This window comes from Vigna angularis, chromosome 2 (assembly GCF_016808095.1).
Source record: "Vigna angularis cultivar LongXiaoDou No.4 chromosome 2, ASM1680809v1, whole genome shotgun sequence".
NCBI lineage: Eukaryota > Viridiplantae > Streptophyta > Magnoliopsida > Fabales > Fabaceae > Vigna > Vigna angularis.
Window position 1 is genome coordinate 17,526,764 of NC_068971.1, and position 72,089 is coordinate 17,598,852.

The 72,089-nt window shown below is 35.0% G+C and overlaps 2 protein-coding genes and 1 pseudogene across 2 annotated transcripts; 2 read left to right on the plus strand and 1 right to left on the minus strand.

Annotated features, from left to right (window-relative positions):
* Positions 1-29,050: 29,050 nt before the first annotated feature.
* On the plus strand, positions 29,051-43,233 carry LOC108329655 (sulfoquinovosyl transferase SQD2). The gene is made up of 13 exons (XM_017563975.2): positions 29,051-29,689; positions 30,763-30,829; positions 31,016-31,086; positions 31,743-31,860; positions 31,961-32,034; positions 33,307-33,362; positions 33,445-33,528; positions 33,657-33,744; positions 33,834-33,911; positions 34,076-34,132; positions 34,507-34,997; positions 42,153-42,244; positions 42,330-43,233. Exons 1-11 carry the CDS (start codon positions 29,331-29,333, stop codon positions 34,994-34,996), a joined length of 1,542 nt encoding a protein of 513 aa, XP_017419464.1. The 5' UTR covers positions 29,051-29,330; the 3' UTR covers position 34,997; positions 42,153-42,244; positions 42,330-43,233.
* Positions 42,238-43,233, plus strand: LOC108329656 (UDP-glucuronic acid decarboxylase 2-like; annotated as a pseudogene).
* Positions 43,234-64,599: 21,366 nt separating this feature from the next.
* Positions 64,600-67,185, minus strand: LOC108329798 (transcription factor DIVARICATA). Its single transcript, XM_017564188.2, is given in 4 exon segments — positions 64,600-65,072; positions 65,074-65,481; positions 66,058-66,489; positions 66,579-67,185. Coding segments are annotated over 4 exon segments (1,008 nt in total). The 5' UTR covers positions 66,683-67,185; the 3' UTR covers positions 64,600-65,008.
* Between the last annotated feature and the right edge of the window lie 4,904 nt (positions 67,186-72,089).

Sequence of the window (72,089 nt, forward strand, 5' to 3'; positions counted from 1 at the left end):
AATCTGGTTTTCGTGGACCGTGTCTTATTATTTTATGGTTTTTCCGTAGTTTTCCAGAATAAACTATGGTGGTGACTCCAAATCTCTTTTCCAAACCCGTTTCTTTTTGGATCGTCGTCCCGTCGCGATTCCGGTTGCGACAGATGGCGACTCCACATCTCTTTTCCAAACCCGTTTCTTTTTGGATCGTCGTCCCGTCGCGATTCCGGTTGCGACAGATGGCGACTCCACTGGGGAGTGCTAGAGAGTCGAGCCATTTAATTAGATGCGCGAATTCTATGTGGTTTTGCTTTGTGTTTTTCTTTCCCTTTTCTCTATCTATGCTTGATATTTGGAATAACTGCAATAACTGTTGAATATTGAACCCTAGGGTAGACAATATGTTCATATCTGCCTGGGAATTTTTCTGGTTGTTTTGCAGGTGAGGGTTTGGATGTGCATGTTCTCCCTTCACACACACACTTTCGGCATATCATGAGTGGGGCCCTATACCCGGGTCTGAGCGTAACTTAGAATTAGAGGAGTTGTGTAGCGGTGTCACTCTGGGATGTACTTCCTGTTTGGCTATCGTGAGAACTCCAGCTAGAGTCTGTTCTCTTCATATGTGTTTCCACACCTAGTTGATTACTCGACTGTTGTGGAGATACTATAAAGGGGGCCATAGCTCTAGTGGCCGTTGATCTTTAGGTTCAGGTAACCATCCTTGTGAGATTCCATATACTTAACCTTAGATCTTAAGTGTTCGACCTTCATTAGGGCACAAAGGGAGATGTGTGCAGTCTTATAATCCTCATTTTTGCTTAATAAAATCAATCACCTAATGCATATCTTTATATTTTTTTTATACACCTTTTTCTTTTCTTTCTTTTTCTCATGCATTTTTATGGTCTTGTCACTGGTTCTAGTCAGAAAATTATAAATTTGTGATTAAGCCTTTAAGATAAAATGGAAATTAACATGAGATCTGAAGTCAAGGGGGGTTCAAGTTCAGACATTTTAAAGGAAAGGATAGCCATTGAAGTAAGGGAGGATAATATGGATGGCCTGAGAGAACTGCTGAAGAAAATGGAGACAACCCAAAAGGATGCATTCAGGAAGGAGTATGGGAATTTGTTGAGCCTGTTAGAGGTGGAAGTTCAAACACCGGCCATTACTCTTTTAGCCCAGTCTTATGAACCGCCATTGAGATGTTTCACTTTCTGGGATTTCCAATTGGTGCCTATGGTAGAAGAATTCGAGCAAATCTTAGATATACCTCTTGAAGGAAAAATTCCCTACAACTACCTCGAGCAGTATATCCCTATCTTGCAGTTAACGAGGATCAGGAAAGTACACCCAATGAAGTTGGAAAGCAAGTTCACAATCAAGGGCAAAGTGAGGGGCCTTCCTCAAAGATACTTATGGGAATACCTACATCGTTTGGCTTAAGAGGAAAATTGGGAAATGTTTACGGATGTATTAGCTCTTCTCCTCTATGGTGTCATGCTTTCTCCTAAATGTCAAAAACCTCGTCAATTATGCCGCTACGAATGCATTTGTGGGATATAAAAAACGCTGTGAGAATCCAGTCAGTGCCATCCTGGTTGAAGTTTATGGGACCCTTAATCGTTGTTACGAACTTAAAGGGGGAAAGATGTTATGTTGTCTACTAGTGTTGTATATGTGGTTCATTTCCCGAGACGCCTTAAATTCCCCGTACCCCACGGACGAGCTATTGCAGAGTAAACCGAATGTGAAAGGAGCAAATGAATGGGCGCAACTTTGTGCAAGTTTAAACGAAGAACAAGTTAAATGGTGTGTTCCTTGGCAGCATAGATCGCAGATTATATATCATTGCAGGAGCTAAAAACGAGCTTGGAAGAGTCTCCAACAAATTATAGAGATGAATCAACCACAAGGCACGCAGAAACGCTCGTCACACATGCAGAAACGCTCGGCGCAAGAGTGACGCCAAGTGAACGTTCGTCCAGCTCTCTGAAGACGACGCTCGTCCTGGAGCAGAAGAGGACGCTCGTTTTGAAGACGACGCTCGTCCTGAAGCAGAAGAGGACGCTCGTTTTGAAGACGCTCGTCCAGATGACGTGAGAAGAGGACGTTCGTCCAGGACTCTTAGAATGGACGATCGGTCAGTAGAAGAGGACGATCGTCCAGGCAGAAATGGACGCTCGTCCTGAAGCAGAAGAGGACGCTCGTTTTGAAGATGACGCTCGTCCTGAAGCAGAAGACGACGCTCATTTTGAAGACGCTCGTCCAGATGACGTGAGAAGAGGACGTTCGTCCAGGACTCTTAGAATGGACGATCGGTCAGTAGAAGAGGACGATCGTCCAGGCAGAAATGGACGCTCGTCCTGGAGCAGAAGAGGACGCTCGTTTTGAAGATGACGCTCGTCCTGAAGCAGAAGAGGACGCTCGTTTTGAAGACGCTCGTCCAGATGACGTGAGAAGAGGACGTTCGTCCAGGACTCTTAGAATGGACGATCGGTCAGTAGAAGAGGACGATCGTCCAGGCAGAAATGGACGCTCGTCCTGGAGCAGAAGAGGACGCTCGTTTTGAAGACGACGCTCGTCTTGAAGCAGAAGAGGACGCTCGTTTTGAAGACGCTCGTCCAGATGACGTGAGAAGAGGACGTTCGTCCAGGCAGAAATGGACGCTCGTCCTGGAGCAGAAGAGGACGCTCGTTTTGAAGACGACGCTCGTCCTGGAGCAGAAGAGGACGCTCGTTTTGAAGACGACGCTCGTCCTGAAGCAGAAGAGGACGCTCGTTTTGAAGACGCTCGTCCAGATGACGTGAGAAGAGGACGTTCATCCAGTGGGATAAGAGGGCGCTCGTCCAAGATTTAGGACGTTCGTCCAGGCCAGAGAATAGGACGCTCGTCCAAATTTCAGTGAACGCTCGTCTGTTTTCGATTTTTTCCACGGGCGCAACTTTTGCTGATGTGTCTATTTAATCCAGAAATACGAAGGGCTTACGGTCTTTGGTTCTTTGGAGATGCATCTCACTTAGAGGAGAGCTTGGAAGGCTGCTAGGTCTCGTGGGAACACTCCCTTTTCCCTCTTGGTTTCTTCATCTTCTTTCATGGCCATTTTATGTTGTGAGGAATGAACTTTTGCTAAAATGCTTCATCGAGTTAAGAACGCTTACAAGAATGTTGTTCGTTTCAAGGGAGACCCAAGATAATGGACTTTTAATAAAGATTCTCTTAGCCAATGAATCGCAGAGAAGGTTAGGACAATCAAGTTACCATTCAAGTCAATCCCTGCTTACCGGAAAAAAAAAAAAAAAAAAAAAAAAAAAAAAGAACTTCGTAGTGCTGAGCAGTAGATGAAAACAGCATTTGAGAAACTAGAAAAAAATGTTAGCATCAAGCTAAAAAGGAGACATCCATAAATAATGATTCCGATGAAAGAGTATGTCATTGAACAAGGACAAGTTACAAAGAATTGGAAGTGACGTCTCTCACAGCTAGCTTCCCTTGCCGATGAAGCCATTGAAAACGTCCCTAAGTTCTTAGCTGATGCTGAGTCTGTAATGTCAATCATCAACCCGCTTAAGGGGATTGAAACATTCCTCAATTGCTGCAGGGAACTTATCAGAGAAATGAAGAATGTTATGGCTAAAGCCTGAGATGGTTGACCAATACGTCCTATGTCTCACGTCTTGGGAACTTCTGAATGATGAACCACCTTATTGAATTTGTTTCATGTTAATTTCCAAATTACACCGAGGCAATATTTTCGCAACTTTATAATTTCCGACTGGAGTATTTGAACTACATTGTCTCTTCTTTTTCTTTTCATTTTTATTTTCTTTTTCTTAATTTGTTTCATCTAAAAAAAAACATAAAAAAAAAATACGGCTAAACATCCAAGATACCCTAAAGGAATCGAACCAGTTAACAAATCTTGGAGAACCAAAGAGAAGTTCAAGAAGGGATGAAAGTCGATATCCAACAATTGAAGAGACAAATGAGCCAAATCCTAGAGGTCCTGAATGCCTTACAAAGCCTTGGAGATTCGTGCGTACCACGACTATAATAGAGAGTTCCAGAGGCACAAACTTTCCCTCCTTATGGTCTTCCCCTACATTACACTTCACCATTGGGAGTGGAATTGAGGCATGTTCACACTCAAAAGGCAGAATATAACACAGTTCAAGGAAGAAACAAGCTTAGGGCAACCACTTTCATGGTCCCTGCAAAAATGATTCAGCCCAATGTAGTGAGCAAGACAATGACAAAGCAACCCGAGTTGAAATCTTCTCCTCATGTCGTTACGCCAATGGATGTTGAGGTTGACAAATGTAAATTGGAAATGCTGGAAAAGGGCAAGATTCATAGAAGTTGGAGGAAGCCTTAACTTTGAAAATGTTGCAAGGCTATACTTAATCTCAGAGGTGGTGATACCTCCCAAAGTTTAAATTACCTGGAGGGATCACTTGTCTTCAGAGCCATCCCATGATGTATGAAAAAAATTGTTCACGCATGTGAAGTTGCTAATTCATTTCTTCTAAGGTAGATTGGCTGGCATGACACCAAACTGGGGCACTCACCTTGAACAGTCGTGCATCCGGTCTTGGGAGGATTTGGTGGATGCTTTCTTGAGGCAGTACAAATATATCAAGGATGGGCACTTGATTGATTACAACTGCAGACCTTAATGAAGGAGTCTAAATTGTTCAAAGAATATGCCAAAGGTGGATAGAGACTGTTGCTCAAATGAAGTTTCATCAGAGTGACAAAGAAATGGTTCCCATATTCCTCAATACTCTGTAATCACCCTTCTGTGAGACCATGGTGAGCAGTGTTTCCATAAGCTTTACAAACTTGGTGATAATCAAATAAAGAATTAAAATTTGTGTGAAGACTGAAAAGATCGCACAAGGTTCTACTATGATAACAAATGTGAACAAGTCTGGTCTAAGCCTGGGATAAGGAGAGAAGAAAGAGCTCAATCACATTCCACTGCTCAAATACCGTTGGCCTACCCTTTGAAACTGCTTTGAGACAAAATTGGACTCGACCCAAACTCAACTTTCCACCAAACTGTTAGGTAAACATGTTGATCAAGACAACGGGCTTATGAGTTTCACTCCTAACCTTCTGACTTATGCAACGTTTCTTCCAAGTCTCCTGCATAAAAAGCTTGGTCTTTACTTGTTACATGAAGCCTGTAAAGCCTCATTTCCGCAAGACTCGTGATGCATCATACACAAAAGGTGATTATCATGAATGGGTTATTGGTCATTCCACCAAAAGTGCTGGGGGTTCAAGTGCAAAGGCAAACTTTGATTCATTCAAGATGATTAAAGTATGAAGAAAGTCAACTAGACACTAAGGCAAGGCTTGTGAATGCCTCTACAAATGCCATGAAGAAATGAAGTGGGCTTTAAGACCACATAAGAAAGCATAAGTCATTGTACAAGTAAATTTGATGTTGTGAAGTGTCTTGCTACCAGGGAAGTATGCTCATTGATATCGCACTGTCATCCATGACTTGCAGTGCAAACATTCACTACAGGGTTTCTCCAAGTAGTGCTGGAAATCGAGTCTTGAAAGGGTATTACGAAAAAAAAAAAGGAAAACAAAATTGAAAAAAAAAAACAAAAAAATGAAGGAAATCTTGAGTCACTTGTCTTTCTTGTGAATCGTCAAACTCTTGTTTTTCGAAAAAATAAAAAAAATAAAAAAAAGGAAAAATGATGAATAATCAAAAAGAAAATTGGGATGTCAAGTTTTTCTGAGGTCAAATGTTTAAAAATAACAATTTGATATTTCCTTTCGAGATGTTTGTGCACGTGTTGCTTGAAAGCCTTCACCCTTCACTTTCTCTAAAATAAAGGATTTTCCCCAACAAACACTGTCACTGCCCTCAATAACAAAAACCTTTACACTGGGGCAGATTGGCCTGGCCAAAATTTTCCTCGCTTGCGCTAGTTGGGTGATCCCGGAATCCATTGAGACAAACAGAAGAACTTTCAAAAAGAGAATAAGCCCACTAGATTGAAAACCCGAAAGGGCAGTCTAGAAAGGAAAAGAAAAGAAAAAAAAAAGAATTCATGTTGAGGTCATCTAGTCGTAGAATTAATCTTTTGAAAATAAAGCAATCAGAATTTGAAATGATGTGTGGCCATCTTTTCTTTATCTAAAAAGCAAAAAAAATATATATCCATTGCCACCCTGTTTGAGCCAAAAATAAACTCTTTTTCAAAATTATCCCCAAGCAAGGGTTGTCATCAGGTAGGAGTCAACTCATGATGCAAATGAAGAGCACTCAATGATCAAACGAAGAAATTTCATCAAGAAGAGTGAACAAAGAAAAAACAAAAAAGAACAAAAAATCACAAAGTGATGATGGAAAAAATGAAAAAATGGAGTTCAAAAAAAAAAAAAAAAAAAAAACAAAGTGCTCAAAAGGTCAAATAGTTGATACAATGATAGATGACAACCCTTGTTTCAAAAAATGTATCTGATAAGCATTCATTTGGGCCTTTAACCCTTTCTTTCAATACCTTCTAGCCCTAGCCACATTACAAGCCTAACAAAGTCCACACAGATTAAATAATGTTTGCTCAAATTTTCATAAAGCTTAATTTTGCGATAAGACGAAATGACTTGCAATGTGTCCAAAAAATAAAATAAAACAAAAAGAACAAAAAATTTGAAAATGAATGAAAAAAAAGAGAGAAAAAAGTAATGTCTCAGGAAGAGGGGATCTCTTTGCCAATGAGGCAAAAACATGCAAAAGAAAATCGGACCAATTGGGGTCATCCTTTTAACCGATCCTTTTCATGCCCACTACCTCTTCCAACCCTAGGCAAAAAAAAAAAAAAAAAAAAAAAAAAAAAAAAAAAAACTGGGGCAGCTTTGTAGATCTCATCACGCATCTTCGCCCTGAAATTTATCAACCCATAATTTCAAGACTGGGGCAGCTTTGCGAATCTCACTTGAATTTTTCACCCGAATTTTTCCCAAGCACCAAACTGGGGCAACTTTCGGGATATCCCGTTTCACTTTGACATTCACATATCACATCTTCGGCAAGGAGTGTATGAGGAATGATGTGCCCACGTGGTTGTCCTAGTCTTCTCCAAACCATCCTAAACATCTATCATTTTTCTCACTTGCTAGTGAATTCAAGCATGCGTGCATTGATGTCACGAAAGAAAAGTCAAAATGTAATTATCTCAAACTTTAGACCTCGAGATGTATGACATTCCTCTTTTTCACAAAATATTGAAAATAAGAATAAGTATGATGATTGCAAGAAAGATGACTGACTCAAGCAGAAGAAAAATAAGCGAAACACAAAACAAGGCAATTTTTTTCCATATGTGTGCATTCATCCATAAAAAAAAAAAACCAAAAAAAAAAAACATTTCACAAAATTACAAATTTCAAGAATTTCCAAATCCAAAAGCCCAATTTCCATATTGGCCCCCAAAGCCTAGTTTCACCTGGCTCACAAAGCCTAGTTCCCATACTGGCCCATAAGCCCAGTTTCGCCTGGCACTCTAAACTCAAGTTTTTTCTTTTTGTAACGGCCCTCTGCGTGGCAATGGTCGGTTTTAAATTTCTGTTCTGTGAGTTTGGCCCTCTGCGAGGCAATGGCCAAATCCAGGTTTTAGTTTTCTGTTATCGGCCCTCTACATGGCAATGGTCGGTTTTAAATTTCTGTTCTGTGAGTTTGGCCCTCTGCGAGGCAATGGTCAAATCCAGGTTTTAGTTTTCTGTTATCGACCCTCTACGTGGCAATGGTCGATTTTAAATTTTTGTTCTGTGAGTTTGGCCCTCTGCGAGGCAATGGTCAAATCCAGGTTTTAGTTTTCTGTTATCGGCCCTCTGCATGGCAATGGTCGGTTTTTAAATTTCTGTTCTGTGAGTTTGGCCCTCTGCGAGGCAATGGTCAAATCCAGGTTTTAGTTTTCTGTTATCAGCCCTCTGCGTGGCAATGGTCGATTTTAAATTTTTGTTCTGTGAGTTTGGCCCTCTGCGAGGCAATGGTCAAATCCAGGTTTTAATTTTCTGTTATCGACCCTCTGCATGGCAATGGTCAGATTTAAATTTTTGTTCTGTGAGTTTGGCCCTCTGCGAGGCAATGGTCAAATCCAGGTTTTAATTTTCTGTTATCAACCCTCTGCATGGCAATGGTCGGATTTAAATTTCTGTTCTGTGAGTTTGGCCCTCTGCGAGGCAATGGTCAAATCCAGGTTTTAGTTTTCTGTTATCGACCCTCTGCATGGCAATGGTCGGATTTAAATTTCTGTTCTGTGAGTTTGGCCCTCTGCGAGGCAATGGTCAAATCCAGGTTTTAGTTTTCTGTTATCGGCCCTCTGCATGGCAATGGTCGGATGTAAATTTATGTTCTGTGAGTTTCGCCCTCTGCGAGGCAATGGTCAAATCCAGGTTTTCGTTTCGTGTTGTTGGCCCTTTGCTACGCAATGGTCGATTTCTTTTGTTGCAATCTCATCTTTTTCATGAACTTGGTTATCATATATATTTGAATTAGTTTTTATTTTTCCTCTCTCTTTTGAAATCCAGACGAAATTAGTGTTTCTTTCTTTACTTAGCCTTTACTCAGATAATACGAAAATATCAAATTTTCATATTATCTAGTAAAATCTAAGTAAAGAGGGGCAGCTGTCAACACCCAATTTCGTCCGACTAAATAATATAGGTCTTTCTTTTTTTTATTGCATCTTATTTTATTTTATGTTTTTTATGAATTTTATTATTTTATTTTGTTTTTTTATTTCATTTGATTTTTCATATAAGTATTTTAAAGAGAAAGCAAAAAGAAAAAAAAAAGAAGAGAAAAGGAAAAAACGGTTACTCCCTCACGCACACGGACACATGCACTGCCCTTTTGGCTCTCCACCACCCCTCTGCTCCACACACACACGTAACCACCCCAACAACTTTTCCTTTTTCACTCCCAACTCCATTACCTCGAAGGGGGAGGCCATTCACTCCAGGGAGGGCTCTCCGCATCACACAACACTCAATCCTCCTCCATTCTCTATCAATGATGGCAACTCATATACACCTATTACCATAGCCATAGGGACACCGGGGATCAGAATCTACCATTTTTATCCATTTCCTCTTCATTTTCATCTAAAACACCATCTCCAACATCATCAACACTTCCACGGCCAAACACCCATCCTCCATACTCACGCTCACAGCCCATATCCATCTTCATTTTTCATCACTCACGGCTACAAGAAATTCCTCAACCATGGCCTAATTTCAAATCTCTCTCTACCCTTCTCCATACTCTGTCGACACCGAAAGAACCCCTTATCACCTCCAATCCCATTATCATCATCAATCCTGACTTCTAATACCAAAATCCCCCAAATACCTTTTTCCTGCAAAGAAAAGAGAATCAATCCAAGCATTCAGTCAATACACATAACAAATCCAGCCTCCCCACACTCATATGCGCACACCACGGGCTTACTGTTTCCCAGTAGACAAAATATCAAACGAAAAAAGATGATGAAGAGGGAAAGAGCTCCAGTGACGGCCGGTGATGGTCTTGACGGTGGGCAGCTGGGCTAGTGATGGTCTCGGCGGTGGACGGCTGCGCTCGCAACACCTTGGGCTACAACTTGCAGTGTTTGATTTCAGTGGAAGGGAAGAAGATAATCATCTCCTCGCGCGTAAAGGGGAGAAGCAGGGAGGAAGACCCAATACGGCGGCTAGCAATCCCTCCGGCAGGGAGCATCGGCGCTGGCAGTGGTGGCATCCTAGGTTGTTTGGTGGTGGAGCTGAGGCGGTTGCCGGTGTGGGTCGCGTGCACCGGTAGCGAATCTGGGCCGTGCGAGAATAAGATTGGTGGAAGGTGGTGGCGTGGGGGCCGGTTTGGCGGCACGCAGGGAAGACGCCCCTTCATCGGATTTATGGGCCGGGAGAGGAGTCAAGAGGTGGCGCGGTGGCTGGTTCGGAGAAGCTTGGCGCGACAACCAGTGGGTCTGTGGCGGCGATCAGCGCACAGGTGGCGCCCCGGTTTGCGGCTGGCGACGGCCGGTCTGGTGGAGGCCGCAGTGTGCTTGCGGAGGTGACGCCCGTGAGCCTCTTTGGTCCTATGCGGAAAAGGAAAGCCCTAAGTGTGCAAGGTCTCTGAATGAAAAATGAGATGAAGTTGGGGAACCCCTAATGGGTTTCTGATTGGGGTCAAGAGGCCTTGGGCCTGGTGTGGTTTGCTTCCCTTTTCCTCCTGCCACATGCACAATTCTATTCACACCCCCTTCCATTTGGGCTGAAACCCATTCTGTTTCTGCAAACAAAAATAAAAGAAGAATTGGGCCTGTGCACACTATTTCGGGATGCACCACCATTTTCATCTTTACACCTTGGCAGATTCAAAGTTGGAGAAAAAGAACTTTGACCCAAACCAAAAGAGCCTCAATTTCACTCCACACCTCTGGTTTTTATTTCTGTACCCCTATTCATGTTGGGCTTTTCTCTTGCTTTATTTTTATGCTTTTGTTTTCTTTTTATTAGTTAGTTTTTTATTGCATGTAACCCCTTTATGATAGTCCACGCGCTTTTGTTTTTATTTATATCGGTTAGACTTGTTTGTTTTATTCTCCATAAAAATTACAAAAAATATTTTGAAAAGGTTTAAGCACACGTGCGACCGCTCGCGTAGGCCTTGTGCTGAAAATCTTTTCCCTTTCTTTTACAAAATTTAAAAATCAAATAAAAATATTTTGAAAAGGTTTAAGCACACGTGCGACCGCTCGCGTAGGCCTTGTGCTGAAAATCTTTTCCCTTTCTTTTACAAAAGTTAAAAATCAAATAAAAATATTTTGAAAAGGTTTAAGCACACGTGCGACCGCTCGCGTAGGCCTTGTGCTGAAAATCTTTTCCCTTTCTTTTACAAAAGTTAAAAATCAAATAAAAATATTTTGAAAAGGTTTAAGCACACGTGCGACCGCTCGCGTAGGCCTTGTGCTGAAAATCTTTTCCCTTTCTTTTACAAAAGTTAAAAATCAAATAAAAATATTTTGAAAAGGTTTAAGCACACGTGCGACCGCTCGCGTAGGCCTTGTGCTGAAAATCTTTTCCCTTTCTTTTACAAAAGTTAAAAATCAAATAAAAATATTTTGAAAAGGTTTTAAGCACACGTGCGACCGCTCGCGTAGGCCTTGTGCTAAAAAACCTTTTCCTTTTCTTTTACAAAAGTTAAAAATTAAATAAAAATATTTTGAAAAGGTTTTAAGCACACGTGCGACAGCACGCGTAGGCCTTGTGCTAAAAAACTTTTTCCTTTTCTTTTGCAAAAGTTAAAAACCAAATAAAAATATTTGAAAAGGTTTAAGCACACGTGCGACCGCTCGCGTAGGCCTTGTGCTAGAAAACCTTTTCCTTCTTTATTAAAAATACTAAAATATTCCCAGCTACAAGTAATCTTTCAGAAAGAACTACGTAACCCTGATTTCTCATTTTGAATGAGAATACGTAGGAGCAAGGTCAATCCTTGTCGGGCCCAAAAAACTAAAAAATATATTTTGTTTATTTAGAATTTTATTTTAGGGACTAGTTAAACATTTTGAAAACCACATCATATTCGTGCATTTAGTTAAAGGTACTGCCTTCGGGCAGGCGTTGTAGGGTGCTAATACCTTCCCTACACGTAACCGACTCCCGAACCCAAAATCTGGTTTTCGTGGACCGTGTCTTATTATTTTATGGTTTTTCCGTAGTTTTCCAGAATAAACTATGGTGGTGACTCCAAATCTCTTTTCCAAACCCGTTTCTTTTTGGATCGTCGTCCCGTCGCGATTCCGGTTGCGACAGATGGCGACTCCACATCTCTTTTCCAAACCCGTTTCTTTTTGGATCGTCGTCCCGTCGCGATTCCGGTTGCGACAGATGGCGACTCCACTGGGGAGTGCTAGAGAGTCGAGCCATTTAATTAGATGCGCGAATTCTATGTGGTTTTGCTTTGTGTTTTTCTTTCCCTTTTCTCTATCTATGCTTGATATTTGGAATAACTGCAATAACTGTTGAATATTGAACCCTAGGGTAGACAATATGTTCATATCTGCCTGGGAATTTTTCTAGTTGTTTTGCAGGTGAGGGTTTGGATGTGCATGTTCTCCCTTCACACACACACTTTCGGCATATCATGAGTGGGGCCCTATACCCGGGTCTGAGCGTAACTTAGAATTAGAGGAGTTGTGTAGCGGTGTCACTCTGGGATGTACTTCCTGTTTGGCTATCGTGAGAACTCCAGCTAGAGTCTGTTCTCTTCATATGTGTTTCCACACCTAGTTGATTACTCGACTGTTGTGGAGATACTATAAAGGGGGCCATAGCTCTAGTGGCCGTTGATCTTTAGGTTCAGGTAACCATCCTTGTGAGATTCCATATACTTAACCTTAGATCTTAAGTGTTCGACCTTCATTAGGGCACAAAGGGAGATGTGTGCAGTCTTATAATCCTCATTTTTGCTTAATAAAATCAATCACCTAATGCATATCTTTATATTTTTTTTATACACCTTTTTCTTTTCTTTCTTTTTCTCATGCATTTTTATGGTCTTGTCACTGGTTCTAGTCAGAAAATTATAAATTTGTGATTAAGCCTTTAAGATAAAATGGAAATTAACATGAGATCTGAAGTCAAGGGGGGTTCAAGTTCAGACATTTTAAAGGAAAGGATAGCCATTGAAGTAAGGGAGGATAATATGGATGGCCTGAGAGAACTGCTGAAGAAAATGGAGACAACCCAAAAGGATGCATTCAGGAAGGAGTATGGGAATTTGTTGAGCCTGTTAGAGGTGGAAGTTCAAACACCGGCCATTACTCTTTTAGCCCAGTCTTATGAACCGCCATTGAGATGTTTCACTTTCTGGGATTTCCAATTGGTGCCTATGGTAGAAGAATTCGAGCAAATCTTAGATATACCTCTTGAAGGAAAAATTCCCTACAACTACCTCGAGCAGTATATCCCTATCTTGCAGTTAACGAGGATCAGGAAAGTACACCCAATGAAGTTGGAAAGCAAGTTCACAATCAAGGGCAAAGTGAGGGGCCTTCCTCAAAGATACTTATGGGAATACCTACATCGTTTGGCTTAAGAGGAAAATTGGGAAATGTTTACGGATGTATTAGCTCTTCTCCTCTATGGTGTCATGCTTTCTCCTAAATGTCAAAAACCTCGTCAATTATGCCGCTACGAATGCATTTGTGGGATATAAAAAGCGCTGTGAGAATCCAGTCAGTGCCATCCTGGTTGAAGTTTATGGGACCCTTAATCGTTGTTACGAACTTAAAGGGGGAAAGATGTTATGTTGTCTACTAGTGTTGTATATGTGGTTCATTTCCCGAGACGCCTTAAATTCCCCGTACCCCACGGACGAGCTATTGCAGAGTAAACCGAATGTGAAAGGAGCAAATGAATGGGCGCAACTTTGTGCAAGTTTAAACGAAGAACAAGTTAAATGGTGTGTTCCTTGGCAGCATAGATCGCAGATTATATATCATTGCAGGAGCTAAAAACGAGCTTGGAAGAGTCTCCAACAAATTATAGAGATGAATCAACCACAAGGCACGCAGAAACGCTCGTCACACATGCAGAAACGCTCGGCGCAAGAGTGACGCCAAGTGAACGTTCGTCCAGCTCTCTGAAGACGACGCTCGTCCTGGAGCAGAAGAGGACGCTCGTTTTGAAGACGACGCTCGTCCTGAAGCAGAAGAGGACGCTCGTTTTGAAGACGCTCGTCCAGATGACGTGAGAAGAGGACGTTCGTCCAGGACTCTTAGAATGGACGATCGGTCAGTAGAAGAGGACGATCGTCCAGGCAGAAATGGACGCTCGTCCTGAAGCAGAAGAGGACGCTCGTTTTGAAGATGACGCTCGTCCTGAAGCAGAAGACGACGCTCATTTTGAAGACGCTCGTCCAGATGACGTGAGAAGAGGACGTTCGTCCAGGACTCTTAGAATGGACGATCGGTCAGTAGAAGAGGACGATCGTCCAGGCAGAAATGGACGATCGTCCTGGAGCAGAAGAGGACGCTCGTTTTGAAGATGACGCTCGTCCTGAAGCAGAAGAGGACGCTCGTTTTGAAGACGCTCGTCCAGATGACGTGAGAAGAGGACGTTCGTCCAGGACTCTTAGAATGGACGATCGGTCAGTAGAAGAGGACGATCGTCCAGGCAGAAATGGACGCTCGTCCTGGAGCAGAAGAGGACGCTCGTTTTGAAGACGACGCTCGTCCTGAAGCAGAAGAGGACGCTCGTTTTGAAGACGCTCGTCCAGATGACGTGAGAAGAGGACGTTCGTCCAGGCAGAAATGGACGCTCGTCCTGGAGCAGAAGAGGACGCTCGTTTTGAAGACGACGCTCGTCCTGGAGCAGAAGAGGACGCTCGTTTTGAAGACGACGCTCGTCCTGAAGCAGAAGAGGACGCTCGTTTTGAAGACGCTCGTCCAGATGACGTGAGAAGAGGACGTTCATCCAGTGGGATAAGAGGGCGCTCGTCCAAGATTTAGGACGTTCGTCCAGGCCAGAGAATAGGACGCTCGTCCAAATTTCAGTGAACGCTCGTCTGTTTTCGATTTTTTCCACGGGCGCAACTTTTGCTGATGTGTCTATTTAATCCAGAAATACGAAGGGCTTACGGTCTTTGGTTCTTTGGAGATGCATCTCACTTAGAGGAGAGCTTGGAAGGCTGCTAGGACTCGTGGGAACACTCCCTTTTCCCTCTTGGTTTCTTCATCTTCTTTCATGGCCATTTTATGTTGTGAGGAATGAACTTTTGCTAAAATGCTTCATCGAGTTAAGAACGCTTACAAGAATGTTGTTCGTTTCAAGGGAGACCCAAGATAATGGACTTTTAATAAAGATTCTCTTAGCCAATGAATCGCAGAGAAGGTTAGGACAATCAAGTTACCATTCAAGTCAATCCCTGCTTACCGGAAAAAAAAAAAAAAAAAAAAAAAAAAAAGAACTTCGTAGTGCTGAGCAGTAGATGAAAACAGCATTTGAGAAACTAGAAAAAAATGTTAGCATCAAGCTAAAAAGGAGACATCCATAAATAATGATTCCGATGAAAGAGTATGTCATTGAACAAGGACAAGTTACAAAGAATTGGAAGTGACGTCTCTCACAGCTAGCTTCCCTTGCCGATGAAGCCATTGAAAACGTCCCTAAGTTCTTAGCTGATGCTGAGTCTGTAATGTCAATCATCAACCCGCTTAAGGGGATTGAAACATTCCTCAATTGCTGCAGGGAACTTATCAGAGAAATGAAGAATGTTATGGCTAAAGCCTGAGATGGTTGACCAATACGTCCTATGTCTCACGTCTTGGGAACTTCTGAATGATGAACCACCTTATTGAATTTGTTTCATGTTAATTTCCAAATTACACCGGGGCAATATTTTCGCAACTTTATAATTTCCGACTGGAGTATTTGAACTACATTGTCTCTTCTTTTTCTTTTCATTTTTATTTTCTTTTTCTTAATTTGTTTCATCTAAAAAAAAACATAAAAAAAAAATACGGCTAAACATCCAAGATACCCTAAAGGAATCGAACCAGTTAACAAATCTTGGAGAACCAAAGAGAAGTTCAAGAAGGGATGAAAGTCGATATCCAACAATTGAAGAGACAAATGAGCCAAATCCTAGAGGTCCTGAATGCCTTACAAAGCCTTGGAGATTCGTGCGTACCACGACTATAATAGAGAGTTCCAGAGGCACAAACTTTCCCTCCTTATGGTCTTCCCCTACATTACACTTCACCATTGGGAGTGGAATTGAGGCATGTTCACACTCAAAAGGCAGAATATAACACAGTTCAAGGAAGAAACAAGCTTAGGGCAACCACTTTCATGGTCCCTGCAAAAATGATTCAGCCCAATGTAGTGAGCAAGACAATGACAAAGCAACCCGAGTTGAAATCTTCTCCTCATGTCGTTACGCCAATGGATGTTGAGGTTGACAAATGTAAATTGGAAATGCTGGAAAAGGGCAAGATTCATAGAAGTTGGAGGAAGCCTTAACTTTGAAAATGTTGCAAGGCTATACTTAATCTCAGAGGTGGTGATACCTCCCAAAGTTTAAATTACCTGGAGGGATCACTTGTCTTCAGAGCCATCCCATGATGTATGAAAAAAATTGTTCACGCATGTGAAGTTGCTAATTCATTTCTTCTAAGGTAGATTGGCTGGCATGACACCAAACTGGGGCACTCACCTTGAACAGTCGTGCATCCGGTCTTGGGAGGATTTGGTGGATGCTTTCTTGAGGCAGTACAAATATATCAAGGATGGGCACTTGATTGATTACAACTGCAGACCTTAATGAAGGAGTCTAAATTGTTCAAAGAATATGCCAAAGGTGGATAGAGACTGTTGCTCAAATGAAGTTTCATCAGAGTGACAAAGAAATGGTTCCCATATTCCTCAATACTCTGTAATCACCCTTCTGTGAGACCATGGTGAGCAGTGTTTCCATAAGCTTTACAAACTTGGTGATAATCAAATAAAGAATTAAAATTTGTGTGAAGACTGAAAAGATCGCACAAGGTTCTACTATGATAACAAATGTGAACAAGTCTGGTCTAAGCCTGGGATAAGGAGAGAAGAAAGAGCTCAATCACATTCCACTGCTCAAATACCGTTGGCCTACCCTTTGAAACTGCTTTGAGACAAAATTGGACTCGACCCAAACTCAACTTTCCACCAAACTGTTAGGTAAACATGTTGATCAAGACAACGGGCTTATGAGTTTCACTCCTAACCTTCTGACTTATGCAACGTTTCTTCCAAGTCTCCTGCATAAAAAGCTTGGTCTTTACTTGTTACATGAAGCCTGTAAAGCCTCATTTCCGCAAGACTCGTGATGCATCATACACAAAAGGTGATTATCATGAATGGGTTATTGGTCATTCCACCAAAAGTGCTGGGGGTTCAAGTGCAAAGGCAAACTTTGATTCATTCAAGATGATTAAAGTATGAAGAAAGTCAACTAGACACTAAGGCAAGGCTTGTGAATGCCTCTACAAATGCCATGAAGAAATGAAGTGGGCTTTAAGACCACATAAGAAAGCATAAGTCATTGTACAAGTAAATTTGATGTTGTGAAGTGTCTTGCTACCAGGGAAGTATGCTCATTGATATCGCACTGTCATCCATGACTTGCAGTGCAAACATTCACTACAGGGTTTCTCCAAGTAGTGCTGGAAATCGAGTCTTGAAAGGGTATTACGAAAAAAAAAAAGGAAAACAAAATTGAAAAAAAAAAACAAAAAAATGAAGGAAATCTTGAGTCACTTGTCTTTCTTGTGAATCGTCAAACTCTTGTTTTTCGAAAAAATAAAAAAAATAAAAAAAAGGAAAAATGATGAATAATCAAAAAGAAAATTGGGATGTCAAGTTTTTCTGAGGTCAAATGTTTAAAAATAACAATTTGATATTTCCTTTCGAGATGTTTGTGCACGTGTTGCTTGAAAGCCTTCACCCTTCACTTTCTCTAAAATAAAGGATTTTCCCCAACAAACACTGTCACTGCCCTCAATAACAAAAACCTTTACACTGGGGCAGATTGGCCTGGCCAAAATTTTCCTCGCTTGCGCTAGTTGGGTGATCCCGGAATCCATTGAGACAAACAGAAGAACTTTCAAAAAGAGAATAAGCCCACTAGATTGAAAACCCGAAAGGGCAGTCTAGAAAGGAAAAGAAAAGAAAAAAAAAAGAATTCATGTTGAGGTCATCTAGTCGTAGAATTAATCTTTTGAAAATAAAGCAATCAGAATTTGAAATGATGTGTGGCCATCTTTTCTTTATCTAAAAAGCAAAAAAAATATATATCCATTGCCACCCTGTTTGAGCCAAAAATAAACTCTTTTTCAAAATTATCCCCAAGCAAGGGTTGTCATCAGGTAGGAGTCAACTCATGATGCAAATGAAGAGCACTCAATGATCAAACGAAGAAATTTCATCAAGAAGAGTGAACAAAGAAAAAACAAAAAAGAACAAAAAATCACAAAGTGATGATGGAAAAAATGAAAAAATGGAGTTCAAAAAAAAAAAAAAAAAAAAACAAAGTGCTCAAAAGGTCAAATAGTTGATACAATGATAGATGACAACCCTTGTTTCAAAAAATGTATCTGATAAGCATTCATTTGGGCCTTTAACCCTTTCTTTCAATACCTTCTAGCCCTAGCCACATTACAAGCCTAACAAAGTCCACACAGATTAAATAATGTTTGCTCAAATTTTCATAAAGCTTAATTTTGCGATAAGACGAAATGACTTGCAATGTGTCCAAAAAATAAAATAAAACAAAAAGAACAAAAAATTTGAAAATGAATGAAAAAAAAGAGAGAAAAAAGTAATGTCTCAGGAAGAGGGGATCTCTTTGCCAATGAGGCAAAAACATGCAAAAGAAAATCGGACCAATTGGGGTCATCCTTTTAACCGATCCTTTTCATGCCCACTACCTCTTCCAACCCTAGGCAAAAAAAAAAAAAAAAAAAAAAAAAAAAAAAAAAAAACTGGGGCAGCTTTGTAGATCTCATCACGCATCTTCGCCCTGAAATTTATCAACCCATAATTTCAAGACTGGGGCAGCTTTGCGAATCTCACTTGAATTTTTCACCCGAATTTTTCCCAAGCACCAAACTGGGGCAACTTTCGGGATATCCCGTTTCACTTTGACATTCACATATCACATCTTCGGCAAGGAGTGTATGAGGAATGATGTGCCCACGTGGTTGTCCTAGTCTTCTCCAAACCATCCTAAACATCTATCATTTTTCTCACTTGCTAGTGAATTCAAGCATGCGTGCATTGATGTCACGAAAGAAAAGTCAAAATGTAATTATCTCAAACTTTAGACCTCGAGATGTATGACATTCCTCTTTTTCACAAAATATTGAAAATAAGAATAAGTATGATGATTGCAAGAAAGATGACTGACTCAAGCAGAAGAAAAATAAGCGAAACACAAAACAAGGCAATTTTTTTCCATATGTGTGCATTCATCCATAAAAAAAAAAAACCAAAAAAAAAAAACATTTCACAAAATTACAAATTTCAAGAATTTCCAAATCCAAAAGCCCAATTTCCATATTGGCCCCCAAAGCCTAGTTTCACCTGGCTCACAAAGCCTAGTTCCCATACTGGCCCATAAGCCCAGTTTCGCCTGGCACTCTAAACTCAAGTTTTTTCTTTTTGTAACGGCCCTCTGCGTGGCAATGGTCGGTTTTAAATTTCTGTTCTGTGAGTTTGGCCCTCTGCGAGGCAATGGCCAAATCCAGGTTTTAGTTTTCTGTTATCGGCCCTCTACATGGCAATGGTCGGTTTTAAATTTCTGTTCTGTGAGTTTGGCCCTCTGCGAGGCAATGGTCAAATCCAGGTTTTAGTTTTCTGTTATCGACCCTCTACGTGGCAATGGTCGATTTTAAATTTTTGTTCTGTGAGTTTGGCCCTCTGCGAGGCAATGGTCAAATCCAGGTTTTAGTTTTCTGTTATCGGCCCTCTGCATGGCAATGGTCGGTTTTTAAATTTCTGTTCTGTGAGTTTGGCCCTCTGCGAGGCAATGGTCAAATCCAGGTTTTAGTTTTCTGTTATCAGCCCTCTGCGTGGCAATGGTCGATTTTAAATTTTTGTTCTGTGAGTTTGGCCCTCTGCGAGGCAATGGTCAAATCCAGGTTTTAATTTTCTGTTATCGACCCTCTGCATGGCAATGGTCAGATTTAAATTTTTGTTCTGTGAGTTTGGCCCTCTGCGAGGCAATGGTCAAATCCAGGTTTTAATTTTCTGTTATCAACCCTCTGCATGGCAATGGTCGGATTTAAATTTCTGTTCTGTGAGTTTGGCCCTCTGCGAGGCAATGGTCAAATCCAGGTTTTAGTTTTCTGTTATCGACCCTCTGCATGGCAATGGTCGGATTTAAATTTCTGTTCTGTGAGTTTGGCCCTCTGCGAGGCAATGGTCAAATCCAGGTTTTAGTTTTCTGTTATCGGCCCTCTGCATGGCAATGGTCGGATGTAAATTTATGTTCTGTGAGTTTCGCCCTCTGCGAGGCAATGGTCAAATCCAGGTTTTCGTTTCGTGTTGTTGGCCCTTTGCTACGCAATGGTCGATTTCTTTTGTTGCAATCTCATCTTTTTCATGAACTTGGTTATCATATATATTTGAATTAGTTTTTATTTTTCCTCTCTCTTTTGAAATCCAGACGAAATTAGTGTTTCTTTCTTTACTTAGCCTTTACTCAGATAATACGAAAATATCAAATTTTCATATTATCTAGTAAAATCTAAGTAAAGAGGGGCAGCTGTCAACACCCAATTTCGTCCGACTAAATAATATAGGTCTTTCTTTTTTTTATTGCATCTTATTTTATTTTATGTTTTTTATGAATTTTATTATTTTATTTTGTTTTTTTATTTCATTTGATTTTTCATATAAGTATTTTAAAGAGAAAGCAAAAAGAAAAAAAAAAGAAGAGAAAAGGAAAAAACGGTTACTCCCTCACGCACACGGACACATGCACTGCCCTTTTGGCTCTCCACCACCCCTCTGCTCCACACACACACGTAACCACCCCAACAACTTTTCCTTTTTCACTCCCAACTCCATTACCTCGAAGGGGGAGGCCATTCACTCCAGGGAGGGCTCTCCGCATCACACAACACTCAATCCTCCTCCATTCTCTATCAATGATGGCAACTCATATACACCTATTACCATAGCCATAGGGACACCGGGGATCAGAATCTACCATTTTTATCCATTTCCTCTTCATTTTCATCTAAAACACCATCTCCAACATCATCAACACTTCCACGGCCAAACACCCATCCTCCATACTCACGCTCACAGCCCATATCCATCTTCATTTTTCATCACTCACGGCTACAAGAAATTCCTCAACCATGGCCTAATTTCAAATCTCTCTCTACCCTTCTCCATACTCTGTCGACACCGAAAGAACCCCTTATCACCTCCAATCCCATTATCATCATCAATCCTGACTTCTAATACCAAAATCCCCCAAATACCTTTTTCCTGCAAAGAAAAGAGAATCAATCCAAGCATTCAGTCAATACACATAACAAATCCAGCCTCCCCACACTCATATGCGCACACCACGGGCTTACTGTTTCCCAGTAGACAAAATATCAAACGAAAAAAGATGATGAAGAGGGAAAGAGCTCCAGTGACGGCCGGTGATGGTCTTGACGGTGGGCAGCTGGGCTAGTGATGGTCTCGGCGGTGGACGGCTGCGCTCGCAACACCTTGGGCTACAACTTGCAGTGTTTGATTTCAGTGGAAGGGAAGAAGATAATCATCTCCTCGCGCGTAAAGGGGAGAAGCAGGGAGGAAGACCCAATACGGCGGCTAGCAATCCCTCCGGCAGGGAGCATCGGCGCTGGCAGTGGTGGCATCCTAGGTTGTTTGGTGGTGGAGCTGAGGCGGTTGCCGGTGTGGGTCGCGTGCACCGGTAGCGAATCTGGGCCGTGCGAGAATAAGATTGGTGGAAGGTGGTGGCGTGGGGGCCGGTTTGGCGGCACGCAGGGAAGACGCCCCTTCATCGGATTTCTGGGCCGGGAGAGGAGTCAAGAGGTGGCGCGGTGGCTGGTTCGGAGAAGCTTGGCGCGACAACCAGTGGGTCTGTGGCGGCGATCAGCGCACAGGTGGCGCCCCGGTTTGCGGCTGGCGACGGCCGGTCTGGTGGAGGCCGCAGTGTGCTTGCGGAGGTGACGCCCGTGAGCCTCTTTGGTCCTATGCGGAAGAGGAAAGCCCTAAGTGTGCAAGGTCTCTGAATGAAAAATGAGATGAAGTTGGGGAACCCCTAATGGGTTTCTGATTGGGGTCAAGAGGCCTTGGGCCTGGTGTGGTTTGCTTCCCTTTTCCTCCTGCCACATGCACAATTCTATTCACACCCCCTTCCATTTGGGCTGAAACCCATTCTGTTTCTGCAAACAAAAATAAAAGAAGAATTGGGCCTGTGCACACTATTTCGGGATGCACCACCATTTTCATCTTTACACCTTGGCAGATTCAAAGTTGGAGAAAAAGAACTTTGACCCAAACCAAAAGAGCCTCAATTTCACTCCACACCTCTGGTTTTTATTTCTGTACCCCTATTCATGTTGGGCTTTTCTCTTGCTTTATTTTTATGCTTTTGTTTTCTTTTTATTAGTTAGTTTTTTATTGCATGTAACCCCTTTATGATAGTCCACGCGCTTTTGTTTTTATTTATATCGGTTAGACTTGTTTGTTTTATTCTCCATAAAAATTACAAAAAATATTTTGAAAAGGTTTAAGCACACGTGCGACCGCTCGCGTAGGCCTTGTGCTGAAAATCTTTTCCCTTTCTTTTACAAAAGTTAAAAATCAAATAAAAATATTTTGAAAAGGTTTAAGCACACGTGCGACCGCTCGCGTAGGCCTTGTGCTGAAAATCTTTTCCCTTTCTTTTACAAAAGTTAAAAATCAAATAAAAATATTTTGAAAAAGGTTTAAGCACACGTGCGACCGTTCGCGTAGGCCTTGTGCTGAAAATATTTTCCCTTTCTTTTACAAAAGTTAAAAATCAAATAAAAATATTTTGAAAAGGTTTAAGCACACGTGCGACCGCTCGCGTAGGCCTTGTGCTGAAAATCTTTTCCCTTTCTTTTACAAAAGTTAAAAATCAAATAAAAATATTTTGAAAAGGTTTAAGCACACGTGCGACCGCTCGCGTAGGCCTTGTGCTGAAAATCTTTTCCCTTTCTTTTACAAAAGTTAAAAATCAAATAAAAATATTTTGAAAAGGTTTTAAGCACACGTGCGACCGCTCGCGTAGGCCTTGTGCTAAAAAACCTTTTCCTTTTCTTTTACAAAAGTTAAAAATCAAATAAAAATATTTTGAAAAGGTTTTAAGCACACGTGCGACCGCTCGCGTAGGCCTTGTGCTAAAAAACTTTTTCCTTTTCTTTTACAAAAGTTAAAAACCAAATAAAAATATTTGAAAAGGTTTAAGCACACGTGCGACCGCTCGCGTAGGCCTTGTGCTAGAAAACCTTTTCCTTCTTTATTAAAAATACTAAAATATTCCCAGCTACAAGTAATCTTTCAGAAAGAACTACGTAACCCTGATTTCTCATTTTGAATGAGAATACGTAGGAGCAAGGTCAATCCTTGTCGGGCCCAAAAAACTAAAAAATATATTTTGTTTATTTAGAATTTTATTTTAGGGACTAGTTAAACATTTTGAAAACCACATCATATTCGTGCATTTAGTTAAAGGTACTGCCTTCGGGCAGGCGTTGTAGGGTGCTAATACCTTCCCTACACGTAACCGACTCCCGAACCCAAAATCTGGTTTTCGTGGACCGTGTCTTATTATTTTATGGTTTTTCCGTAGTTTTCCAGAATAAACTATGGTGGCGACTCCAAATCTCTTTTCCAAACCCGTTTCTTTTTGGATCGTCGTCCCGTCGCGATTCCGGTTGCGACAGATGGCGACTCCACATCTCTTTTCCAAACCCGTTTCTTTTTGGATCGTCGTCCCGTCGCGATTCCGGTTGCGACACAAGTCATGATGCATATTGTCTCCTAAGTGAAGAAGGAGAACCTTCAATTTTTCAAGAGGCCGTGACTAGTTTAGATGCTTCTCTGTGGATGGCTGCAATGCAAGAAGAAATTGAAGCTCTTCATAGAAACAAGACATGGAATCTTGTGGAACTTCCAAAAGGTCGAAAAGCCATTGGTTGCAAATGGGTTTATAAGATCAAGAAAGATGGCAATGATCAAGTGGAAAGATATCATGCTAGATTGGTAGTTAAAGGATATGCTCAGAAAGAAGGCATTGATTTTAACGAGATTTTCTCTCCAGTCGTTAGACTAACAACAATCAGAATTGTCCTTGCAATGTGTGCTGCATTTGATTTACATCTAGAGCAATTGGATGTAAAGACTGTTTTTCTTCATGGAGAACTTGAAGAAGAAATATATATGCTCCAACCAGAAGGTTTTGAAGAAAAAGGCAAAGAAAACTTGGTTTGCAGGTTGAACAAATCTCTATACGGTCTAAAGCAGGCGCCAAGGTGTTGGTATAAGAGATTTGATTCCTTCATCATTAGCCTCGGATACAACAGACTAAGTTCAGACCATTGTACTTATTACAATAGGTTTATAGAAAATGATTTTATTATTTTATTGTTGTATGTGGATGACATGTTGGTGGTAGGCCCCAACAAAGCTCTAATCCAAGAACTGAAGGCACAATTGGCTAGGGAGTTTGATATGAAGGACTTGGGACCGGCAAACTAGATTTTAGGGATGCAAATTCACCGAGACAGAAAAGATAGGAAGATTTGGCTTTCACGGAAGAACTATTTATTAAAGATCTTGCGACGCTTCAACATGCAAGATTGCAAGCCAATTTCTACCCTACTTCCTATCAACTGTAAGTTATCCTCAAGTATGATACCTAGCAGTGAAGCAGAGAGGATGGAAATGTCTCGTGTACCGTATGCATCAGCAGTAGGAAGCCTCATGTATGCCATGATTTGTACAAGACCGGACATTGCTCAAGCAGTGGGAGTGGTTAGTAGATTCATGGGAAATTTTGGTGGAGAGCACTGGAATACTGTTAAGAGGATCCTTAGATACATCAAAGGAACATCAAACGTTGCATTATGTTATAAAGGATCAGAATCAATTGTCAGAGGTTATGTTGATTCAGATTTTGCAGGTGATCTAGATAAAAGGAAATCTACTACTGGATATGTGTTTACAATTGCTGGAGGGACTATAAGTTGGTTATCCAAGTTACAAGATGTTGTAGCTCTGTCTACTACAGAAGCTGAATACATGGCAGCCACTCAAGCATGTAAGGAAGCTATTTGGATTAAAAGGATAATGGAGGAACTTGGGCACAAACAACAACAAATTGTTGTGTATTGTGATAGTCAAAGTGCTTTGCACATTGCAAAGAATCCAGCCTTTCATTCTAGGACAAAGCACATAGGAATAAGATATCACTTTGTGAGGGAAGTAGTGGAAGAAGGAAGTGTTGATATGCAAAAGATTCACACAGATGAAAACCTAGCAGATGTCATGACAAAGCCGGTCAATACTAACAAGTTTAGGAAGACTCGATCCTGTTACGATCTATTGGAAACATAAGCAACATGGATGGCAAATGTGGTGTGAAGATTTGATTAGTTTAATCAAAATCTTCAAGTGGGAGATTGTGAAGGAGAGAAGTCCCACATCTAGTAAAACGTTGTAAGGGACTTCCTCCTTTGGTTATAAAAGAGAGGTTAAGGTTCCCCTTTCCTCATCCCATTCTCTTCTCTTCCTTCTTTAGTTCTCTTGCTTTTAAGCAATTGAGGAATTCTTAAGAGTGTTGTAATTTCTCCTCATAGTATAAAATTTCTAGTTATTTGCCTAGTCTAAATTTTCTCATCTTTATTCTTTGTTGTGTGTGCTTGTGTCGTATGACTGATACCTAACAGTGGCATCGTTGGCGGCTAGGCCAACGCCGGATTACACCAGAGAAGTCGTTGCGGGTTGTTTCGTGTGCGGCGCATACCTGACCTAAATAAGTGGCAGAGGAAAATAATAAGTGATAACCGACGATAGCGGTTCTGAAGAAAGATCGACAAAAAAATGTGAAAGGTGTTGAGAAATTTGAATAAGAAGGGTTAGGGATAAGGGAAGCTAAGAAGGAAAGAAAGAAAAATGAAGACTATGCAGGGATACGTAAATACTCGAAGTTGTGAAAAAAAGAAAAGGAAAGCTGCAAAATATTAACACTTACAAGCAGTTTATAAAAAACCGCCGAAAATTAATTTAAAATAAGAAATACAAAAAGCTTAGTTGCGGTTCTGCGTATCAAACCGTCGGAAATTTTATTTTAAAAAAAGAAATTAAAACTTAATTGGGGTTTTTATTAAAACTGCATGAAGTTAATAGAGGTTTTTGAAATCGTCAGGAAAAAAAACTCGTGATATATTATATTATTTTACTAGTGATAGGTCAACCAGACTCGAACCTGTTTAACCATGGGTTAAGTAAACTAGGTTCATTTCAACCCTCTTTAAAAAAACTAAAAATTTTCACCCCAACTTAATTCAAATCTATGGTGAATTAGATTGGTTCACAGGTTAGAATTTATTTTAACATATCTAATTCTCATAAATAGAGTTGAATAAAAAGATAATACTTTTTATTTCGTGATTGTATTCCTTAAGCTCTACTAAAGTGAATAGTTAAGTTGTTATGTATTGAATTTGATTTTGCTTATTTAAGATATTCAACTAATGTTAGTGTGCTAATAAACTCAAGAGTAGGTAGGTACACAAGTTCCATAGGTTAGAAAGCTAATTAATGTACTGAGTTGGTGACCCTTTTGTTCTATTGTTTTAGGATGAAGAAGTTTTTATGACCAATTATTAGTATTTAGATTGTCCTCTCATGATTAATTTGTAGATGACTGACCTTTTACAATTGAGTTATTAATATGTAAACTTTGAACTTGATCACGATCTCATATGTATCCACCATATCCTTAGCCTTTTCTCACATTATCATTTTGAGCAAAGCAAGTCAAAGCTTTAGAATGTGTGAGATTCTAAATCATGTCTGAGATCCAAGTTCACTCTTCAATGGTAATGTGTTGAGAATATTGGCATCTCTTTATCATATTAACAAATTTATGGTAACTTTGCTAGTGTTGAGAGGTGTATATCTCATACCTTCACATATGTTCATGCTTCAAGGGTTGGCTTCAGTCAAATTCCAACGTTATTATTCCTTATTTGCTTAAAAAGTGTGATAATAACTTATTTTAGCATATTAATTAGACCTTTTCATTCTTCTCTATGTCATGAATTTTTTTTTTATTTCATGTCAAATTTATGGTTTAACATTTTTAGAGATAAAAGTTACTATCATTTGTATAATTTTTTGTAGAAAAGTGAAAACTTTGAAGGCAAAGAAAGGAAGTCATTTCAGGATCTCCTCACCCAACAACCAAAACTTTCAACTAATGAGAAGAGCATTATAATTGTTGGACAAAAAATACTTAATGAATAAATGAAGTTAACATTATTTAAAAAATGACCTCTCATCCACTGATAGTTATGATTGTTAAGTGACAAATCACGTTTTAGGAGTTGTTGAAAAGGTAATATTTAACCCAGAGATCTTGAGAAAAGTTGCTATGAGAAAGGAGTTAAAAAATGATTTATCACTTCAACCTTGTCATTCTCTTTACCATTTTTTATATTTCGAAGGTAGAAAAGTAACTAATAGAATTGGATGTAATAAATCTTATATGTAATTTTTTTTTCAATAGAAATGTGTTATGTGACTCTTTATATTTTCTTTTTAGTACTTCATATTGTATCACTAGTGGAAAAAGAGCTTTCCATGATGACTTATTATGATAGGTGAAATCCACCTATCATAATACATTGATCGGTAGAATTTCGTAATAAAACTAAAAGATATTATGACGTACTTTAGGAAATCTGTCATAATAGGTGTAGTGATGACATTTTTGTAATAAAAGTTATATGTATTATGACAAGTAAAAGCCACCTATCATAGTAAATAGGATGCGGTGGCAAAATTAATATTATGATGAAAACATATTATGACAGGTTTTAGAAGACCTATCATAGTAAGACTCTACTATGATTGTTGGTTACTTACATGTCATAATAGTCGTAAATCCCTAATTTCAGTTTCCCTTCATTTCATTCGTAGCTTTCACTTCATTTTCGAACACTCTCTCATCTTTGCATGCACACTCCTACTAGCCAACACCTTAACATCGTCAACGCTCGCCATCGCCTCCATGCCGTTGACACCATCGTCTCCCGACATCCGCAGCACTATTGCGTCTCTAAGGTAAGGTTTACTGAACTCCACGACATTTTCTATTTCTCCCATGGTCTCTGCTGAACTCCACCAACTAATTAAAAATCAACCAAAAATTAGTAAACTAGTCATAATGAACCTGTTAGCTCTCGGTTGGACTAGAAAATTATTTTCCAAAGTAAATTATATCATGTAAGTTTATTTTAAACAATTCACATCTCCAACTTGTTTGGTCAATACAAACATGACGTTGTCATTCTAATTTATCATATGTACTGAATTTCAAATTGAAATTTAAACTTAATAAATTTGTTACCATCACGCTCATAGTTTAACTTCTACTCCTTTCATTTCTATGATTTTATCAAAATTATAAAAATGATGTTGTCATTTTGATTTATCATTTGTCGTGGCTCATAGTTTAACTTCTACTCCTCATCTCTATGATTTTATCAAAATTGGTATTAAGAAACTAAATGCTTTGCAACTATTATGAGTTTATGCTAATGTCTTCTGGAGTTTCTTTTTTTTTTTTAGTTTTGAAATTATTGAAATTATTGTAGACTTTAGTTTTTTTACCAATTTAATAATAATCAGAAGGGAAAAGATATAGCACAACCCTCCAATCAAAAATCAACATCAACATCATCAATTATTTTGTTATTAAAGTGGTAAACAAATGAACGAATAGAGCAAGAACAACAAATTGCGATGTCACGGGTTGTTGTGTGTGATGTGAGAGAGGATGGAGATGAGAGAAAAATAAATTGGATAATGAGGAATCTGAATTAGGGTTAGGTGAGTGTTTCTGATTTTTTCAGTTGAGACTACTTTAGAAATGACAGAGAGAATGTTAGGATAAAGGTTGAGAGATAAGAGATTCAGGTAAGTAAGGGTTTAAGTTTTTTAGTTTTAAAAATAAAAATTATTCAAATATTCTTAACCTTAAAACTTAAAATCTATATAAGAATTTTTGTATAATGTAAGTACGAATTTTGAAAACCCATATATATATATATATATATATGACATTATATCTTATCCTATCCGAATCCAAAATTACAGTGTTAAATGCATCATATCAACTTATTATAACTATCTAAGTTAGTGGATTAAATGGAAGTCAAAACCAATACCCACCACAGTGTAACAAATTGTGATAAAATATCAGTGATCTGCAACATCTCTGCACACAAAATAAGCTCCTTTGTATGCGTCACCACCGTTAGGCGGGAGAAACAGAACCCTGTTCATAACTTTTTCACTGGGCATGAATTGTTTCAGAAGGTGGAGGAAAAAAATTTGTCCTATAGAGAAAAAAGTGAATAATTTGTAATAGCATTATTATACCTTGCATCCGTAGATTCCTTTTCAACTTCGTTGGATTATTCTCTCTCTTCCGACACAATCACTTTAGTAGGATACTATTCTATCCAAATTCAAAAGCTTGTTCCTCGTACATCGTATATAGCAGCTTGACAACCATGAAAGCCATTGCATTCACTACAAGTCCCTTCTTTTCTCCACCCTTTTGTTCATCTACCACTACCTCTTCTTCTTGTTCCTCATCGTCTTCTCCCCATCGTGCTAGATTTCAACGTTTTAAGTCCTCAGGATTAAAACCCTTCACTCTTTCTTGCAGAGAAGCACGGTTGTGCTCTTTGCAGGGGTTGAAAGCTATGAGGGGTGGAAAAAGTTTTGTGCTTGAGGCTGGAAATATCACCACGGCAGAGGTTGATTCTCATGGAGAAGGGGAGAACGAGGGTGCTTTGCTATGCTCCGATAATGAGAACAATTCAAGGCCTCGGAGAATTGCTCTCTTCGTTGAACCTTCTCCCTTTGCGTGAGTCCCCTTTGTTGCTGCTTTTGATTTTCTCTTGGTTGTGCGTAGTGTCCAATGCTTCATTGCATGCGTGGTGTTTGATATACCTCGTTGCCTTTTGCATTGGTTGTTTTTCTTCTTCATTTGTTCTTTTGTTAGTTTGTAGCATACAACGCCATGAAGGCAAATTAAAAAGCGTATTAACAGCGCAAATGTCATGCTGTGCTCAACGAATCAACGTGGTGGTATGGCTTGACTTTGTGGCGTTTGATGAATTGACCAAGTTAGTGTGTAGTTTTATGTCAAGTGACATGGCCATGGTTTTAAGTTGCAGCTTCCAGCTGCAATTTTTACCGTAATGTTGAGGTGTTTTTGAGGTCTCTGCAAATGTATCAGTTGTTGCATTTGTCCACAATTGTTTGCAATATAGTGAATTACAATGTTACTGGGTCTGTATCTCAATTAAAAAACACTAGTCATAGGCTTTGATGATGCCAAAGTTCCATATTTGGTTAATCAGAATTTATGTATAGGGTAATGTGTTGACAACACTATTGAAGATCATATGTCCACTAAAAATAATACTAATTTACAATATATAAGTAGAGGTAATCTCCACTTGAGAATGAGTTAGGTTTAAATTTACTTCTTTATAAATAATACTATAATAGAGAAACAGTTTTTGAGTATTTTTGTCTTTTAACACCGTTGCTACTGTACTCAGTCTTTGTGTTGCATATTCTGTTATGAAGTTGGATTTAAATGGTGGTCCGTTGGAATTAAGATTGTCAAATTGATTAGCATAGTTTAACAATCAGAAACGTTTGATGTTAGCAATTTTATCGTGCTGCATCTTAGATTTCCGAATACTTGGAGTGAAATAGTTTTAGTATATCCAAACATATATGTACCTATACATTAACGGTAGGAAAGTTGATGAACAATTGCTCCACCGAGGTTCTAGCTTCTCTCTTCATTGCACTCCAAATACGTTTGAGCTATACTCTGCATTATTCATTCTTCGGAAGATGTGTGGTATTAGCAGCATATGAATTCAGGAAAAATGTGTTTTCAAAATTATGTCTATTTTGCAGATATGTCTCAGGATACAAAAACCGGTTTCAAAACTTCATCAAATGCCTTCGCGAAATGGGAGATGAGGTAACTTTTTGTACTTATGTTTCTATGTACGCACATATTTATTTCCTTTATATGTACATTATCGAAAAAACTCAATTTAGATTAGATAGCTTCTGCGCATTATAGTCATAGTGTTGAAACATTTGTCCTGTATTTTTTTTTCTTTTACATTACATGCTAACTTTTATGTTTATTTGTCTGTTATAGGTGATGGTTGTGACAACACATGAGGGAGTGCCCCAGGAATTTTATGGAGCCAAATTAATTGGATCTTGGAGGTTGCTAACACTGATCTCTTTAAGTTTCTTGGCTCATTTTTCACTTTCTCAATCCTTTGTTCTACTTGTAATACTCATTTTTGCTTTAAATCACAATTCTTTTATCCTTCTGTCGTGAGGTTAGTTATTGTTTCTTACTTTTATTCGGTGCATAAATTTGTCAACTGTCATTCCCTTGCCTCATATTCTGCTGTTATATATTTGTGCACTCAGTCTTAAATTTCTCTACTATCATCGCTTTAGGATTTTTGATATTTTGATATCCGATTTAGTATGTGGAGACATTTTGACATTTTCTATTATCATCCCTTCCTAGTATTATTGATTCAATTTGAGATGCTCTCTAAGGATATGATTACTATCGTGGATACGTATGAGGAAATATCTGTGCATGAATTACATAGTGGAGACTCTATTATAGAGTTAATGTAATAATCGCAAGAATCATAAATATCCTAATGTAATTACAAGGTTTTCTATGTGAGAAAGAAGAGAAAAACAAGCATATGAAATTTGTGTTTATAACCATTGTAATTTCTAAGATTGCAAGATTTTATTTGCTTTTTACACAATCAACACTTTTTCCTGCAACTAGCACGACCATGCTTTTTATACTAATAATTTGCATTTATACCAAACCACATTGAGAAATGCAGCTTTCCCTGCCCATTGTATCAGAAGGTACCCCTCTCCTTGGCACTTAGTCCAAGAATAATTTCAGAGGTAGCCCGGTTTAAGCCTGACATAATTCATGCATCTTCGCCAGGCATAATGGTTGGTCTGCAATTCCTCTATCTTCTCATTTGTTATATTTTTTCGGGTTAGTATATGACTTATTTGTCACATAACATATCTAATGCTGGCTTACTTTCAGGTTTTTGGAGCTCTTATCATTGCAAAACTATTGTGTGTTCCTATTGTCATGTCCTACCACACCCATGTACCTGTGTGAGTTCTATTCAAGTTACATATTTTCTGAATGTATTTACCATTTTAATTTGCCTGTTATTAACTCTTTGGCAGGTATACTATTCATACAAGTAGTATTTGAAAGTTCAAATATCATTTCCTAAGAGATTTGTGTGTTCAATGTGAAATTTTACTAGTTTTTGACTAAAGACTTAAAAACAGAGATTCATTAGAATTAGAGGGTGAGGTAATTATAGATTAAAACAATCAAAACAACCAAACTTTGGATTATATAACCTGACTAGGATAAAGATTCATCAAGTTGGATTTCATGAATTCATCTCAGTACACTTTCTCTATCCAGTACATCTCTAAGATGACTCCAACATTCATACAAAAAGCTCACTAACCCTAATTCCTTAGAGGCGAGTTCTAAACTTTAATGCAAAAATACCAATTTCTTAGTTCTTACACAAAGTTTGCATGTGGATCAAGTGTTATAGAATGCTTCACAGAGATAATATATTATGTCTATTATTATACCCTAAGTTGATGAGTCTAGAGGAACAAGTTCTAAATTGTTTTCCAATGTTTAAAAACAACCCAAAGCATGGATGATTAAGCCATGTACTTAAGCATCAAGAAATAACACTGTGAAAAGATTTATATTACAAATGAAAAACTATACATAAAAGAGATTCATCACATACAACCTTAATGAAAGGGGGAGTTGGCTACTCTAAGCCATTATGAGTAAAAAAAATTTGCAAAGAGAATGACGAGCTTTGGAAGTCCCTGCTAGGCATTTTCTCTCGTGCAGCAGCTCCCTAAGGTGTTTTTTGTGTTCTCCCTCCAAAAGTATATTGCAACACTTTAAGTTTTCACTTTTTAGTTCACTTCCAAAAGGTAGACTTTTGCCGGGCAAGAGTCTACTTTAAAATCAATGCAGAAAGTTGGATTAGCCCAGCGAACATGTCTACACTCTTGTCGGGCAAGGCTTTTGGTAGTTGGGAGAGGGGCCAGAGTTGACTACAATCTTCCATGGCTTCAATTTTCCATTTCTCTAAAAAACATGATAAGTAGCAATCACTTCTATAACAAAAAAATGTTTAAATATGACTTTTAATACCAAAATGCAAAGAGTTCATAGCGTGAATACACATAAAGAGGTTCAGTGCATGATAAAACAAGTTATTATCACACTTATCACATGTCAATTCCGCTTATATTTATTCTGATATGACATGATCCTATGATGCCAGAACTGCTTAAATCATGTATTACTTATGGCTGATCTTGTTTAGTTTTCAGGTACATTCCAAGATATACCTTTAGCTGGTTGGTGAAACCCATGTGGTTGATCATAAGTATGTATACTTTCTTTCTTGTTCTTCCTAATTCGGACTCAAATATTGGTAAATATAACATTAACCTTTTTTGTTGACGCAGAATTTCTTCACAGAGCAGCTGATCTGACTCTGGTTCCATCTGCTGCCATAGCAGGGGATCTCCTAGCAGCTAGAGTCACAGCAGGTGAACATAAAATCCTCTCATCTAGTCTTTTAACATATTCGTAGTTGGTAATAGCATCTGAAAATATTCATTTCCTGGCATGCTTACTGTTATGCTTTTGACGGAGTCGTTCCCTTCTTGAAATCCAGCTAACAAGATTCGACTTTGGAACAAGGGTGTTGATTCTGAAAAATTCCATCCCCGATACCGTTCATATGAAATGCGATTAAGACTAAGGTTTGGACTATCCTTTTTTCCTTTTTTTACTTGTGTTCAGGTTTTGGTAATGATGACATTTCATCTTATCCTTAAACATTGTCATACAGCAATGGTGAACCTGAGAAACCCTTGATAGTTCATGTTGGACGGCTTGGAGTAGAGAAGAGTTTAGATTTTCTCAAAAGGTAGGGAACATCATTATGAAGTTTTCATAACTTAGAGAAGTATTTGCATTCAAGATTCCAGTCAATCTTAAAAATTCAGCATATAAACTGGAATAGCAGCAAAAACTGCTCATTGTCGGTTATTGACTTACCAGAGCTAAAAGGGCACTCATTGCTTTTGGCAGGCTCATGGATAGGCTTCCTGAAGCCCGAATCGCTTTCATTGGTGATGGACCATACAGGTGACTAGTTCTGACAGTAACACCCCTTCTTTAAGAAAAACCCGTCTGGTGCTTTCTGGTGCCTTTAGTCCACGTGTCATGCTTCTATTATATATATTATACTCCCCTAACTCCATAGATAAAGAGTCGAAAATAAGAGTGATTTATTATTCCCAATCATGAAAAATACATTCTCATATCCTCTATTTGTAATAATCTAATTCTTCTAAAAAGAGAAATATGAAAACTAGAAAAACAAAATAAAATAAAAGATTATATATCTATTTTCTCCAATTAAAAAGATTCTAAAGATATTTTCTCTAACTACAACATAAAGCAATGTTAAACATAAATAAAGACTTTGGCAAGTTCTAGTAATATGAGTTAACTACCAGGGAGGAGCTAGAGAAAATGTTTAAAGGTATGCCTGCAGTGTTCACTGGAATGCTAAGAGGGGAAGAACTGTCCCAAGCATATGCTAGTGGAGATGTGTTTGTCATGCCTTCAGAGTCAGAGACACTTGGTTTTGTGGTTTTGGAGGCCATGTCTTCAGGGATACCTGTGGTGGCGGCACGTGCGGGAGGTATTCCTGATATAATCCCTGCAGATCAAGACGGAAAAACTAGCTATTTGTATAATCCTGGAGATCTTGAAGATTGCTTGAGTAAACTAAAGCCACTTTTGCACAACAAAGTGTTGAGGGAAACCATGGCAAAAGCTGCGCGTGAAGAGATGGAAAAGTATGATTGGAAGGAAGCCACACGAATAATTCGCAACGAACAATACAATGCTGCCATTTGGTTCTGGCGCAAGAAAAGAGCTCAACTGTTGAGACCCTTCCAATGGCTGGCAAAACGTTTTTTCCCTTCACCACAAGTCAATTAAGGTAATGCAACTTCACCTTCCAAGTTTAGGTTGGTTTCTTGCTTGCTTGCATTGTATTGTATTTGATAAATGTTAGTTGATAGTTTAATGCATTCATTTCTTTTTTAATCTAAGGGAACATACATTACAGTGGCTTGCAACCTATTTTGTGTCATTATGAAGGGGATCAAGGCCACAAATTTGATCCTTCATGCCCTATTCTATCAAATTAAATATTTGATTACCAAATTCATTTAGACTATACCATCATCATAAGCGGCACAGGGATTTTACTTTGATATTTTTCTGGACTGTTTCACAAGGTACATGGTGCAACCAAGAACATATAACTTAATGGATGCCTAGGGAAAGAACTTAGATGCATGATCATTGGTGCTTCGAGTGCTATTATTGTAATCAAAGTTAGATTAATCTTGGTAATCCTTAAATGCAAAACTTACCCAAGAAACCAACACAAAATACTTGACAGGACAAATCTCTGTCCAATAAAGGTGCATGACATAATTTTTGTCCAACAAAATCTGTCCAATAAATATATTTGTATAATAAGACTAATAATAATAATAAAAAGTGGTATTTCCTTTGCCTAGGCAAATAATAAGGTTCCTGTACCCAAATTGTCTAGACATATGATTAAGAATGGAGAAAAAAATATACCAGTTTGGTCTGTTGGAAAGAAAATACATTGGACTTTTGGACTTCAAATGTTCTTAAGGCAGCTTCTTCCACCCAATAAATCTGTGAAATGACTCATTTACCTTATATTCTTCCTTCATCTTCTTCCTCCATCTCCATCAGCACATCTTCTTCCTCCACCTCCATCGATGCCTCTTTCCTCTACTAGTGCACCCATCTCCCCCACTTGACCTTCTTCTTCCAGTGTCATCGCTCTTCCGCTAGGGATGGCAACCAGGTAGGTATTAGGAAGAAGACAATAAAAGAAAAGAGAGAAATAAACAACATAAGAATTTAATATAGTTCAACATACAAATGTCTGAGTATTGTATGCTTACGTTCAAACTACCCGAAGTATATTTGTTAGGAATCTAAATGAGACTATGTAGTACTCCGATTTCTAAGATGTCACGAGTTATTAAAAATCGCTAAAATTCAAAATTTATCATAGCGCAGAAACATACTTAAAGAAAACATTATCCAATTACATTATTTCGAGTAATAAAACAACGAAGGAAATACTCCAATTATAATGTCTTAACTTGTAAAACAAAATAGCTTTAAATGAATCCCAAGGTTATTTCTCATCTTCTCTCAAGTCAATCACGCCTCTGGAACATATGTAACATTATTTGCTCACGTATAACAAATTATATGATCATCACTGATAATTTCATTCACAAACACACAAACATAAACATGTTTGGGGTAAGCTATCGATAAAACAATCATAACAATAAGATACATACATACTGATTATATCAACTATAATCAAACACACAACAAGATATATATCTTCTGATTATATCAACCATAATCAAACACACAACAAGATACATACTTTCTGATTATATCAACCATAATTAAACACCCCATACATAGTAGTAATAACAATAGGATTCCTAATCCTCTAGCATAAACAATTCAATCATACTGAATTACTCGATCTCTGATCCTTGATCTTTAACCCTTGATGTCATCGCTAACATCTCACACATAGACCCTTGGTCTATCCACTCATTAGCACCCATGCTAAGTACTTACTATAACCATTATAGTAACACCACTATCAAAATAACATAACATGGAACATCTCAAGTACCATCATCATCATAGATACACCACCATCATGACTATCCCAGTCATGAACAACACCATGTGCATCACCGTACCATAATACCATAGTGGAAAGAGTTCATCTCACTCTTGTATCTTACCTCACCAACTATAGCCACTCTTACAACCCACATGTAGCCTCCCCTACAGGACATTTGTAGCCTCCCCTACAGATCATCTCCTTCCAATGCACACAAGGCAAAATGAAGCACCTATCCGCAGATAGAACTAGGATTTACGAGGTACAACAAGTAGACTTATCCTCCACTCCCATGCTCATCAATCACATACTCAAGTACATCCCAACACTCACTTATGCTCCACTCTCAACCACAAGTCAAAGTGACCCTAAACATAACCACTAACCTCAATCTCTGATTATCATCATGTTCACAGCTCCTCAAGCTTGGTTCACGTCCATTCTTCATCAAATTTGCCATTTTTCACCAAAATGCACTATGATAATCTATTATCATTTAAGATAATTGATTATCTCAGTGAAGTTTACCCAGAAACATCACATAGGAAGGGATAATCGATTATCATCCTAGATAATCGATTATTCCCAAAACCACACTCAAAACCAACGCGCAGATAATCGATTGTAACTAATGATAATCAATTATTGCCGAATCGAAACACATCCTGGACATGATTCAGGCATTCAAACATACATACATCAACCCTAGATCACGTGGAAACATAGTTAACACATCATACATGCATTTAAGAATCACATACTCATGTAAACATACCTTAAACACATATAATACATCACTTGAATCATCCATATCCAATCATTGACATGTTATTCTCCCAATAATAGGACGCAAAAGAGTCTCCGATAAAAACACCAAAATAGGGTTTTCAATCAGCCAAACTAATTAAGCATAATGCTTACAAATGAGAACCAAGAAGATGAAAATTCTCTAAATACCAAACCACCCCTTAATTAATTTCTACACCAATTAAATAAAGGTAAAAGACCCTTTTTCCCTAAACAAAAATATAAAAATAAAGAAATAGCATAACAATTATGTTATAAAAAAAATATACATTCAAGAACACTAATTTCCAAACAAAAACCCAAAGTCTTAAAACTACTTTATTTTTAAAACCTTTATTTTCCTGGATCTTACCGTCTAAGTCCTACATTGGATAGAAATGAGAAAGTGAAGCATCATATAAGGATTGAAACCTGTTAAACTCATTACATTAAAGTTTTGAATTGAAGGTGGTTAGACTCAAGTCTCATTGTCTAGTACAATTTTCTTAATATTTCAATAATGTTTCAATATCAATTAATTAATTTTTATAAAATAATATTAAAAATTTAGAAAGGAAACATAATATTACCAAAATATTAAATATCTAAATGATGTATTTTCATTAGGAAAAAATTATAATGGTATGCATTTCAAATGAGAGTATCAAATAAAATTTCATGAGACTAAAACATGTATTAAATTTGCAAAGTTAATAAAACAAAGTCGATAAAATTTGAAATTTTTTTTTGAAAAAAATAGATAATCAATTAAAAAAATATTTTAAGTGTCTCTTTACTTATATTTTTTTAATTCTAACGAAATCTCTTTTTTATACACTAATAAAAATCATAATACACCACTTGAATGAAATCCGACAAAGAACAAAGATTAAACAAATAATAATTAAAATTTAACATACAACTTTCATCTTTTGAACTTTGATATATGTTGGTGGTGATAAATAAGATTTATGACAATAACATTAAATTATTATATTATAGTAAATTTTTTCATATAATTGTAGTGATAGAATTACACTTATAATAATGAGTTACAAAATAAAAGTAATTATATAAAAAACATCAAAAACAATATTCTATAAGTGATGAAAATAAAAATACGGCTTAATTATTCAAATGGTTCCCAAATGGTTCTACTTTGGTGGAAGGGTCAAGTTAGTCTCCACTTTTAAAAAAGTTACAAGTACATCGTAAGTTTTGAAAAATTGACTTGATTAGATCCTTTTAGAAAAAAAAAAATTACTAACGGTGTCATGGATCAACATGTGCTTTTTTTTTTTTAAATTTCCTTTTTAACTTTTTTTAAAATTTTGTTGTCATGTATCAAGTCTTTGGTATGGCATGTGATAGTATTAAGTATCAATTTAATCATTATATATGTTTTTTTTATTCAATTTAGTTTTTATATATCTCTTTTAATTAATTTAGTTCTAATTTTTCTTAAGATGAAACAATATTGTCTATGTCCAAATTAAGACAAAATTTATTATTCGTATAAATGTTATATTGCTATTTTTATTAAAAATGAATTTTTAATATATTACATCATTGTATATTATTAACCTATGTTTTGTTAATCCATGTTTTCTTATAAGATTAAAACTAATTAAGTATAAATATTTTTACAAAAAGAGAAAGTATTTAAATTTAATATATTATTAGTTCAAGCTCTTTTATAAAAATAAATTAATTAATTCCATTTATACAAATAATAAATTTTGTCCTTTTTTAATTGGGACCAAATTTATTATTATTATTTTAATAAAATTAAAACTAATTAAGTATAAGTATTTAAAAAAAACAAGTATCTAAAACTAATATATTATTAATTCATGTTTTTTATATGAATAAGTTAATTAATACTATTTATACAAATAATTAGTTTAGCCGTCTTTTAATTGGATGAATTTTATTATTTGTATAATGTTAATATTTATATTAAAATTTAGTGGTTCAAGTCATCATTAATGAAACATGGATTAAAAATATACAATAATGTAATATATTAAAAAATCATTTTTAATAAAAGTATAAATATAACATTTATACAAATAATAAATTAAGTCAATGATATTTGACACAGATACGTGGTAGTGTCTTGTCACACGACATTGATAATGCCACGTGTCATAATAGAGACAACAAAATATTTTACAATAAAAAAATTTAAAAATTAGAAAAAAAAAAAACACATATTGATACATGATATGCTATTAATGTAGTTGATAATTATTTTTTTCCAAAAAGGATCTAAAAGTTAGGATGCAATTAAAAAAAATTTAAAGCGAGAATCAACTTGATACACTCTCACCAAAGTGGAGTTCATATGAGTAATTAAGCCTAACAATTACAAAGAAATCAAATGTGTGTTTTAAGAACAATTGAATACATCATTGAATGAAAGTGTGCATAGAAAAACAAATATATAATTAAGAATATGATAAGATAAAAAATACTTTAAAGATCCAAGAAAATTTTTCGGATATCAAACTATTGAGAGATAAAGAAATTTGTTTTATCAAAACAAAAATATTTCTTCAAATGAAACAAAAATTAAGAATGAAAGAATAAAAAAACATAAATTTTTTATATTACCTAGTAAATGAAGGATATATGTTATCGAACACTAATATGAGAGAGTTAAACATTTTTAAGAATAAATAAAAGTATTAAAAAGAGGAGAAACAAAAAGGTATGATAAAAGAGAAATTGTTTTGGAGATGAATTGATTTCATGGTAAACCAAATAATTAAAAAAAAGAAAACAATAGCTGAAATAAAAATCTTATAAAACTATGTCACTAAAAAAACGTTACTAGTGGAGGTTATTTTGCCAAAATTATAAAATGATTTTCTAGAGGGGTTTATAACCTCTTCAAATAATAATACATTTTTTACATCTTTTTCCTCTTAAAATTTCACCCTAAAGTTTATCCGCCATAATGTTACACTTAATTTTTTGGTTTAATTGCTTGCATTGTCCCTAGTTTGGCTGCAACGTGTCAAAGTAGTCCATTCTTTTAAAAAAATTTCAATTACGTACAAACTTGGTTTAAAAGTGTCAATTTCGTCCAAACGTATGTTAAATTCACCAAAACAGACGTTAATTTTTTAGTTCTCTCTCCTCTGCTCCTCTGCTTCTCTGCTCTGCTCCTCTGGACATTATAAAATAATATAAAATAATACATTAAGCAATTATTAGAAAATTTGAAGATGAATATTATTTTGTTGAAGATGTACTGACACGTTGGTTTATAGAAAATATGTGTGATTGAAAGTAGTATTTTATACTGTTTGAATAAAGATATATAAGTAAAATTATTAAGTGTATAAATTAATTTTAACGATATTTGAAAAAAATACATTTAATTAAAAATATTTTATTTACTATTTAAACACATGATTACATATAAAATTATTAAAGTGAATAACTTTATATTAATTGAAATAAATTTAATAAGTATATGAATAATTTTTTAATATTCAAAATAGGAAAAGTAGAATGATTTTATTCATCTTATTGTATGATTAGAGGAAGTCAAGATGAATTATATGGATAGTTTTTTAGATTTTTAAAATACAAACTTCTAATTATGTTAAATTTATTAAATCATATATGCATTAGAGTATGTTTAGTTTTAGAGTTTTTAAATGTTTTGGTTGGAGAGTAATTATTATTTTTGTATCTTGTGTGATTTTTTCATAAATGAGAAAGATGATATCAATACCTATGTTTTTGTAAATATGTACAATTTAAAGTTTTTATATTTTGCGTGAAAGATATAACTTTAGCCTTAACTAATTTAGTTTTTTATTCATAGATAATAATATAAGTGGCAATATTTTACTGTCATGTATTTATTTTTTTTTTATGATAAATATAGTTTGTAAATATTGTGCGAAATATAATTTTTATCACGAATTTAATATTTTATTTTAAAATAAAAGTAATATTCATTTTAAATTGAATTGTATTTGATGAAGTTTAAAAAAATATTAAAGTAATTATGTATAAAGAATCAAAACAATTTAATCAAATCTATTTTACTGCCGCAATTTGTTAACAAAATAACATACCAACGTGTCAGTACATCTTCAACAAAATAATATTTTATATTATCATTATATTATTTTATAATGTCCAGAGGAGCAGAGGAGAGAGAACTAAAAAATTAACGTCTGTTTTGGTGAATTTAACGGAAGGGACTTGGTTAAAACAAATTTTACATACGTTTGGACGAAATTGATACTTTTAAACCAAGTTTGTACGTAATTGAAATTTTTTTAAAAGAATGGACTACTTTGACACGTTGTAGCCAAACTAGGGACAATGAAAGCAATTAAACCTAATTTTTTTTACCCATCTGTCCGTAAACATATTCTTCCAATTTTTTTGACTCTCCATCTTTCCCCCAAACCTCTTCCCCTCTCTCAAAATTTCAGACTGCTAGACCTTCGTCCCTCTCAAAGCTATTGTTCTCCTCGTTCATCTTCTTTCTTTCTTCCTTCTTTAATTTTCTCTTCTCATTCATTTCTTTCATTTCCCCTTTCTATTGATCATTTTCCATTTCTCTTTCAGATTTGCAGTCGTAGAACCCTAGGCAGACGGAGCAATGGTTGTGTGGACTAGCAGACGACGGAGCTCCCATTCATATGTTGGAATGGCATCAGGTTCATACGTTGGTTCACTTTATAATTCTTTTCTCTTTTTATTGATGTGAGACTAGGGTTTCAGAATTGATTCAGAACAAAACAGGGATGGGCTCAGAACTGATTTTCAGAGGGCATGAGGCCTAGCCCGTCGATGACGCCTACTCGCCAAAGCCCAACAAACCCTGGCTCTCCGTCACTCGCCTGATTCACTACATGCTCCGTGAGCAGCGACTCCTCTTCGTCGTCCTCGGAGTCGTCATCGCCACTATCTTCTTCATACTCGTCCCCTCCTCTTCCACCTCCTCGCTCACATCCCCTACGAACGGCTCCCGATCTCGTACTTCGAGCGCGAGTCCAAGATTCTTGCGTACCACCATCGCGTCGTGGCGGTGGTGCATTTGGTGGGGAAGGTACCTCTGGGGATTAAACGGAAAGGACTTCGGATCGTCGTGACAGGTGGCGCGGGGTTCGTAGGATCGATTGATTACGCGAGGGGACTGTTATCGTGGTGGGCAATTTCTTTACTGGAAGGAAGGAGAACGTCATGCGACACGACGTCATGGAGCCTCTACTGTTGGAGGTGGATCAGATCTACCATCTTGCTTGTCCTGCTTCCCCTCTCCATTACAAGTTCAATCCCGTCAAGACTATCATATCCTTTTTTAATTTTTTATTTTTATTTTTGTTTTAGCATTTAAGTTTCTTTTCAGGATCTAACCATTGTTACGGGAAATTGGAGTTCTTAATTGTGTCTACAAGACCAATGTGGTGGGGACCTTGAACGTGCTTGGGCTTGCTAAGAGAGTGGGTGCGAGGTTCTTGTTGATCGGTACCAGTAAGGTTTATGGAGATCCTCTACAGCACCCTAAAATGGAGACTCACTGGAACAAAAGTAAACATTTATTTTAGGAAGTATATGATGTATTTTAGGATAAAATTATATGTATAAATATTATAAATTTGAATAATTATTGATTAAGTTGTAAGATAAGTTTCATTTTAAATTACTTTTATGTTATTATCTCAAATAGTGACATAAATTAAATATTGCAAGCAAAATAAAGTAATAAACTTTCAAATTAAATAATACATATGAAGAAGGTTAAGACATCTACAGTATAATTGTCAAATTAAATAACATATATTAATTCAAAACAAAAAAAGAGTAAAAATACAGGTAATTTTTGTAATAAAAAAGTTGAAAATAAAGGAAGTTAAAACTTCCACAAAATAATAGTCAGAAAAGGAGGTCTTTACCCTCTGCAGAAAAACAACTGCAAATTGAATATGATACCAAAGTTGCAGAAAATCTTCACAGATATGCCACAAATTAATTTGCAAAGAGTAAAAGTACCTGCAAATTGAAAAAAATACCTTCATTAAATAACATTTTTTTAGTGTGTATGTGTGTTTTATATTATATAATAAAATATGAGTATTTTAATAACTTAAATGGAGACGGAGATTAGTATTAGGATAAATATGGAAATCAAACAAATAGGTACGTACTAATCTTCATCCTGTATTCAATTGAAAAAATCAATATTACTTATATTCATACCCAGTTAACGTAGATATTCCTCCACACGCATCCTTCACTTCACCTTTACAAAATAAAAAGTACATTATGAATTCCAGAGGAATACAAAATTTGTATTTTGAATTTTATAAATGCATGTATTTCAGATTTCAAAATAAAAATTCTGAATTAAATGATAAAATTGGAATTTCAAAATATGGGAGTTGCAAGAAGAATCAACCTATTTTTGAAACACCAATCTTGTAGCATCATAGTAAATCCAGTCCAACTACATAAAAACCATTTTATCTCTTTTGGGCTAGTCTCTTGAAAGAGACAGGTCCATTTTTTCCCTCACCTCCATAATATTCTAACATGTACTTTCATAAATTTTGTATATACAATCCGAAATAAAAAAGGTTGTATATTTTGTAACATAAAATAAAAAATAAATTTTGAATTGTATAATCTGAAATATAAATATATTTTAAGTTGTATAATTGAAATATAATTTTTGTATTTCAGATTATATATTTTGAAACACAAAAAATTATATTTTGAATTGTATATTTCATAATATAAAATTCTTATTTTAAAATGTACGATTTAAAATTGGTGGATGAAGAAATATATATAGGTGGTAGAAGAAGCTGCCAAGAGATGGGATATCCACTGAAGAGATTCACGGGGTAAAGAATGTCACAGACCTAACAAACAGAGAAAAAAATGGAAGAAAAGCAGAAAAAAGCTATCAAAACTTGCTATGTTATTTCTGTGCTTTCTTTTTGACTCATCTTCTCCTAAAGAAAAACTAAGTTCAAGGTTTCGAGGATACTCTTTCAATTTACAACATGTAAATAGTTTTTAAAACTCTTCAACACATTCTTAATAAATATTGTTTTTATAAGAAAAATTCACTAAAGAAATTGACAATAAAATTAATTACATCCATCGAGTTTGTATGCTTTATGATATTTTAATTTGGGATATTTTGATAACAAAATTTTGACACTCTTTTAACAACGCCACGTGTCACTATTCTATTTGTTGTTTTTTTATTTTTTTTAAGTATTTAAAATCTGACGTTAGCATTGAGGCAAGTTTCAGAAATTTGTGATTCCAAAAATGCCCCTTGTCCTATTTCATTAGAAATGAACCTTCTCTCTTGTTTGTCGTTCTCCATCTTCGTTTTCATTCTCACTCTGTTCTCGCTTTCGCTCTCGCTTTTGCTTTCGCTCTCACTCTCGCTTTCGCTCTCGCTTTCGCTTTCGCTTTCACTCTCGCTCTCACTCTTCGTTGCATCTCTTTGTTGCATCTGTTGGTTTTGGTCAACGTAGTCGCCTTTGTTGAGTTTATTCTGCGAAATGGCAAGTTCCGGTAACCATGGTCCTTCGACGAGCAAGGTAAATAGGTTGTTCCTCCATTTCTGTTTGGATTTTGGGTTTTCCCTGTTGTGTTATATTTTTTGTTGTTTTCGTTTTCGGGCTTTTATGTTTTGGATATTTTGTTTGTCTTTGATGCAGTTGATGGTTCGTCACTCATTTTGAACAAAGTACATTTGTACTTTGAACGAACGTTTGACAGAGGAGCATCGGTCACTGATTGCGGAGACTCATTTTCGGTAGTTTTTAGATTTGAGTGGTAAAGTTAAAGTAGGTAGGAATATCTTGAGTGAGTTATTGGTTAAATGGTTGGATTCCAGTAGTGCTTTTTTAATTGGAGATAAACTGATGTCTATGAATGAGAAGGAATTTTGTTTAGGTTTGGGTTTGAGTTCAAATGGTAAAAATATTAACTTAAAGGAAGAAATGGGAAGAAGTACATGTGTGAAATACATAGGCAAAGGAACAAGAGATTTGAATTTGGTATACAAACGTTTGATGAGAAAACATACAAAAAAAATACCTTTTGCTTATTTTTGTAGCTTGTACATATTGGTAGGGATATGTGAGATATTATTTCCACAATGTAGCGGAAGAGTGTTTCCAATTTTTTTTGAAATTGTTGATAATTTAAGTGGATTGGGTAATTATTGTTGGGGTAATTTAGTGTATCGTTATTTGGTATGTAGTTTGTGCAAAGCTTCAGTTGAAGAAAGGAAAAGGTACAAGGAACGTTTATGTCGATGGTTGCATTTACATGTTGCAGGTAATTTATATATATTGATGTAAAATGTTAAATTTTTATTTGTGTTTGGGTTCAATTGTGTTTTCGACGAAATGTTAAGATGAACATTATTGTTTAGGTATGGTTTTGTGAGAATTTCATTCCTCCCCAAGGTCCAATAGAGAAATTTCCAAGAATATTACATTGGATGAATATAAATTTGGGAGAGAACTTCATGAAAGGAGTTATGGAGATGGTTGTGGTATGTGGTTTATTGTTTGACTGTTGTATGTTATGATATATGTCTTGATAGTATGATGAGAATTGTTCAATTTTCAGGTTCATCATGATCTTGATATTGGTACAATGAAGGATAAGAAGAATGAGAACGATGACCAACCAAGACCAAAAATGAAAGATGACCAACGAACAACAAAGAAGTTACGAAAAAGAAAACACAGAGAGAGTTTTATGCATACTTTAGACGAGCAAGAAAATCTAATTGCAGAACTTAAAAGGAGGTTTGTTGTCTTGGAGTCAGAGTTGGCCAAAGAGAAAGCTAGAAGAAGAATAACAGAGGATGGTGGACAGAGTGTACCACATGCAGAACCGTCCATGAACAACGGATTTGATTCCCCGGGAGGCATGTCCACCACCTCAAATGAAGACGTATGTCAGGATGGGGTCAAGAAGGCGTTACAAGAGCAGAGCGCTTAGGACTCCTTAAACTGGACAACTTAGAATAACATATAAGTGATATTTGTATAGATTTCTTAAGACAATGTAATACAAAATTGTACATAGATGAACAAATGTTTGTAATTTGGAATATATTTTGTTCAATGTTATAAAAGATGCATCTTTCCTTGCGTTACATATTATTACTGTTAATTGAATTGCCTTTGTTATTGTCATTGTCAAATGAGGTTTTGTTTGAATTGTTAATGAATAAAAGTGACCACTTTGATTTACTATTGATGTATTTGATGGACAAATGAAACAATGTTTGTGACATCATGATCCTAGCAGAAGTTCTGCAAGTTCTGCACCAAAAATCACACTTGTAATCGTTTACAAGTACTTGGTAAACGATTGCACGAACAAAAATTGGAATTTGTACAGAAAGTTGTACTGTAGGAGCCACCTATGGTAACCTAGGGGACCATAATCTAAATTTTTGTAATTTTTTCATAAATGCAATGGTTTTGGTGTGATTTTGTTTTTTAAGTGTGATTTTAGTGTGGGAAATCATGTTTGGGCATCCCATGTTAGACATAAGTAACAATTTTGTTGAGTTGAACAACTTAGTTGAAGTTCTGCAAGTGATGGACCAAAAAAACACTTGTAATCGCTTACAAATACTTGGTAAATGATTACACGAACAAAAATTGGAATTTGTACAGAAAGTTGTACTGCAGGAGCCAGCTGTGGTAACCTAGGGGACCATAATCTAAATATTTGTAATTTTTGCATAAATGCAATGGTTTTGGTGTGATTTTGTTTTCTAAGTGTGATTTTAGTGTGGGAAATCATGTTAGGTACCCATGTTGGACATAGGTAACAATTTTGTTGAGTTGAACAACTTAGTTGAAGTTCTGCACCAAAAATCACACTTGTAATTGTTTACAAGTACTTGGTAAACAATTACACGAACAAAAATTGGGATTTACACAGAAAGTTGTACTGCAAGATCCAGCTGTGGTAACCTAGGGGACCATAGTCTAAATTTTTGTATTTTTTGCATAAATGCAATGATTTTTGTGTGATTTTGTTGTTTAAGTGTGATTTTAGTGTGAGGAATCAAGTTTGGGCACCCCATGTCATAAATATACTTTTATTCATATATAAAAATTAAAGGACATGAACATAAATTGATGTTGTCTTTTGTGGTTCACACTGATATTGGGTGATTAACATTACAATTACATCCATTAATGTGCACTTCAATTATAAGATCATTCCAATGGTCAACCTCGAAGACAACAACGTCTCCTTCCTTCAAGCCATATTGGATGCAAAATTCTTTCCATCATTTTCCAAACTTTTTTGAATTCCTGGTCTCTGAAACTAAAACTTTGCACATGATGTCATCCTTATAACCAAGAAGCATAACCTTTTTGAACCCTTTGTTCCTAATTTCATTCCCAAATGTAGTATGTAAGTGTTGTGCAACAAGTAATATGAAGTGAATGACATTGTGAAATTATATTATTCTTGACAAATATTGGGGAAAATATGAACTATTGCAGACGTACCAAATGACTTCCTTGACATTGGGATGTCATTGGACCTGTAGTTATAACAAAAACAAAACAACAATGTCGACAACATGGTTAGGGTTGGCGAAAGAACAAAACGTCAATGATGGAAAAGATGTTTTAGGGTTCGCGTTTGGGATTCTACTTACCAAAAAACACCACGACAGCGAGAACGCGAATGTTGGAGAGCGACGCCGAACACGAATGTTGGACAACTACAACGAACAAAAAGCAAAGTTCAACTAAAATGCTTTGTCTTTAGGTTTTCCACACTCGAGAGAGATGAGAGAACTAAGAGAGATGAGAGAACTGAAAGAGATGAAGGAACGCAACAATAAAGAAAAGACGAGAGAGGTGAAAGAAGAATAGGGAAACCGCGAAATGAAAAATTTATATTTTTTCCTTCCAATAATACCCTCACCTGATAAAATATGTATTAATTTTCTTTTTAAAACTTTAGCCAATACACAACCGCCACGTGACGTTGTCAAAATTGTGTCAAGAAAATGTTGTTAAAGAAACGTTTTCGTTTCAATTTTCATGGTCAAATAGGGAGAGAGAGAAAAGAGAACATCCATTTATTTTGTCTCCATTGCTTTCCTTCAGAACTGCAAAAAAATCAAATACATGAAGAAAGTTAGCATCTTTTCACTGTCATAATGGGATCACTCTTTTGATAAGTAAATGATCCTCATCAACTATAATCACATTCCATATAATTATTACAACCACTCTCATATTGAATCAAAATATAAACTATTAATTACACTTTAGGGGGTGTCAAGCAATTCACGTGCAAGAATATGGTGAGATTACTCATTCAGGACTAAGTTTTACTTTGATTTCACCTTTTGTATAGACACTTTATTATTATAAAGTAATTGTAATATTTTTACATTTTTTTTAACTTCCCTGTTACACTCTCGTTATGTGGTTAACTTCTATCTTCTCTCTGCTTCTTTAGTTTACATTTATTTTCTTAAAATGTGTAGAGGCATGGAATCTTTCTCCAAAGTACTCATAGAAATAGCACCCATTTGTATAGTAGGAAATATTTTTACAAGTATCAATGGTAAATATTTGATTGATAAACAGAATAATACATACATTCAAAATGAATTGAATACAATATGGTATATTGGTACAACAATTTAGTAGTGTAAAAATCACTTTCTATATCCCTTATAATAGTATAAAAGTATTGCGGTGACATATTTATGTATCATTTATAGTTATAATGATGGAGTGATATTTTTATAATAAAAGAAAAAAAATATTATTTATAACCGGTATATAAAAAGGGAGAGAAAATTGTTATGATAATATTTTTGTAATTAAAAAATATATATTTTATATTGATTCTGTTTATAATCAATATAAAAAATGAATGTAGTGACATTTTTAATAAAAAAGAAATTTTTTATATTGATTTTAGTTATAACAAATATATAAAATAATTTTTTATTTTTATTTTTATAAACATAAAAAGAGAGTATTTTCAAGATATTCAGGTTTCTTCTTGCATGTGGGTTTGAATAAAATTAATATATAATTAAGTTATGTGTAAGTTGAAGTCATGAAATTGGTTTAGTAATATAAAAGGTAAAATAGACGGTGGAAAAAATTGTAAGTTCAACTTTCTTCATTAACAATTAATATTTGTTAATAAAAAAAAATAATATTTTACTACATTATGATATTAGAGCTGTTCAGAGTCTATTGTAGTTGAGATTCAAGTTCAATGTTCCCGCCATGAAGATAGAGATGTTGAAGATGAGTTAGATGCAAGTTCCACTAAGACAAGCTTGTTCGAGCCATTTTAATAGAAACATTTCCCAGCAATGTTATAAAATTTAAAAACAGAGAATCAATGATTTATCGGTAAAAGTTAGTGTTTCAAGGTTCTAATTCTGATTTTCCTCAAGTCTAGGGTTATTTTCCATCAAAAGTACATGAGTGAGCTTACTATGAAAGCCAAAAACATCGTGCTGCAATGTGAAGTAGTTTTGACTCAAAAAGATTTGTTTCTTTTGAAGTTGTTGGAAGGAGAAACTTACAAAAAAATTAAGGAGAAATCTTTAAGGCTAGTAAATTAACATTATTGTAGTAGATCAGTGACCAAAGTTTTAGCAACCATGTAATAACTTTGACTAGTCTTATAATAATTCAGAAGCGTTTTCTTCTTATTAATAAACCCTAGGAAAGTTGGTCATTTTGTTAGGCCCTGTAATAATATATTAGTGACATATTGTAATTTGAATTGAAGCTATTGCACCATGAAAAGGAAGACACAAAAGGAATTCCAGGCATATAATCATATTGCCTACGCAAATAAAACAGAGAACAACTCATACCACCATATCAGCTTTTATTGTCATGCTGTTCCCCAACAATCGATCACTTTCTCAATAAAAAAGAACCCTAGTGCATTATTATAATTCTTTTTCTTTTATGCATAATAGTTTACAAGAAATGTCTCCTCAACAACACTGCTTTTTTCCTATTGTTCAAGTTTTTATACTGCTGTCTAGAGTGGCATCCATTTTAGACAATCCCATCAACCTCACTTTTTCATTTAAGATAACAAACATTTTTCTAAGTAATTTTATAAGAAAGTTGAAAAACAAAGACTTAATTAAATTTCAAGTTTTTCTTGTAAATTTAAATATTTTTAGTTAAATCTTTTAAAATTTTATTGATTTATTGAGTATTTAATTTTTTTTCAAATGAGTTGTTATTATTTAATTTTTCATTATTTGAGTAATGTGATTGTTATTTTGTTAAATTATATGAATTTATGTAGTTAATAAAAGAATGATATTACAATTATGTAAAATAAAAACTGAACTTTTTTTTCTCATAAAAAATGTATTAGATAATAAGAATAGTTTTATTAACAGTATTGACATGATCATTCTAGATTATCATATGAAATATATATTAAATCTCAAATTTCTTAATATATAGAAACAAGTAATTAAAATGACATGTAAGATAACATCACCCACTTATAAAAAAATAAATTACGTATACTTAATTGAAAAAGTACACAACGTTAGATAATTAATAAAAAAAATTGCGCATACTTAATTGAAAAATACAACACTTTAGATAATTAATAAACAAAAAAAAAATTAACAAAATTTCAATAAAAAATATCCAATTTTATAATATAACATCCCAAAAATATAGTATAAACTATATAAAAGAGTCATAACAGATATGATAATATAGAACAGTTATAAACTAGAATATAAAGTGGAACTTACAGTCCAAAAATAATTATAAATTCAAACTTTACATACAAACTTGGGTAAACCAAAACTATATACACCTAACTAGCTAAAGAACTACACATATGTTGATTCCTCCTCTAAGGCTTGCTCCATAGACATCTCCTCGCCCTCTGCTCACACCCACTAGATGATCATAGCCAAGAAAAGAGTACAAGAACATACAAAATGAAACATCAAAGAGAAGGGTAAACTAGATAAACAAGAGAAATTTATATTTATATAATTATATACACAATGCAAACCTCACTTCAAGAGGATACAATACACACCAATCACTCCATTCATATTATACTTAACTAGACTAATAACGGTTGAAAAATTGTTCTTTTTATACTTAATTTTGATATTAAAAACACCCTTTCTTACTTAGAAACTTGCTTTAAATCATGTTTTTTTTTTAGTTTTGTGAATAAGAGAGTTGAAGGTGAATTTAATGGTTTTGTGCTAGATTTCCTTGATTTTGTAGGCTATTGGAATGATTTGAAAGAAGAGTTAAAGTACCGAATGGTTGGAATGCAGAAAAGTCAATCAGGATGCAGAAAAGTCAACTAGAGTGCAGAAAAGTCAACTAGAGTGCAAAAAACAGTTTTGAGTGTTGCAGCTACCGTTGAGGGCCATTTTGGCGCTGAGCGCCGATGAAGTTGGCTTGGACCTGTTTTCTGTTATTCTTATGGGCTTGAACCTGTTTTATGTTATTTTTATGTTCTATTTAAGGACTTTCATGTCCTAGGGATTGTATCTTTTGATGGCTTGAGCACAAAATTACACTTTTCACCCCTTGGGGGTAGATTTGGAGATGGTGATAACTCTCATCTTCTCTTTCTAGGGTTTTTCTATCTCTTCCATTCTTTCATTCCATTGTTCATCTAATTCTTCCATGACGATGGATAACTAAACCTTATTTGTTGTTGGGAAAGATGTAACCTCTTAAAATCTCATGTATTGAATTGATTCTTGATTATATATGCTTTACTTCATTAATTGTTAGGGTTTTTCCTCTTTACTCTTTGCATGTTTTGTTTAACTCATTATATTGCATGATCTTTTATTTTGTCGATATGGACTGATAGGCTGTCGTTGAAGCTATCAAATTAATACTACTTTTCAAGGCAACTTCAGTATTGCCAAGTAGTATTTAAGAAAGTAGATAAGGTTAACGTAACCCTGAGTCGTCTCCCAACGAACACAGAATTGCTTTCGAATATCTGACTCTTATGAATGTTATGCAATGCTTATGAATAAAAGTAATGGTTGAAGAGTGTTTAAAGAATAAATAAGAAACTTAAAAACAGTTATGATGAAATAGGCTAATTCCACTGCTTTTCCAAGATAGATTCATCATCGATTATTCACGGATAATTGTTCAATTGATTATTATTTAAGTTTCAAATTAATTAAAGTACATTCTTAATTAATTTGAGGGCGATCATGCATTTAACCAAAGTAAATTCTCAAAAATGCAAAACCTTTCTAGATTATTCACAATAAATTCAACCAAAGTACATTCTCAATCAAATTCTATTGTGTTTAATCATGTCTATTCTTAAATCTCCTAACCAAATTAAAAGCTAATCAATCAAAGTAAATTCTCAATTGATTATAGTTGAAATTATTACTAATCAATCAAAGTACATTCTCAATTGGTAGTAAAAACCATTTAATCATATGAAAGTTCCTAAATTAAATCAAAGTAGATTCTCAATTTAAACCTAGAAACCCTAAAACTCATATAATCAATATGCATGTAGATTCAAACACACTATGATGCAAAAATCATTGCTTTTAACAAGATAGAGAGATGAAAGACATAGAGAGAGAACAACTTAAAGCAACAATCAAAGTAAACAATTGCATTAACTCAATCTAACCTTAGAATCCATAATGGAATTACAGCAGAATAGCCCTAGATGCTTAGTTCTCAATGAATGGAGTTGAATACAAGATGAAAGAAAAGTGAGAGGAGTATGAGAGAATGAATGAAGTGAAGTCCTCTGGGTCTCTTTAAATAGGCTTGATTGGGCTTGAACTCTGAATATTCAGTTGATAGAATCTTTTATCTTATATCTTCCAAATAACTAAAAGATTTAAATAATTATAACATTATTTGGAAGATATTTTCTGTTGATATTCCCAATTTAAATTAATTCAACAACTGAATTTTATTTTTTTATCTTTCCTGACTTTCTAAAATTACACAAATGCCCTGAATTTCCCCTATCTGCACTTTAGTCCCTTCTGAATTTCTGAAATTACAAGAAAGCCCCTCAGTTGACCAGACTTTGACCAGAGAAGGCTTATTGACCAGCTTTGACCAGAGGAGGACGCACCAATGGGAGCTTGCCACGTGGCTTTCCCCCTTTCTCCCAAATTAGGGTTCAGATTTGGGTAAAGGCTTGCCCCTACGCCGCGTTTCTCTTCACTGTTTCGGCACTATGCATGGTGAAGACGCGAGTGAAGGAAGAACGTCGTTACTCTGTGCGCGATTTGCGATTGTTGGGTTCTTTGCAGGTCTGGTTTTTATGCAGGTTCGAGAATGAGGCACGGCGTCCACGGAGTTTGGATGAGATGATGAAGATGGTTGCGCAGAGCTTGCGTCAATGGAGAAGAAGACGAAGATGGAGGTGCGATGGTGATGCGCGACGGAGGTGGAGCAGCGCGGCAAGGTTGCGGATGGTGCTAGAAAGTCGCGCCTTGGTGGTAGTTGTCCGGTGACGAAGCGACGCGACGACGCGGTTGATGGTGGCAGCCTGACCTGTATCCGCGGCGACTAGCGGGAATGGTGGTCGTGGAAGTTGCGACAGCGGCGGAAGTTGAAGGAAAGGATGGCGACGACGTGGTGGTGATGATTTCAGAGGAGGAGGAGTGCAATGCTCCGACGATGGTGGATGAAGAACTCGCCGTTAATGGCGCGATGAAGGTCGGTGGCGGAAGCGGAACGACGACTTACGACATTGGCGACATTGGAGATGGTGGCGCGATTTGGTTCCGAGAAGGGAGAAGATGAACGGAGGTCACGGCGTGGTGGTGACGGCGGCATGGCAGTGGCGTTGGGCTTGCGGCGGCGGCGGCATGGTAGTGGCGGCTAGGGTTAGGGTTTCAGTGGGTGGAAGATGATGCTCATGTGTTAAGGCTGAGGTGTCATGGGTGGTGATGTGGCAAAACCTAATTGGCTCACTGATTAGTGCAAGAATGACTGATGTGGCATCATCTGGACGGTTTGATATGTTTATGGAGGATTGCCACGTGGCATGATCTGGTGAAGTTTGGCTTAGGAGGGGTGTGTATAGGAAACTTAGGGAGGTGTAGTAGAAATGGCATAGTGTTTGGGCTTGGTCTTTGGCCTGTTTCAGAAATAGGAGTGTATGTAGGGATTTTAGGGGGTGCAAGGGTAAAGTCTGCCTGTTTGGTCCATCTGTACATTATTTTCAAAATAAAACCTGATTTTGGGCCTTGAATTGCCATTTGAACCAATAGAACTTATAATTTCAGCTGCACCAATAAACGTAAGAATTTCCAATAATAATTTATGCAATTAAAATCACTTTTTAAGTCCCTTTTAATTCCAAACACAATATATCAAATCATCACAAATCCTCTTTAAATCAATCATTCAAGCATAATTATCCCATCAAAAATTTGAATTTTAAAGCATAAATGTGGGCATAAATATGCACTCATCACACCTCCACACTTATCCTTTTGCACTCTTGGGCAAAATTGATTAATTCCAAGACTTTGTGCTGAGTCATTTTATTCCATATTTGCATTTGGATCAAAAGAATGAACAACACCAGACATACATCAATCAACTAGAGATCACTTTGTCATGGACATGCAAATGAAATTACTCTATTTTTCACACAAGAGTTGACTTTTTGGATTTTCAAGAAAATCAAATATGAAAGATAACACTCAAGTCAACATGTATGTATTTCTCTACAATCCCCTCAAGTGTTTTTGGCTTGTGTTTACACTCAAAATACCCATGTAAGTAGACACCCTTAGTATTTAGCAAGACTCTATCATTCACATACTTCAGAAAACATGCAATTATTGATAATGAGGGCTTTTTAAAGGTTGTATTGAGGCTAAAGCAAAGGTAGTGAATTTTCTTGGATTTTCTGAGCTTTTGAAATTGACATAGAGAGAGTAATGATATTTAATTTCAAAAACAAATCTATTTCTTGCTCTTTTAAGGAAGATTTACTTTTCTTTCTTCTTTTTTTTTTTTTAAACTTCAATTTTTCATCTTCCTTTTTACCCTTTTTATTGTTCTGTGGGTGAGATACTCACCCACACACTTATTCATCACTTTACTTCTAACAGAATCCATTACTCCTTCTTCTTTCCTAAGGTAAGGAACATATGATTCTTCTTCTTTTTTCATTTGACAATGACTGGGAACAAGAAAAAATAGGCTTAAGGCTCAAAGAGGGTTCCAATGGATTAATGTTAGGACAAGTTTATTTGGCCAAGTAGCTAAAACAAGAAATGCCTCAATCATATCAAATCATGCATATTCACCTCAGTTGCACAACACAGAATCAAGCTAACTATTAGAGTATCAACAAAACATGTACAAATCACACAAGAAAAATAGGTATGGCACATGGTGGTCCATCCTTAACATTAAGTCCAAAACTCACATGGTTCAAATTTCTTTCACAAAAGATTTAATTAGGAAATTCTCAAGTCAACTCAATCAGCAAATCATAAAAGCAATCCACTCATATCAACATGACTCATCATTTTTTTTTCTCTTGAATTCATGATCATTCTAGTTACTGATTCAAACTCTCAAATCCAATGCAAATATTTATTAAAAACAAACAAAATAGGGAACAAAATTAATTGTTTCCCCACACCCCCACACTTAAACTATGCATTGTCCTCAATGTATGCCTTATATATAAAATGCAAAGAAAAAGTATGAGGGAACTTACCTCCTTCATGGTGGAAGGAATGCTAGTAGGACTTCATTGGAAAAGTCATCCTGGATGGGAATGTTATCTTTTCCCTTTTGAATCCTACTAAGATGGTCAACTACTACATTATGTGACCCACCTCTGTCTTGAATAGGAGTCAATTTGTCCTTCTCGTTCTTGACCATTGAATTTTAAGCACAATTATCCCATCAAAAATTTGAATTTTAAAGCATAAATGTGGGCATAAATATGCACTCATCACACATACAGGAAAATCTAGAACTAGGAAATTTCTCCCGGAAGCAATATTACCTAGACATAGGAATAGGAGGATCGGTTGCCTTTAAGCTTCTATGCGAATGTAATGCATGATTAATTTCTAGGGAGACAAGACATTGTGAACTAGTAATTAGAAGTAGACTTTCTTCACTAAGACATCGAGTTTAAAGTAAATTAGAAAGTGACATTAACATTAATGAAGAAGATGAATTCATATATGCATGAGAGTAAATTAGGTGAAATCTAAACCCAACAACAATATCATCAACTTCATCCATTCATTCTTGTGTTTAGCCTGAATTGATCAAATTACATTCATGTTTATTTTATTGCATTTGCATTAAAAAACCCCAAAATTTGTTCTTTTGAGTCTTAATTAGTTGAGTAATCACATAACTGTTTAGTGTCGTGAGTCTCTTAAGAAACAATACTTGGTCTTACCATTTATTATTACTTGATATGATTCGGTACACTTGCCGAGGTCTTAACAAGTTTTTGACTCCGTTTTCGGGGATTAAAAATTTATTTATCATAGACTCATCTAGATTATATATGAATGTCGAACTATTGGTAGTCTGTGCACTTGTATGATACATCTGGCACTCCCCAACACCATATAAGGTTAGTCCCTTTCAATTGCCTAGGCTAAACTCAAAGCCTAAAGACAAGAACCTCCTGCTACTCTCACCACATGCATCATTCCTCTTTACTTGAGAATGAATGATCATTAGAGTGTCAAAATAGACCACCATATCAAAGCTTCATACATTCATATAACAACGACACCATCAACCAAGGTACTACCATGAAATCTCACCCTGAGCCATGGAGTTAAGTTCACTAATCATGTTTCATAAATAAATGAATATCAATTCACAAGAATTACTTACTATAGTAATTAATAAGGATACTTATACATCCTTCTCAATTGAATAGAAACACCTCTCACGTAAATCAAAACAAAACAAAACAGAAAAGACTCAACAAGAACCTAGACTAGTCGCTCAACGAACCCCTTACTGAGCGACCCCAAAATTCTCTCGCTTAGCGACCCTGCTCACTGTGCGAATCCATAAACAGTACCTCCAAACTCCAAACCACTCGCTCAGCAACCTAGTTCGTTGATCGAATAAAATTCACAGTGCTCTTAGACCTTAACCTCTCGCTTAGTGACCCCATTCGTTGGTCGAGATCTGAGACAATGGTCCAGACCCCCAACTCTCTCGCTCAGTGACTCTATTCGCTCGTCGAGACCTGAGACAATTGTTCAGACCCCTAACTCTCTCGCTTAGCGACTTCATTCGCTGGTCGAGACTTGTGACAATGGTCCAGACCCCAACTCTCTCGGTCAGCAACCCTGCTTGTTGTGCGAATAGCATTATAGTGTGTCAAACTGCACAACCACTCGTTGAACGACTGGAGTCGCTCATCGAGTCTACATAATTTTGTAGCACCAAACTGTAGAATTACCCAACTCATACCAAATTTACCAATTCCAAATATTTTCCCCAACTTCTAATCCTCCTAGATTGTGTTATATACTTAATTAGACATGGAAAAGTGTTCCTAAACCTTACTAACATCATTCTAAAGTGTTTCCTAACCAAATTCCACTTCAAAATCTACAAAACCTCAACTTATGGACCCAATTTGAATTTGACCCCTTTTGGCACAGTTTTAAGAAACATAGGGACCCTAACAAGTCTCAAATGACTTACCTAGCCTATCCCAACTGACCAATTAAGTATTCAACTTCTAAATCAAATTTTCACTATCCCACTTCCTCTAAATTAGCCCTAAACCAAGACCATTTGCATCTATTCATATCTAACCAATGCTAACACAAATTTATCACATTATATTCATCCAAAACAATCCAAACATCATTCAATGCAATTCATACTCAATGTTCATCCATTCACACTTAAAACAACCACATTACATACATTACATATACCATCAAAAACCTAATTTCAGTTCAATACATATAATACTCTTCATACATACACAACCAATCACTACTTAAAGTAAGAATCTAGCTTCCCTTACCTCAATGAAACCCCAATAGCTTGCTTGTACCACAAAGAAATTCTAGAAGCACCTACAAATCACCGATTGATGACAGGAAACGACTCTTAGAACCTAAATTGAGCTAAGAATGAAGGAAGAGGAACTCATATAACATGCACAGGCAGATTTCCTTGCATGATCACAAATTTAGGGAAAATTAAGAAAATGGAGGGAAACTTACTGACTCAAATCAAGAAATTGATTGGTTGAAAAAGTAGCCTTCAATGCCAAGATCGTCTAGACACTTCCTGATCATTGAACAAATAATCCACGAATGAGAAAAGTTAGAGAGATGGTAGAGAGGTTAAGAGAATAGTGTTTTAGAGAGATAGAGGTAGTTTAGATAATGAACCGAGCTTTAGAAAATTTTATTTATATTATAAGATTATTTTATAATAAAATACTCGGTCTCATTATTTTAATATATCTATCTACTCTAATACTCTATTTTCTAGGTTCCTACGTATAAGAGACTTGAAATTAATTAAATAAAAAATAAAATAATTTTTTCATTCATATATAAATTAACCAATTAATGGTAATCATTAATTCAAATAGATGAAACAACTCATATGTACTTGCCTTTGTTGGTCAAAACATATTGATAGTAAGAATGATATTGTAATTTAATTTGTGAGTTTCGTCATATAAAACTCATATTTTTATTAATATTTATTTGTTGTCATAAATTTATATTATATTTTCAAAATAGAAAACAATATTTTTTCATTCCTATCATTTAGAATTTTAATTTATTTTTAATATCATTTCAGTATATTTTAAATGAAAGAATCTTACAAGATCACGTCTTAATTTATATTATGGTTGAATGTATAACTTTTTGAATAGAAATACTCTTGAAGAAGGAATTTTGTTATTTATGATGGTGAAACTTTTTAATTGGCCTTATTATTTATTGATAGGGTTTTGGTTTTAGTGGGTGGGACCAAAACTGTAGGTGGAAGATAGTGACGAGTATTGTGCCTTTACCAAAGTTTGCAAAAGCAACACAAATTTTAGTGCCTACAATTAATAACACCAATAACAAAGCAACAACAAATCAATAATTCTATGCCTACAGTGATTTTTTTTTTCTATTTTTATCTATTTTTCAAACCTCCAAATTGTTGTATTTCGGGAAATATCACCAAACATGACAAGACACAATATCATATATACAAGACAACTTTTATTTTTTAAACATGTCATTCACTCTTTATTATAATATTAGCTTAATACTTTTTTTATGGCAGTCAAAAGATTTTGTTTTTTATCATGCATCATGGCAATAATATCAATTTCTTTAGATTTTGGTAAACTATATCAATATACTCACTTGTTATATATTTAGCACGAGTTGATGGAACACTTTTATGTCAGTAAACCCTTGTTTTGGTTCTTGAAAAATGTATAATGTTAAGTAATATTTGAAATTAAAAAACCAAATAAATTTTTAAAATTAAATTTAGTCAATTAAGTCATTTATCCAACTATCATTAAGAAACTTTATTAACAAATACGTGAAATGACACACCGTTTGTGACTTTGATATTCCTTAATACTATAGAAATTTATAGATGTTTTTTAACATATATTATCTACTAAATTTAAGATTTTTTTAAAAATGAAAAAAAAACATTAGTATTAGAGGTGTTAAATAAAAAAAAAATCTACTTATTTTTATTGAAAAATGAAAATTTTAAAGGAAACACAGCCAAATTAAACATTAGTATTAGAGGTGTTAAAATAATTCATCCAACCCACTTCGATCAAATTAATCACTAAATTTTTGTTCACAACGTTGAACCTCTATTACTAAATCATTTTGATCAGTCTTAAGAAAAATAAAAAATAATATATTCTGTTTTAAAATTAACAAATTCAAAAATCAGAATTAGTCATTTTTTTTAATAAACAGACAATATAACATGAGAAAAAAAGAAACGTATTAGACACTATATCCAAAAACTCAAGTTATTTGGTTTAACCCAACCCTAAACCAAGACAATACTTTTTAATAAAATAATATTTCTGTAAATAAAAATATATAATTCTTAAAATTGAGCAATTAATTACAGTCAACATATTGAAAAGAATTCGTTTTCATAAATCTAATTATTATAGGCTGAATAACTTTAGAAGGAGAGAATGATACTATGCATTAAGTGATGTCTGATGTTGGGTGATGAGATCCCAAGCCAAGACGATGTTTGAACATTAAGAAAAGTTAGTGAACAAAAACATTCACTATTAAGATAAACTCAAAGGATGTCCCTCACCGTTAAAATCTACTCAGGTGATGTCACTACACTCCTTTCCTATGTAAGCGATTCATTATATAACAAAGACTTGCTACTAAAATACCACTACTGTCAAGTTAATTTGTTCCTTGTTCAAACCATGTACACCACCATAAGTCACACGCCATTGGACCAACATCCTTTTCATCTTGTTATGGATTTATGTATATCTTCTCCTTAGGATAAGTATAATATAGATTGGGTTTTAAAATCTGTCTATAATCTAAATTTATTCAGTCTAGTTAGAATAAATCTCGATTAAAATATGTATTCGTTTTAATTAAATCAATTAGATTTAGACATTTCTTCAATTACTTTTAAATTAGATTAAATTTATTTTCTCAATAAAATTAAATTTAGTGAGATTCGTTATATATAACTTTGGTCTATTAATATACCTGGTAATATACCTAAGCAACTTAGATAACCTTAAGGATAAAGAAAGTGTGACCTACCCTAATTTCCTTATAACTCCCATTCTAATAATTAGGTTTAAGTTTTTCATATTCAAAAACTTTTAATTTCCGATGAATATTTCATCAATAGTTCCGTTTCAATATCTTACCCTAGTTCTTGTTCGGAATCCAAGTGTGAGTCTAAGTCTCACATTAGATAGAAATGAAAAAGTAGAGCAGTATATAATGGTAAAAGACCCATTGCCCCATTGCCTTAAGATTTTGGGTAAAAAATGATGTCAATCTCTTATATAGTTGACTCAGATGTTATTGGGGTTTGTGTAACCCATAGAAACCTCTTCTTCGATACACATAACAGTTCTTGCTTTATTACGTAGATGATTTAATATCATAAATATTAATATATTTTATTTTTAGTTAATAAATATAGTTTGTCTTAGTAAAAACAACTTTAATTTATTTATTTTTTTTATTTTTTAATGATTCAAGTAATTGAATATATCTTTAGTATCTAGTAATTAACAAATTGGAAAAATTAATGTTAATATGAAAAAAATACAATGATTTTAAATTTAGAAAAAAAAATCAAAGAATAAAAAAATCCTTTCATACTAATTAACTTTTTATTTATTAAAACTGTAATTATTTTTATCATACCAAAAACGAAATATTTACTCCAAATTAATTTTAATATAAAAGCTCAATTTTTCTTATTAGCTTTCTTAAACAATGTATATAAAAATATTCTTTTTTTTGAAACATATCTTACATGGTTAACTACAATTTGCATTTATTTTTTTTATAAAATCTGAGCATATAATTGGGGCCTAAGGCACAAATATAAAGGTGTTCCTAACCCACAATTTGGCAGTGATTGATGAACAGAATCTAACAGGTTGCTCCATAGAAAGGTATAAGGTTCCAGTTAATATAAAGAGAATGGGATTTGGAATTTAGAATTTGTTTAAGAAGATGATCCCATGGTTTATTTTGCAATGAATTAAATATTGATTAATGGAGAGGAAATAAGTCAAAGCTAAGTGGCAAATACGAAAACAGGGTCATGCACTCAAGATTATAAAGTAAAATAAAATCACGATACCCAAATAGACAAAAAGCAAGAATAAAAAGAAAATTTCAGATGCTCTCAAACACAACAAAGTGAAAAGTCAGAACAAACAAGCATTTGATGCTCAAATTTCCGGCCTTTGCTTTCATCTACGGTCAAGATTCAGTCGCAAACTCCCTTTGCCCTTCACTCTCATACACCCATATCAACATCAATAATAGTAAACTTATTTTTTATATTATTTTGCCAATTAACTTCACCCAAACGGCATATATTTATCTCAAAACCACCATGTTTACAAAACAAGTTTAGTGCACATTTATTTATGAAATATAATTAATTCAAAACTATCTTTATAATAATTATTATATAACTTTATATTTTTAATTGCGTAATATACCTTACAAATTGTATTTTAGGTGCTATTGGTGCTTTTCATTAATTAAAAATGAAATTTTGTTTCATTTGTCATTATTTAATGCATACTTTCGTTACGAAAGAAATAAATTAAAGAGTTTATTGTTATTTTTTTTTATCTTAAGCCGTTTTAGAGTTTTTTTTTCTGGTTCTTAATAGAAATTTTGCTGGTCAAAATTCTTGAATTTTTTTATTATTGTGATTTTTAGTCTTTGTTGTCGAATAACAATGTCAACCGGTTACATAGCGATTGTGATTAAGAATGTTAATAGAGTAATTGTGAACTTTTTTTTTTCAAAAAGCTTTTTCTATAAATATTTATTGGAAGAAGAAAATAAAAAAAATATTTAATAAGTTTTTTCTTATAAACTAAAATAATTTTTTCCATTGCTTAATATTTAAGGAGTTTAATCAATATGACTTTTATTTTATTTTTTTAATTTAGTGTTAATTTTATTTAATAAGATTGAAAGTTATCTTTGTTTTGAAAGATCATCATATGTAAATGATTTAACTTTTTTTTTCTTCATCTGCCACCACTACTCCTTTCTCAACCACACAGCCCATCACCACCTTCCACCACCACTCAAAGATTACGAAACTGACCATGACATCTTTCATATTTACCGATTTACTATTAGCATTCTATGCAAATAGATGAAGATCCTTAGCCATGCACTCTTCCCACTAAACATTTTCTTTCAATTTCATTATTTCAACTCATTACTCGTATTAGTAATAAAACCCAAAAATAGAAGGGATTTGAAAAGAAAGAAAAAAAGTGAATGGAACTTAAGGTAGAAGGTGAAATAAGAATAGAAATAGATATAGAGGGTTAAAGTGTGAAGGGTAAAGAAACTCAAAAAAAGAGAAATATAAAAATGCTAGTGGAAGGGTTGTGGAGAAAAGAGGGAGAAAGGGAAAATGAGTGGTGAAAGTCAAAAACTATTTTGAACCAAAACAGTGTTTGTTTTAAGAAAGACTTTGAAGATCTTAATGTATGCATGTTAAGTTGTAAAAGAAATGATAATTTAAAATTGGAAGCAAGTGCAGATTTATATATCCGAGAGAAAAGTACCTTGAAGGAACTTTTCTTCCATGGAATCATGAAAAGCACAAGAGTACATATATGTATCACTATGAAGAAATGCAGCGTGACTAAGCAATTCTGGAGCAAGCATATGATGACATGGCCTAGTGCTCAAATCAACTGCTTCCACTTGCCTAAAAAGCAAGCATGTGAGTGAACAATTCCTCCCTATGATAATTAACTCCGCCCACTACAATTCTCCTTCAATCTTCACTATCAATACTCATTCTCCACGTAAGATCAATACACCAATTGTCAGCAATATGAGCATATAATTAATCAAAAGTAACTCGTGGACTTTAATTAGGGGAAGCACATTCAACAATAAACTATTGCACAATTGTGGACTTTCACCTTAGATCTTAATGTCCACCAACTTGTACAACTAATGGTTCCAAGACATTATGTTTCATATCAAATGCTTTATGATTGATCACATTCTTTTTGGTACACCAGGACCAAAGTTCTGTCCAATTCCTCACCACATTTCAAAAAGCTCTGCTATAATCATACTTTATGGCTTTAGATACAATCCTGTTAAGCTAATAAAAACTAACACTCCAAATTGCTTTATATTACACCACTAGTGCATCAACATCATTGATGCTTTTATTTAATTCTTTATGGAAACTTGGAACTCAATATTTATTTGAAGCATCTTTCAAAAAGGTAAGAGATAACTGCTCTTCCTCAGGGCAATCTGCAGAGAACTCTTGCCTGTATGGGAAGATGAACATCAGATGAAAGCTCACTCAAGCTTTCCATCTAGCTACAATCAAATTACCAAACATGTATTCTGAAGATCATATTACACATCACCAAACTCAACTCCTCAGACAGACTAGTTTCAGAATCTTAATATCAGAACAAGATTCCAACTAATCTCTACATACATTCTAGTTACTAAGGACTAACTCCAGTCCCTCCTCAACATATTCACACAAACTATCTATGAAGCAATCCAACATCGCTGAAAAGGGTTCAAATTCAAACTTTTAGTACCTTCAAAACTCTATACCCTGAATGAGATGCACAGATCATTGACGTTGCATCAATTGCATTTGCACACTGGTATCACAAGGTGAAAACTGGCATCCATGGAGATTGTCTAAGTATATTATGCTCCTGTGGTCTAGATTCATATGAAGAAATCCCATGCAGTGGTGCTGCCATGAACATGTTTCCATTTGTTGAATTGAAAACAAAAGGCATGTCATCACATGGCGATTTCCAATCATATTCCTGCTTAACCATGCTAGACAATTTCTGATTCTGTAGGGGTGAAGAAGGCCTGGTAGTGTCTGATGAAGGAGATTTTGTTTCTTGGAGATTGACCATTGTGATGTCATGGATACTGGATCTCCTCTTGTCCTTCCCCCCTGTAAGCTGCCTGATGAAGTACTTCTGAGCATGACTTGCAACCTGGGTAGGTGTCCTTGTGGTCACAAAGTTCCTTGAAATGTTTCTCCAATCCCCTTTACCATACTTCTTCAGACCAAGCAGAAATTGCCTGTGTTGTTTTCAATAACCAAAGACTTCAGAACAGGCAAATAGCACAAACCCTGAACATGAGGCAGATATGCAAATGCAAGAAACCAACAAGAGAAACATTTTCCAAGGGAAAAATAACATAAAAATCAGGCAGATACTTATAAACACTCAAACATACAAACACATAAATCAAACATCCTAAGCTAACCTATAAGCAAGTCTTTTATACAGCAGGTACAGTTGTAGTTACTGTTTTGTTACAAATCTTGATGGTATTTAAGATAACCAGTTGACAGGAAAGTACAGATAAATGTAGTCGATAGGGAAGAACAGATGAATGCATCTGATGTGACCATAATTGTAGTCCCAAAGACCCCAAAAACCTAAATCAACCATAATTGTAGTTGAAATTGAAAACAAAATCGCAGTGGCATATCCCTTTTAAAAAAATACTTAAACAACTTAACTAGAAAGCATTTTAGCATCCTAGCTAAGCAACGATTAATCAACCATAATTTTGAACATGATCTAAATTGGGATCACTGCTAAAGGCACGACACACACCAAAAGAAGGTGATGAGATGGAGTCATTTACCTGTGCTCTTCTTCAGTCCATGGCACTCCTTTCTTCCTTTCCTGCTCAGATGGCCTAGTGGATGCACCCCTTTTCCCACCAACAGTACAAAAGTGCTTGAACTCGTCATAGCTTTGACTGTTAACCCACTCCAATGTGAAAGAACTGGTAGTATAGCCAGGAACTGGAATCAAACCTGCTTCAATGACACTCACATCTTCCTCAAGCTCTCTGTACTGTTGGATCACATCACCAACAGTTTTCCCAGGAATCATGGCTGCCACCATCATCCATCTATCAGGGGTGTCCTTATCATAGTAAGCCAAAGCATTCTCAAACAGCTTGTTCTCTTCCGCAGTCCATCCTCCTCCCTGGCTTTCCTGGAACAACCAGTTGGAATTTTGGAGATAGGAGGCTGGAGACAGTACTTCAATTGCCCTATTCATGATCTCACTAACAATTGAACATAGCAAGCAGTTTAAAACAACAAATTTTGAAATCAATTCTCTCTCTCTCAGAAAAGTTCAAAGAGAGAGAGATACCCGAGATAGGAATGCACAGGATAGGAGCTTATATTGGACAAAGGAATCCAAATCCAAAGAGACTTTGTTCGAAAACTGAAGAGAATCAATGAGGGGCAAAGCATAAACCCAGAAGAAACTCTTCAGATCTAAGAGAAGAGGAAACAATCAGCATAGCAACCAAAGGAGAAAAGAAAAGGCTAAACCCATATGAAAATTATAGAGTGACACTCAATAATTGGTAGGGCTGTGAAGTGCATATAAGATACACGTATCTAAGTGGTATTGGAGTATTGGTGGTAGAATCTTTGGTAGAAGCAAAAACAGTAAAGAGGGGGCAACTGGGAAAAGCAAAAAGGTAGAGATTTGAAGAGAAATATAAGTGGGTGTGAGGTGTGTGCAGTGCAGAGAGTGGTAGGAGTGAAGAGAAATGTGTGAAGTGATTGAAAGACAGCGATCTATGGAACAGAGAAGAGGAGAGAGATAGTCAAAAGGGTTGAGTTGTGATTGGTGCAGAGGATGTTTGTGGGGGCTGAGAATGAGACTAATAAGCTGACAGTGACTCACTAACAATCTTTGGTTTGGGTTTTGAGTGAGACCATGAAGCTGTCCTTGTCAACTCATCAAACCATTGACAATGGAGAAATGAGAGCAACGTTGAGGCTGGCTAAAGACTCCAATACCCACTGTTCATTTTTTCTTTATGCTATTTATGCAACTATTTTTTTCTGTTCGTAGGATTTTTTTCCCCGTCTCTAAATAAAAACTATTTGATTTAGCATTTTGGTATACATTTTTTAATCTCATTTTCTTTTTACCGTGTAAAATTATAACCATTAAGTTAAAATTATTTTTCTATGAATTTAAACAAACTAAAGAATATATGCATACGACTTAAAATAATTAATTTCTAAATTTGAAGATTTCAATGTAAAATTATACAGGTATGCCATTTGTAATAGTTTAAAATTTCCAATATAATAATTGAGTTAAGAACACATTTTAATAAAAAAATTTAGGATTTTAAAATGTCAAAAATCCTATTAATTAGATTTATTCAAAAGTTTTAAGACTAAAATCACGTTTGAACGAAAGCAGTAAAAAAAAAAGTAAAACGCTTTTTTTTTTTTTTTTTTTTAACTTTGGAGACTTTTAAGGAGAGAAAGTAAGGTGAAATTTAAGGATTGAAACTGATGGTTTTTTCAAAATATTGATTAAGTGGTTGTGATTTTAAGAGCATTAAATTTGTTTTCTTAGTCCGTTTTTCTTATAGTTCTATTTCATTTAAGAATCTTTTTTATAATAGTGGAGTTTCTTGTATCATTTTGTCCTTTCAATGTAAATTAATAATTTAATCTATTATTGTTAGGTTGTAATGAATATAATTTATGATTTGATTTTAATTTAATTAATTTAACTAGTGTTTCTAGCAATTTTTTAATGATTTTGAATAGTGTTTAACTATTCTAATATATAAAAATAATATAAAATACTTTAATCAAGATTTGAAATTTAATTTTCAAAGACTTTTCCACTATGAATAATTTTAATATGTATATAACTCACACAACTTTAAAATAACAAAACAAAAAACACAAAAATTTAAAAAATATGGATGAGTTGGCTCATAAGGCTACGATTTGGTTTAGTCATGGCAGACCAGTTCATCTTGTCTTATTTTTGTCACCCTTATGTATATAAGGTAAAATGAGATTTTTTTTGTGACTATAAAGTGTAAATTATTTTGTACAGAATGAAGTGTGTGTTTGATTGAATCCGAGGATGTTCGACCTTTGACATATTAGATAAAATGAATCATAGAAAATAAAAAAGACTCTAAAGGAAAAAAAAATTGAATTGCATTTTCCTTTCCCTTTTCTGAACACAAAAATAGAGCAGTAAGTAATTCCATTATGTATAAAATTCCTTAATGTTTAAATGAAATTAAAGTAATATAAAATAAATACTAGGAACAAAATATGTGAGAGGGAAAAGAGAGACATAATTAGGAATATTTTAGAAGAACATCAAAGTACAAAAGAAAATAGTAAAAAAAGGTTCCAGTGTCAACCTAATCGTGTTACATAATTTCCATGGATGATCCCAACCACAACATGGCAATCTCGTTGTACACCACTACCACACTTCTCTTTGCTCCCACTTCCCAATGTTCTTATGAACAAAAGTATGACAATCACAAACCCCTTTCTTATATAATCTTTATGCTCTTTAGACTACCTTAGATGTCCAAACTGTGCCTGCTTCTTTCTCTAAAGCTTCTTCTTTTTCCTCATTAATAAATTTCAGTTTCTCTGACTAAACCCCACATGCATATTATTGATTTTCTTTACTTCTTTCAAGGGAAATATAATTTCAAAAAATAATATTTAAAGTATCTTTGTGTATTGTTTGCTTAAAAAATAACAAGAAAAGAAGATAAATATATCAATTTTAGATATTTCTACAGTAAGTAATTTTATATTAGAGAGAAATATCGCATAAAAATAATTATTAAGTAATAACTAATTTAAAAAAAAATAATCATTCATAATTTTTAATTTAAATATCAATTTATAAAAATTAATGTTAAAAGACAAATTTAAATTGTACAATTTATAAACTAACGAAAATTATTTTAAATACTAATAATTTTTAGATTATAAATTGATATTGATTAATTATTTTTTATTTAGTAATTTTCTTACAATTTATTGTAAAGAAGGAACCATATCAATTAGGAAAGAGTTACATCAGTAGAGTATCTTTCGTCAATAAAGCACAAGTGAAACTGCTGCAGATTAATCTTTTATATCTCTTTTACAACCAATTCAGAGGTCGACCATTTGGAGGGTGAATTTGTCAATAAATGTGTTAACATGTTTAGGGGGTCACGCTGTGAATAGTGTCATTGAAGGACATAAAGTGAAGAAATATAAAAAATATACATGCGTGAAGAATTCAAGAGCTAAGAGTTTCACCTTGATGATGAGTGAAGCAGACAATATATAAAACAAAAGGATTCACAAACCCATATCGAAAATAGTATCAAGATTCTTTAGAAAATTAGACTAGTCATTCCATGATTCTACCAGATGGAGTCGAGATTCAGACATTCCACTAAAAGACTAAACCTGTGACCATTAGCCGTATAAACTTTGTTGGTTTTTTAATTTCACGAGGGGATGTATTAGGAATATATTATATGTGAAATTAGTTTGATACATGGATTTCAAAAGCTTAAGAGGATATATTTATGAATTTTGTTCGTATATGTTTAACTTTGTTATTTTTCCTTAGAGTATCATTATATTCACATGTCAATGTGTTAAATACATTCCTTTAATACAGAGTCATGTCATTAACTTGTAAAACGGTGTAATGTGATTGTTTGACATATAAGGGTGATTTCGTAAACTCCCAAATCGTTGTTTGAAACTTTTAATTTGTTTGAAGGTTTTCTCTCTTTTCTCGATAGTTCTTTTGGGATTTTTTTTTTGACATAGCATAGGTTGTATTTAGAACTACGAGGATAAGATATTGTGCTTTATATTTACATAAGTATCACACTTTTTTTAGGTCAGAATTTAATTTCTAGAAAACCGAATTCTAACTTACATTTTAATTATTTTTTTATAAACATAGGTTATAATTCAGTTTTTGGAAAATCGAATTCTGACTTATATTTTAATTTTTTTATAAATATAGATTAGAATTCGGTTTTCGGAAAACTGAATTCTGACTTATGTTATATATATATTTTTTATAAGCGTAGGATAGAATTCGGTTTCAACCAAATTCTAATTTATATTTTAATTTTTTTATAAACAAAGGTTAGAATTCGATTTTAGGAAAATCGTTAAGCCGTTGAATGAGTTTGGAAAATTGTTGAAGGTTTTAATGATTTTCGTAACGCGATGAAATATTTTTTTTTTAATTATTGAAAATCATTGAGCCGTTGAATAGGTTTGGAAAACCATTGAATGTTTCAATGATTTTGAAAACTCGATAAACAATTTTTTTTTAATTAATGAAAACCATTAAGAAGTTGAAAGGGTTTGAAAAATCATTGAAGGTTTCAATGGTGTCCTCCTGTGAACAATATTTTTTTTTAAATTTTTATTAATTTATGATGTTTATTTATTTATTTTGTTGTTTTTGAAGATTATGTTTATGAAGATTGTTTTGTTGTATTTGAAAATGATAGTGACTTAATTATTAGTTTTTTAAATCTATTTTTCTTAAAAGAAAAATTGGGAAACAATATACTAAAAATAATGTAGATGATCCTACAATATCTTCTCTTATTAAGAAGATTGTATTTGTAGTAATTTAATATTTTAAAAAGGTCTAATATTCTAAAAAAAGAAATAAGGAAACAATATTTTGCAAAATAAATTATTAGATCCTATAAACATTTTGTCTATTTAGGAAGATTCTATAAAGATTTTTTCTAATTAAAAAGATTTTATAGATATTTCCTCTAATTACAACAAATTTGTATTAATTTTATTTGAAATATTTATTTTAAGTTTTATTTCAAATGTTTATTTAAAATTTGTACTAATTTTATTTGAAATATTTATTTTAAATTTGTATTAATTTTTATTTTGTTGCTTTTAAGATTATTGTGTTTCTGTTGGCTAGAACGTGAGGTACATCATTTTATCGAGGAAAGAGTTCTTTTCAAGGGGAAAGGAGAAGACCTAGCGCATCAGCTCGAAGAAGACAAGGAGAAATCGATATTTTACATTTCAAAATGAATGTCACTTTCATAGTTGACCTGCCTGTGCAAAACCTTTGTCCAAAGTCCTCAATTATTTGGCCTTTGATACCAGTGAAGTTTTTGCACCATGAGTTTTACAAAGAATGGTTCCTTAGGGATAAAATTCGATATAAATGTCATAATCATTGCCTTAACATCATTTTTATGTTCAATAATTGTAAACAAAAAAATTTTGCACTTCAAAATGAATGTCATGTTCATAGTTGACCCGCCTGTTCAAAACATTTGCCTAAAGTTCCCAGTTATTTTGCCTTTGGTACGAATACAGTTTCTGCACCATGAGTTTAACAAAGAATGGTTCCTTGGGGATGAAGTTCGATATAAATTTCATAATCATTGCCTTAACATTACTTTTATGTTCAATAATTGTTAAGAAAAAAATTCTGCACTTCAAAATTAAAGTCATATTCATAGTTGATCTGCTTGTGCAAAACCTTTGCTAAAGTCTCTAGTTATTTTGCCTTCAGTACCAATGTAGTTTTTGTACCATGAGTTTTACAAAGAATGATTCCTTGGGGATGAAGTTCGATATAAATGTCATAATCATTGTCTTAACATCACTTTTATTTTCAGTAGTTGTTAAGAAAAAAATTCTGCACTTCAAAATGAATGTCATTTTCATAGTTGACCTGCCTGTGCAAAACCTTTACCTAAAGTCCCCACTTATTTTTCTTTTGGTACCAATGCAGTTTCTGCACCATGAGTTTTACAAAGATTGGTACCTTGGGGATGAAGTTTGATATAAAAGT

Bases quoted from the DNA above. Each gene is read 5' to 3' on its own strand.
- LOC108329655 (XM_017563975.2), top strand. From the start codon at position 29,331: ATGAAAGCCATTGCATTCACTACAAGTCCCTTCTTTTCTCCACCCTTT. The intron at 31,861-31,960 runs GTTGGTCTGCAA...GCTTACTTTCAG, and splicing joins CATCTTCGCCAGGCATAATG to GTTTTTGGAGCTCTTATCAT. The intron at 32,035-33,306 runs GTGAGTTCTATT...TTTAGTTTTCAG, and splicing joins TACCACACCCATGTACCTGT to GTACATTCCAAGATATACCT.